Below are 72,089 nucleotides of genomic sequence, written 5' to 3'. Positions count from 1 at the left end.
CATGGTGGTGGCAGCATCATGGTTTGGGCCTGCTTTTCTTCAGCAGGGACAGGGAAGATGGTTAAAATTGAGGGGAAGATGGATGCAGCCAAATACAGGACCATTCTGGATGAAAATCTGTTGGAGTCTGCAAAAGACCTGAAACTGGGACGGAGATTTATCTTCCAACAAGACAATGATCCCAAACATAAAGCAAATCTACAAAGGAATGGTTCACAAATAAATGTATCCAGATGTTAGAATGGCCAAGTCAAAGTCCAGACCTGAATCCAATCGAGAATATGTGGAAAGAGCTGAAAACTGCTGTTCACAAATGCTCTCCATCCAACCTCACTGAGCTCGAGCTATTTTGCAAGGAAGAATGGGCAAGAATTTCAGTCTCTTAATGTGCAAAACTGATAGAGACATACCCCAAGCGACTTACAGCTGTAATCACAGCAAAAGGTGGCTCTACAAAGTATTAACACAAGGGGGCCGAATAATTTTGCACGCCCCACTTTTCATTTTTTTATTAGTTAAAAAAGTTTCAAAAATCCAATAGACTGCACAATTGTGTCCCACTTGTTGGTGATTCTTCACAAAAAATAAAAATGTTATATCTTTATGTTTGAAGCCTGAAATGTGGCAAAAGGTTTAAAAGTTCAAGGGGGCCGAATACTTTCGCAAGGCACTGTATATATGTGTGTGTTGCTTATGTTTTTTTTTCATGCTTAATAGTTGCCTTAAGCTCCTGAAGAAGCGCTAGACATGCAACATGTAGAGTGAGCCAAGATACTTTATGCCACAACTTTACAATTCCTCAAGCACTCTGGAAATAATCATATTGTATAGATTGTTTGCATTGCACATGCGCCGGTGAAATCATTTTTAGGAGGTATTTACTGTGCCTACAGGTAAGCCTTATAGGTTTACCTGTGGCTACAGTATAGATCAAAAATTGGACTTACTACCGCTTTTAAAAAATTCCCTGTATAATGTATTTATTATATGGAGCCCCATTATTTGCAAGAAAATGCACCAAATACTGCTTGTTGGTATCATGAGGGCCTACTAGATCTTTCCCACGCCATGCTAGATGATAGATAGATAGATAGATAGATAGATAGATAGATAGATAGATAGATAGATAGATTCCACTCACATAAACTCATATTTATCTATTTTCTAGGAAATTCCTAAAAAATGGTTTATACAGGTTACTATGAAAAGCATTAGCATGTTGATAGTTTTTGCTTATTGATGTTGTACAATATCCTGAGCTTTTTTCTCAGGAGCCATAAACTAAAATTTAAAATAAACCTTAGCGTACATTACATACAATTATTAATAGGAAAAACACTTAAATGATAAAATTCTACATATAGTGGATATAAAAAAATCTTCACACCTCTGTTAAAATGACAGGTTTCTGTGATGTAAAAAAATAAATAAAAGAACTTGGAACTGTTCATAATTCCCTCTACCTTGAGTAAGGCCCCTGTTCCTGAGCTGAAGAAAAACAGCCCCAAAGCATGATGCTGCCACCACCATGCGTCACTGTGGGTATGGTGTTATTTTGGTGATGTGTAATGTTGTTTTTTCCCCAAAAGTATCTTTTGGAATTATGGCCAAAAAGTTCAACCTTGATTTTATCAGACCATAACATATTTTCTCAGATGCTTTTGGTAGACTCCAGATGTGTTTTTGCAAAATTTAGCTGGGCTTGGATGATTTTCTTGGTAAGAAAAGCCTTCTGTCTTGCCACTCTACCCCATAACCCAGACATATGAAAAATACGGGAGATTGTTGTCACATGTACCACACAGGCACTACTTGCCAGATATTCCTGCAGCTCTTTTAATGTTGCTGTAGGCCTCTTGGCAGCCTCCCTGACCAGTTTTCTTCTTGTCTTTTTATTAATTTTGGAGGGACGTCCAATTCTTGGTAATGTCACTGTTGTGCCATATTTTCTCCACTTGATAATGACTGTCTTCACTGTATTCCATGGTATATCTAATGCCTTGGAAATTCTTGTGTACCCTTCTCCTGACTGATAACTTTAACAATGAGATCACTCTGATGCTTTGGAAGCTCTCTGCAGACCTTTATTTGGGACACTTTATATGATGGCAGGTGTGTACTGACTCCTATTTAACATGAGTTTGAATGTGATTGCTTAATTCTGAATACAGCTACATCCCTAGTTATAAGAGGGTGTGCACACTTATGCTACCACATTATTATTTCATTTTTTTTTTTTTTACTTCACCCCCCCCCCCCCCCCCCAAAAGATTTCAGTTTGTTTTTCAATTAAGTTGTACTGTTTATAGGTCACAATAAAGGTGTAAAAAGTTATCAAATTATTTATCTTTGTCTCATTTTTTTTACATCACAGAAACCTGACATTTTAACAGGTGTGTGTAGACTTTTTATATCCATTGTATGTGCATTTTTATAATGATAATAACTTTACCAATAATGGGCAACTACATAAAATATTAGTATAATTCTTGGGGGGGTTTTGGGACAGGATTGGTTACACAGCAAAAAAAAATAAAAAATTCAAAGCTCTCTAGCAACCAACATTTTAAACACTATTTCTTATATAAATACAATTAAATAAAAAATGTGCAAGAATACAATAATCATATTTATATTTATTTGATAAAAATGGTCCTTTTTTTTAAACCTGGTAAAGGAAAACACTTGCCCTGATGTTAAATTTAGCATTCTGTCAGATCTTTATTTGCCATAAGGAATTTCTAAGCCAATGTTTAAGATAAAAGAGGGCAGAGCAAAGTACATAAACAAATAAACAATTTGGTTACTGTTTTCTGTTTTTGTTTGTTTTTTGTTTTTGTCAATTCATTTGTGGCTAAATTTTGTTGTAGCAAACCTGAGCAAAACAGGAGCATGGTCTACCTCAAAATATTCCAAAAATTATTAGGAGCTCAAGTAGCCTACAACTATAGAGTGACTCTCTATCCCTAATAATACTTGGTCTACCTCCAAAACTCAGTCACTCTATCATCCAATGTTGATCACCCTGCCTTCAAACATCAGTCACTCATTCATTACCCTCATCACATGATCTCCACACTTCCCCCACCCACCCTCCTCTCACCACCACTCACTCACTCCTCCTTTTACAAACCAGATCCTTATTTGGTCATCATCCTTTTATGTGCTCCTCCTTCTTCCTCCAAAGATAACTCAATTATCATCCATTTTCCAAACCTTGTTCATGAGATTCAAACCTTCATCATTTGTTAACTGTTCATACCTCCTTCTAATATCATAAATTTCTCACTCATACTCAGCTATCATCCTCACTGGAAAAAACAACTGAAGCTCAATTGTGCAAATTCTGCGCCATGTAACAAAATTCAAATAATAAAACAAAAGGTTGCACCCTATATACGTGAGGTGAAAAAAACACACCCTCCTAAATAGTGAAAATAATGGTTTAGGGCGCTCTTAATTAATTACTCTAATAATGTAAATTACCTAAAAAAACTCAATAATCAAAATTAATAAACAATAAATGTGACATCGATAATAATAAGTATTTTACTCGTGGTCAAGTGACCAAAAAATACTCTTCACAACATAATTATAGTTCAATTACACAAAGTCCCATAAACATCCACTCACAGCTCCACAAACATTTCTTCCTTGTGGATAAGGGATGAAGAAGAAATGTTTGGGGAGCTGTGAGTGAATTATTTAGCCCTTGCCCTTCTTTTTTTGAGAGTCATTTTTTATTTATTATTTTTGTATTTTTATTATTTTTTGATTCATGCCCATTGTTGGCCGCATTCTCCGGTATGGAGAATGTTTCTCTGCATAGTGATATGTGCTTTTTATCCCGAATAACCCCCCCCCCTTTTGTGCAGCTTTTTTTATTAATAAGATATGGGGTGCATTTTAATACAAGATTTAAGGGTTTAGAAAAAAGTAAGAAGGTAGGAGGTGTAATATTAATATTCGGAGCATCGGAGCTAATTAATATATATGATACCTATATTTATAACTAATGTTGCCCATTGTGAATTTTTGGTATCAACACTGTTCTGCTTGGCTGCCTTCTCTATTGGCCCTAGCTTTGTAATGACACGTTAAATAGCGGTGATCCTAGTGACCAGGTACGCTTCCTGAAGACGTTAATGACGAAACGTACGTCGAAGCGGTACCTGGTCACGCTCTTGAGGCCATATCCGGCTATCTGGTTGTCAGCCTGATGGCCTGGAACGCACGCCATATCAACAATTACGGAAGGGATACACTGTATCGATCGGATTGTGTGGTTTTTCGAAGGCGAGCAGCCCCAGTGCCGGGTCGGGCACATGACAATGTAAGAAGCCATTTGGCTGTTTGTTTTATTTTTTATTTTAATAAAAATCAGTATTACGCTATGGATCTGTTGTGCTCTCTCTCTATATACCACCTGAGATTGTGAAGGGGGACATACTATCCTGTGTATCCATGTCAACATTAATGTGAACAGGCACTTACCTGTACAGGCGCTGTTTGACTTACTTTTTAATTAAAGTGGTCAAACAAATCTGGTAAGCAGATTGTATTTGCATCTCACAAGTGTGTGGTGTTGTTCCTCGGTGGAGGTATATGCAAGCTCTCTGGATCTGCTTTTTTATCACAGTTTACAAGATTTCCTGCACTTGGTGGATTTGGGATCATTCATCAAAGAAGCTGGAGTGACACACTTATGGGACTTTGTGTGATTGAACTATAATTAAGTTGTGAAGAGTATTTTTTGGAATACTTATTATTATCGATGTCACATTTATTGTTTATTAATTTAGATTATTGAGTTTTTTAGGTAATTTAAATTTTTAGAGTAATTAATTAACCACTTTCAGACCGGACCATTTTGCTGGTCAAAGACCAGACCACTTTTTGCGATTCGGCACTGCGTCGCTTTAACTGACAATTGCGCGGTCGTGCGACATGGCTCCCAAACAAAATTGACGTCCTTTTTTTCCCACAAATAGAGCTTTCTTTTGGTGGTATTTGATCACCCCTGTGGTTTTTATTTCTTGCGCTATAAACAAAAATAGAGCGACAATTTTGAAAAAAACGCATTATTTTTTACTTTTTGTTATAATAAATATCCCTAAAAATATATAAAAAAACATTTTTTTCCCTCAGTTTAGGCCGATACGTATTCTTCTACATATTTTTGGTAAAAAAAATCGCAATAAGCAATTATTGATTGGTTTGCTCAAAAGTTATAGCTATAGTTATTAATAATTTTTTATTATTTTTTTTTTTACTAGTAATGGTGGCGATCACCGATTTTTATTGTGACTGCGACATTGTGGGGGACCCATCGGACATTTTTGACACATTTTTGGGACCATTGTCATTTATACAGTAATCACTGCTATATAAATGCAGTGATTCCTGTGTAAATGACACTGGCAGTGAAAGAGTTAACCAGTGGGTGGCAGTGTAGGGGTTAAGTGTTCCTAGGGGAGTGTTACTAACTGTGGGGGGGTTGGGCTTTCATTTAGTGAACACTGATCTCTGCTCCAATCACATGGAGCAGAGATCAGCGTCACTAGTTGCTAGGCAGAATGGAGAAATGCTGTTTACACGGCATTTCCTCCATTCAGCCGTCCCGTGAGACGATCGCGGGTATGCCCGCGGCGATCGAGTCCGCGGGTCCCACGACCGCTCCCGATGGCAGGGCAGCATTGAAGATTGGACGTACATGTACGCCAATATGCCTGCCCGTGCCATTCTGTCGACGTACATCGTCGTGCGCTGGTCGGGAAGTGGTTAAGAGCGCCCCTAAACCATTATTTATCCTCCTCACTTGTCTTACTTGGGTATTCTTACTCTTTTGTTTATTTCTCCTTTTTAGTTATCTTTTCATATGTACTCCTTCCAGGGAGGTACCAGCCATCATGTTTTGTGTGCATGCAGATCTAAATGGTATTCTGATTATTATATTTACATTTGGAAAGAGGGAGGACTGCCTACACAATTTGCCCATACTAATGAATGGAAAGATACACATGACTTAAAGAATGGACATATACAGTCTAAAGAATGGGAAAAGAATTAAAGAGTATATCATGAAGAGCATAACTGAGAAGGGCAAGTAAAGAAGAGATTTTAGAACAGTAATCAGCATATATAAAAAGGAGAATAGAGACAAGGCAAGTAAGGAATAACAGGATGGGATTACAAAGATGGAGGATGAGTGACCAAGATTTGGGAATAACAGAAAATAACAATTGATGCACAAAATAGATATGAACGCAGGAGCATTACAAGTGTGTAAACTGATTTGGAGACCATGTGAGGTGGACATCGGAGGTGTGAAGTTGATAGAGACCAATAATGTACATCCTAGAACAGATACTGTACAAATAGATGTATTTTGTTCTAAAAACCTTTGGCTTCTTAGCTAACTTTTGGTTCAAAAGCAGACAGGATACATTCTCCAGTAAACATTGTGGGTTTCATGTTGCAACGACAATGTGAAAATTTCTTCAGGGAAAAAGGCATAACTAGTAAAAAAATGTTAGGGACAGCATGATCAGTTCTCCACATTTTAAATGTTATATACATTATAACCATATTTGTATTTTTGACCATCCTTTCTAGACTCCTCTAAATAGGAAAAATACTTTCTAGATCAAATTGCCAAGGTATAGCAACAAAGTCAATTATTGGCTTGTCAGGGTTGACCGTAAATAATTTCTCTTTCTTAGAGAAGGCTTTTGGCAAACACAAATTGTTAACCCTAATTCTTGAGACTCTTGAGATGTAAATGCTCAGATGGTGTACTCTAGAATCGTGGGTGAGCACTCGACTTTATTAGATCAACCGTGTATTTATATGAATAAAGGCAGTAACGCGTTCCACAATTACCACCATCATTTTAACATGTTGATTCTCTAACCATGTAATGCAATGTATACCTAACAGATTATTTATTCCCTTCGAGAGCCTCTTTATAGAATATAAGGCAGAACTGCCAACAACTGATCCTTAAAGTGTGTTTCTGCTTTTACAGCCAAATTAAGTGGAAATATGCTTTAAGACTGTGACTCTTGCTACTCTATGATGCATAACCAGGCAGCAGATGGACACAACTGTTTGCAACATATTGTAATCATACAAAATGAATTGGGCATATGCTCTGCCACGTAACATGGTTTACAGGCAGCCCTTGTCACAACAATGGAGATCAATCAAGAGTAATCTGGTGTATTCAGTAGCGCTAAAACGAATTGTGAAGTCACCCTAGATCTTAGTTATTGTGTGAGATTCTTAATCATACATATATTTTAAATCATATAATACCATTAATATATTATTTACAAATACCAAATTTACTAAATAAAAATGGGAAATCCAGATGTTGAGTGAGCAGGGTCCATTTGATTGGCAAACACAATTGTAGGTGAGTGGAGATTTTTTGCTACGAATGTCCAACACTGGCAAATATAGACATCATTCCTTACCTAACTTTGCATCACAAACCAAAGCTTTAAAATGTTTTCATAGTTATATAACTGTATTAATAAGCATATCGAAAATAAAGCATTATATACAACAGAAACACTCTAAATAAATATATTTTTACATCAGAATATTTGAAAAGACAGTTTTAACTAAAACAGACAATGTTATTGTAGCCTAAATAATAGATTTTTAATTTAATATGAAAATTTTGGGGTATTTTTTATAAAAAAATCTGCATACCAATTCGCCCAGTGAAAGTGCATGTACATTCTTTCTGTGGAAATGGGGCAAAATATAAAATAATGTTGTAATAATGTGGTTAGGCTATTTCCTGTGCTAGTCATATGTTTTCCATGATTTAAAATACAAATATAGCATTTGGCCACTAGAAGGCTTTATCACAGAAAATTCTCTTTTTTTAACCAATGAAAAACATTTGACCAGCACAGGAAATAGCCTAACAACATTTTTATGTTGCCCAATTTACACAAAGCATATATGCACTGGGTAAATTGCTTTGCAAATGTTTTAATAAATAGTATAATTTTCAGAGATCTCACACATTTAATGCAGTAAAAGCTGTTTGATTTCAGTTTAGGAGTTTACCTATACTGGGTCAAGTTGTTATGGCTGTTTAATACGAATAAAAAGACTTACTGCATGTATGAGGTTTGATATACACTACCTGGACCAAAAAAGCAGCTTATAGCAGCCAGCTCAATTCCATGTAATTTATCTACACCATTTTTGAGAATGAAGGGTGATTGCCACAATGAACAAACATGGTTACTCTGTCTCATTTTTATAAGCTCATAAGACACTCTTTGTTTTTTAATGTAATTATCTGAAATGGTATACATCACATATACAGGATATAGTTTCTGATGTTTATTGCTTTATTTATGACCAAGCAAGGCAAACACGAGAGGCTTATTTCACAAGGAAACAAGAGTCACATTTGGTAAACTCCAGCATATTATTGAAATGTTGAGTGCCATTTAATTAGTTCTTAGGATTGTGGCTTCTCCATCACAGACAGCCATTACTGGTACTTCTAATAACTCCAATGGCCCAGTTATTAGCTATCATACTGACATTTTTTTTTTTTTATTAAGATATCAACATTATGCTACCTGACAGGCCATCCAGAATATCAGACTTCATGAACTTCCACAGGGATACCACACTGTGGTGAATGGGCTAGTCCCTCACCACACCACATTATTCCTTTATCTCCTGTTTCCCTTATCCCAGTGTTTCTTATGCCGCGTACACACGAGCGGACTGTATGGCGTACTTAGTTCGTCATACAATCCGACGGACAGTCCGTCGTACTTTCCACTGAACGGACTTGACCACACACGGATACCCAAACAGTCCGTCGAAAGCTTGCGCGATGACGTGTACAGCACGTACGACGGGACTAGAAATAGGAAGTCCAATACACAGCAAAGCAATCCTTTCTGGGCATGCGCCATTCTTAGTCCGTCGAACTAGCATACTGACGAGCGGATTGTCCGCTGAAACCAAAGTACGACGGACAGAATTTCGAAAAATCCGAAATTCTTAGTACGCCGGACTGCACGCTGAAAAAGTCCGCTGAAGCCCACACACGAGCAGACTGTCCGCTGAAATGTGTTTCGACGGACTAAGTACGCCATACAGTCCGCCCGTGTGTACGCGGCATTAGCTCCTCATCCTTCCTCACCCTCCACTCTTTCCCCCTCCTTTCTTTTCACCACTTACCTCTCTTTACCTCCCACTTAATACTCTTTTTTACAGGGCTTCTTGCCCTGAAATATACCCCCTATAGTTTTTTTAGAAAAAAAAAACACTTGATACAGGTGTCAAATTCTGTCCATCTGGACATGTATTACGCTAATCCTCAGATGCCCAGCAAAGTGTGGGTCACTAGATTGGGAAACTGACATGTTGTCTTCAATCGTTGCTTTTGCCATTCTCTGTTATAATATCGCAGCTCATAATTATACATGAATATGTTTAATATGCCCAAGCTGCATCTGTGGAATGATATTGCATGTCTCTTCTTCGTCCTGTTTTTATGTACTCACCTGTGCCTTCATCCTAAAAAAAGACATTTAAAGAAAAAATATGCAAACAGGAAATGTCCTGGTTCCCCATAACAACCAGTCATTATTCTTGTTTTATTTTAGGAACTGCAGAAATGAAATTAAGAATGAGGAAACGTGTTGGTTGCTAGGTAGAAACAAAGCTTTACATTACACATTTCATGTATAGGTTTCTGTCTGAATAGCTCGAAAAATATATGTAAACTGCGAGTAACACCAAGTGCAGAGATTTGTCTGAATCTAGATTTGAATCTAATCAGATCAATCACCATGGGATGTGATCTAATTGGGTCTCTTTCGAGTTCCCCTTCTAGTCATAAAAAAATTCAAGTTTTCCATCCCAAAAAAGATTAGACAATAGGAGATCACATTGCATATTGAACATTTGATGCACAGTGATTGATTTACTAAAACAGGAGAGTGAAAAATTGTGTGCAGGTGAGCATTGAAACCAATCAGCTTCCAGTTTTTTTGTCAAAGCTTAATTGAACAAATTGAAGTTAGAAGCTGATTACCATGCACAACTGCATCAGATTTTGCACTCTCTGGGTTTAGTAAATCAAGCCCACAGTTTTATTTGTAGGATGTGCCATCACAATATGTATACCTATCAGGATGTGGTTTACCTCCTGGTGGCATTGTGCTTCCCATGGTGGAAATATGCATTTCTGGTGTCCACCAGCAGATGTCTCCCAGCAGCCAGCAGGTTCCTTCAATCAGCTCCATTTGGCCCCAGGTGCTGGGAGGGAGCTTAAGGCTCAGTTCACACTGCCACAAACTGAAAGTCACATGACTTACATTACATTACAAGTTACATTGCAACTTTGCCAGGCAACTTCCTGGTGATTTGCTGACAACTTGAGACATACTTGATTTGACTTGATTTGACTTTGAAGCAACTTTGAAGCAACTTTCAGGGAATGCCTGGATAATCGTCCTGTAATGTGGGATCCAAATCACATCAATATAGATGAGGATCTGACCTGAAGGCGACTTCCATTAAAGTCAATGGACAGAAGTCGGATAGAAGTCACCTTGAAGTAGTAAAGGAACCTTTTCAGTCAGAGCAACTTTAGTAGTGCTAAATAAGACAGTTCTCATTGACTAATATGGGATTTCACATGTCATGTCACATGGGGTCTCACAAGTCGAATCTCAAGTCATGGCAGTGTGAACCAAGCCCAAGCCTGTCTCTACTAACAAACCTTGCATCAGTGTTTTGACTTCAGTGCTTGCTACCAGATCCTTATGCTTGTTTATCCTGCTCCTGAGCTAGCCTTGCTTTACTCTTGTTTTTGAAGTCTTGATTCCCCCCTTCCTTGCATTCCTGGTATTCCCTGCGTCCCCCATTTTGTATTCATTAGTATATATTTGTATATATTGTTAGCTTGTTAGATTGCTGCAGTTTGTCAATCAGTTTTGATTTCCATGCATTCTTATGTTTATTGCTATGTGCTTATCTTTCATTCACTGTAAATAAATATCACTTGAAAAATATATACATATGGTCTGGTCCCAATTTCTTGGTGTAGCTACATATATCTGGTCATCCCAGCTGCTGACTCCTGACAATACCCTTGCGTAAATTTATATGTTAGGTCTCAATGATGTAGCACACCCTAACTATGGGTGCCTTAGCATCTATATATGACAAGAGGGGGTTAAAAACCCACACTCATACTGAGTATATATGAGATGAGGACCTGTGCTTCAAAAAGGGAGTATGGAATTATGGAGCAAACTGGAAAATGGTTCCAAGTGATCTGCGGTCGATGATAAGTCATGCAAACAGAGTACATATTTGAATTCACCAGATTGCAACAAATCAGAGCAAATACTCCAATAACTAGTTGTTAGCTCCAGCTCCACTTGCTCCACATGCTCCATACTTACATGGGTCTGTAAATGATTAATTACTTCAATAAAGGGAACTTTCACCCCCTTCCTGCCCAGTTCAATTTTCAGCTTTCTGCCCTGTTGCATTTTGAATGACAAATACGCGGTCATGCAACACTGTACCCAAACCAAATTTTTATCATTTGATCATATGACCTAGTCAAGATAACAGAACCACCCTGCGGCCGTAATTTTGCATCCGGCCAGGTGATTAAAAAATGGCACAGATATTTCTCTCATGAAACATTTTTTTAAAACGAATGTATTGATTGTGTGTATAGAAAATGATATATCATTATAATCTTTTGATCTGCATAGTGTCAACCAATACACAATAATATACCGTTTCAAAAAAGACATCACACCGATCATTTACAAAATTCAACACGTGTGAGCTTTTGACATTTTAATGCACTTTACAAATTATTCCTTATTAAAAACTAAACAGTTCCACTTACAATACAATACTGTACTGTAACACACATACATCTAACAGACATGTACAGTATATCTGTAACTGACTACGACTTTGAACAACATCAATATACACTGCAAACCAGTAGAATAGCCAAACATTCCATGGATTTAGTGTACTAATTCCAATCCACAAATTTTAGGGAGAACTTTACATTGAATATCAGTGGTCCATATTAGACATAAGCATAATAGAGTTGATTTTTGCATAGTGGACTATGCTTTTTCATTACATGGGCAAATTTCTTAATTTGTAGTTTTAATATAAGCTTTCTAAACTACAATATGTATAGAGAGAACAATAGCTAGTTAAGTTATATAGAACACTACACAAATGAAGGAGGTGTACACATATTTCATATGTACTTTTGGAACGAAATCATCCTTTATATAGGGAAATATATAGGGGGACAAATTATGAATGTGGTTTTATCTGAAGTTTTACATACTAATATAAAATAAAAATTATGGCATGTTAATGTTATGCAAAATATGCATTGCCTGTTTATCAGAACATTCAAAATTTAGACAAGCAGACATAAAGAGGTTTATTTTTTCAATGATCTATTCAGAAGGACTGGCATAGTGCTGTCCTGTCTGAAACACTCTCTTCATTAGTACTGAGGTGTGTCATTAGCTTGCTATTGCAAAATCCACAGAAAACAATCTGACATAACCAAATTATTCTAGCATGTTTACTCCAAAGCATGTAATTCTGGTCTCCTAAGGTAATCATTGGTACCCTCTATGTACAGCAATTTATGATACCTTTTTTTCTAGTGGATATTAAAGGCTGTTTGCAGTCAGAATCCATCTGTAATGTGCATGAGTTGTTCCATTAATATAACCTATTGAAGTACAAAATACTAAATGGAAATGTGGGGTTTTGGGTGGATACCACTGACTTGAACCATCCATTGGCTTCTTACATCTCCTACTGTTTTCACACTCCCATCCAGAATCTTTGCTCTATCTACTACAGTAATTAAAAAGCTGAATGAGGGACTGTGATCCTGCTGCTCAAAACCCAATTATATAAACTAACTGATAAATGAATAATTCAGTGGTAAAAGTGTGACCAGTGTGTAAGGAACTTGGCAGGGGTATAAATATGAATGCTACAACAGAAAGATCTCAAGAGGAAAGACTTCACCCATCAGAACATTTTTTATCATTTTTGGTTTAGAGGACCTATCCTTAACTGAATAAAAGTCATTTCGTCAACTTAAAATGTCTTCAACCATTGTGCTATGTATGCTAATTCTGTCTCTTCTGAATTTTAAAATACGTATATAGATTTAGTTATTTCAAAAAAATTGCAGGATTTCTCACTTTCGGCCCACTTAGGGAATAGCTTTATAAAAGTCATACACTCAACAATTCTATGCTAATGCCAAAAGACCAATCAATTTTAGGAAAAATTCAGAAAAGCAGATTTAGAAAACATTCATGGAATTGGAGTATATTTTACACACGTTAGTAAATTATTCCAAAAGGCAAAGTAGATAGAATCAAACTTTGACTCTGACTACATCTGTTTATTCAAGACCAACTTTTTCAATGTTTTAGTGGTTGAAAGCTAAACATTATTAAAATGTCTCTTCTTTTTTTGTGCAAGAGCCTCACACTTGATTCACTAATGCATGCATTTTTTCTCTGTGTTTATAATTAATATGAAATGTCTTAATATTGTACATCAATAAAAGTCCATGTTTCATGCAGTATCAATTGCCTTCATACAATGGGTATGCATCATGAACTGCATCACTAGCAAACCCCCTTTTTGATCCAAGACGTCAATGTTTCATGAAACATGAAATTATTATTTGGGGCCATTTCCAGTATTTGACTTTTTATTTGTTGCTAAGGTTTTTTTGAAACAAATATGCAGACAAACAAAGGAATATTTAATTGAAATAAAATACATTGGCCAGCAAATCATTTTTACTTGTAGTTTCCAATTTGAATAGCAGAACGTTCATATACACATCGGAATGTGGCTGGCTGAATTTCCCAGTACTGGACAGGATTGCTGAAAAGGCTGATGCCTGTATAAGAAGCCTTCTTTGTGTTGTATCCAGTGGGGCAGAAATCAGTTGTTGAGACAGCAGCAATTTTGTTGTTGTGGAGGTACACAACCTAAAAAAAATTATCATTTCTGTTAGTATACATGTTATGTAAGACAAGTTTTTTTGTAACTCACGTAAACTTGTTTTTCTTAATCATTCATTATGTGTGCACAGGATTAATTCTGATACAAGAAGGTTATACTGGTGCCTAGAAAAGATTGTACACTAGCAAACAAAGCCATTATTCAGCCAGATATAACCCCTCCGGCACCTGTTATGTTTCAGTTTTTTTTTGCTAGTGTCTTTGGGAGAATGACTGTGTTCTCTGTCTGAGAGAAGAAAAACCTATTATACTTCTATCAAAATTCTCTTCCTCTGGAATAAAGATTTTCTATTTACTGCTGAGCCACAGAGCTAGTTTATACAGTTTTCTGGATCAGCTGATATGGCCATATTAAGACACCACTATGCCAAAGATGCAGGAACAGCCTTTATGATGACCATAGGACACTTGGCACTGCTGTGGGGTCTTGCCACAGCACCAATTATACTGTGTAAGTCAGCCACAGAGCACTTTACAGGTCCAGAGATTCAGTATACATGGTGTCCCTGAAGACTCCTTAGGGAGTATGCCAAGTGGAGGGGGCAAAGTCTTTCTGGTCAGATCCAGCTGGTCTGTAAGTACCCGATTTGATGTCTGCATACCTGCTGCATGATCATAAGCACAGAGAGATCAATCCTGTCAGCTTTTGAGTGGCTTACAGTATTTCTGCCCAAGAGCCAGATATTGACAGCAGTCCCTTGCTAGAGTCCTCCTGCTCCTTGGAGTCTTCCCTGATTCTCTCAAGCATGACCCCTCCTTTACATTATTCAGGGAGAAATTTGCTTCTTTGGATAAAGTTTGGAATGGTTATAACCTATGCCAGGTTTATATTGCTATTTATGACCCCACTGGGAAATTTCACCCTCTCTGTTTTACCGGTTGACCTTGTCATTGAGACAGAAATCCACAACTTTACAGCCGTTACCAGAAAATAATAGAGGACAACTTTTCCAATAGGGACAACTTTTCTGGTGACAACTCTTCAAATGGCTTTTCTATTAATTAGAGTGCCTTTAACTTTCTGCAAAGATTGTGGGAGCCTGCAATGGTCACAGATAAATTCACAATCCTAATTCTTTCACAAATAGTATGGCTCATGACAATATTGTATCCATGACTAATACAGTGAACAGTATTCATTCGTATTTGCTAGGAAGCCTAAAACCAGTCATAGATGTTATTTTCTTGATTTGGGGGCTGTTGCACACTCTGTAATGGTTGGCCTGAACTGGTAAGTGATAACTGGTAAAGATGATTTAATTTTCTTTCCTTCCACCAAGGGTGAAAGGAAAGAAAATCACTTGATACCCTCATCAACAGTCAGTGTTGATGAAGACATCCCTCCTTCAGGGCTGTTCTGCCAGCAGGTGAGGGGGGGGAAACTGAGCCTTCCTGGCTGGAAGAACTCTATGAATACAACTCAGCAGTAATCGAATGTAAAAAATGTGATTTGTAGTTAAGTCGATCGATTGATCGACATCTGTACAATCAGTCCGCCCATAGATGGATCGAATCTCTGTCTGTCCCTGCTGAACCAGTAAACATTTAAATCCATGTATGGCCGGCCTTAATGTATATTGGCTGAACTTACTTTAACTATCATTCAATATGCAATACATACAACTACTATAAACTACTAAATCAAATATATTTGATGTTCAGTGAAAATATAATTAAAATAACTGCAGTCCCATCTACACTAAGATATTGTATGATCATTTTGCATTTAAATAATTCTAAGCAATCATGTCTAACCTAAAATCGTATAAACAGATATATTTAAAGCCAAAATCCAACTTCATCAGTTTAATTTAGAAGACATGGTGGATACCCTCTTATTGACAGTGCTGCAACTCTTTTTTGCTTACCTAGCTAGTGTGACACACAGTTATTACCCAATTTTCCTCTGGACTGGGATGTTCACATCATTACTGATGTCCAGTGGCGGAATTACCAGGGTTGCAACAGTTGTACTTGCGACGGGGCCCTGGCATTCCGTCACTGTAGGGGGGCCCCAGCGGAGTTGCTATTCGCATGGCTCTGAGCAGAGAGCATGCCTCTCATGGAACAGCACATAGTCAGGATTGACAGTTCTATCTCCCCCTCCATCCGTCCTCTCTCGCACAGGAAGACAGATGACAGAGCTGATCTGCTCCCCCTTCTCCCCCTTCCCCTCTCCTGTGTGTGCTCTGCGGGCAGTCAAGTGTGAAGCTAACAAGCTCACATTTCCCATGGAGCACACACAGTAGAGGGGAGGGGGGAGAAGTGGGAACAGATCAGCTGGTTCCTCTGTCATCCTGTGCGAGAGAGGATGAATGGAGGGAGAGATAGAACTGTCAATGCTGGCTCTGTGCTGTTCCATGAGAGACATGCTCTCCACTCAGAGCTGTGCTGTCCTTAGAATGCAGATGGCACTGATGGACACTGATAGAAGGTACCGATGAGCACTGATAGAAGGTACCGATGGACACTGATAGAAGGTCCTGCTGCTAGAATAATTTTATGAATACTGCAAGAAAAGTATGGATCCTTTGGACCTTTTTTTGTCCACCTCAATAAGCTGTTAGCTTACTGTTATGCCTTATACAATCAAACTGTAATTTATGTTTCATCATTTTGGTAAATTCACAAGAGCTAGCCCACAAAATGATTTGGATCTTGGGAGCTGTAGTCTGGTAGAGGGAGCCTATTTCAGCAGGAAAAGATATAAGGTACCCTTGTATACACAGAAGAAACTTTGGGTAAAGTTGCAAATCAAAATAAAAAAAATTACAGAAGAAAACTTATACTCTACCTGGATGTATTTGTGTTCATTGAGTCCACCAGGCACCTGTGTCAGACTGTTGTGATCTAAATGTAGTTCCCGTAAATGAGGTACATCAGAAATGGACCCATTTTCAACAGTAATGATATTGTTGTAGCTCAACCCCAATCTGCAACCATAATGACAGACAATGTATCATTTGTATATATGTATAAACAAAAAAAAATTCTCAAACAGAGATGTTGATACAAGATTAATAATTTAGATTTGTTTTCTTTTGTTGTGCAATATATGTGTAGGCATGTCTTAATACAGGGTTAGGGAAAAAAGACCTACCCCCTTTACTTTCACCATGATTTCATTGATGTTTTAAAAGGAATCCCAATTCTGTCAGTCCAGAAGGTGGATGTATAGTATATTACACAAAGCTCAGGAGCATTACGGAAATGTAAATATACAGAAGACCTCAGGTAACAAATGCTGTAAATAATATGCTGTGTTGGGGGCATATACTGTTCAAAGCAACCATTTTTTCCATCCCATGCAGAGGTAGCGCTGCCTGTGTGTCCGTGTGCGCACACAAACACACACTGGCAGCCAGCTCAGTGACCCTGAGCCTGTTAAAAGTAAAAGGTGAATCCCAGACAGCAAAAGCTTCTCTCAAAGGGCACACAACATTAGCTCAAACTATGGAAATACAGAAAGGATCGCCAGACAAAAAGCAGATGAAACAGTCCAAGATATCTTTATCTCTTGGGAAATAAACCATATTAAAAACAGGCAAGACATGTTGGGCACAACACCACTTCCCATTTATCAGAGCTAAAAAAAAAAAAATATAAAACACAGTCATATAATAATAATATGTATATTATTAGATACAATCTTTCATCATTCTAGCAGCTGCTTCCAATGGCCTCATGGGTGAATTGGCACTGTCTAAATACCATAAAACCACAACGTCAAGCATGAGTTGTTGTAACTTAGCCATATAAAATTTAAATTGGCACCATTTGTTACAACTGGATAGGCACACACACACACACTACATTGTTGTTGTTAAATCCAAAGGAGAATTTACAATAAAATGGTTCGGAAATGTAATAGATTACTTACATAGGCTTTCACACTGCATAATTGTTCTACAAGAGCACAGATATCGTACAATCCAAAAATTATGTGACCAAGCATCGTTCAGGGAGGACATAAATATTTGAATATTTGTAAAGCACTTAGTAAAATGTCGGTGCTATATAAACAATTGTAACTGATAAATGTGTAAGAACAATTGTATGCACTGAAAAAGCAAAACAGGGAGCTAAATACTATAAAATGTTGCCACAAGGAGGCAGAGACAGGGTATTTGCTTAGCCTAACAGAACGTTTTTTTGAGAGTAACAATAAAGCTGTCATTGCTGACCTTTTTAAAAATTGCTTGTTGCTTACCATCTTGCATCAATACATTGAATCACTGACCAGAAAAAAGAAATCCACTTTTTTAATTACTTTCCTTATCTACCGGTAACTTGAGGTGATTGTTGCTATATTAGTGCAATTGCAACAGAAATAATTGAGCAGTAGGGTATATCCCCTTCTACAAGATTCAAGCAGTACTAATACACAAAGTTTAAGAAGAATTTTAAGTAAGGCAATCGCTGAGGGGAAAAACACAATCAGTTGATCCAAAAGAAGGTAAAAAAACAACAACAACAATACAGCTTGATCCAATTTGCTCCAACAAGGAAAAAAATCCTTCCTTTTTTTTTTTTTTGCACTGGCATCCAGGTTTTCGGGACAGGACTATTATTATTATTTTAGAGAATACAGAACCAAGTATCATGTTGTGCTACTCAGTAATTTGTATGGAATTTGATAGGCCCCACCCCTGCAACAATGGATTCCCTCATGCTCTGAGGAAACTCGTGTCACGAGTGAAACACGCCAGTATGACGCCATCACACTCCATGCTCTGAGGGCACGGATTGCCTGCTACAGATACGCCCCACTCGACCCCCCTGGAAGTATGTTTGGAATGCCGAAGTGATCCCTGGACGTCTGTAGTTATGGCGCTAGACACCAGTTACACACGTGGAGCAGTGAGCGGAACTTCTCTCTCCATTCTGTGAGAATCAATCCATCTCCATAGCAACTGGATGATTGGAAGACCGGTTTGCAGGACAACCCATAACGAAATACCAGGAGATTAGTGAGCTGTATCAACGTCTATTACACCCAGTCAGGGACTGAACTTTATACACCCATATACACTCACATCCGCTACAGGTAACTGATAGCTGTTTCCTTAGCCCCAGCGGGATATTTAACGTGGGCTTAGACTGTCCTCTGCCAACAACCAGCTGCTTTACCTGCTCCCTAACTGCTGTGTACCATCTCCAGATTTGCCCTATTCACCCCACCTCCCCTTTCCTTTTCCCTTTACCCACTGGAATTATCTGGATTTCTTCCCTCCACTTCGGGGAATGTCTTTCATAAGGACCGCTATCTAATTCATCACTGAAGTTATCTGTGAAGTTGCTATTCTCACCTGTGGAGTATCACATGGAATTACGGGCTAAATATTTTAGTTATTTATTTATTTAATGCTACGCAGCACTAATTGCCAGGTGTCTGGTGCCTACAATCTCTTAGGCCGCGTACACACGGGAGGACTGTTCGCCCAACCTTGTCCGCTGAACAGTGTTTGGGCGGACAGTCCGCTCGTGTGTGGGCTTTCAGCGGACAGTTTCAGCGGACAGTTGGACGGACAAAGTCTTTCGGAAATTCCGAAAAACTGTCCGCTGAAACCGTGTTTGAGCGAACAGTCCGCCCGTGTGTGGGCCTGTCCGCTGTACTTTCGAAATGAGCGGACTGTTCCCGCTCGGAAAGTCCGCCCATTTCGAGCGCGTGTACAGGTAGGCGGGGCCCGCGAAGGAGACGTCGCGGGCTCCGCCGCCTGGAATGGGCTTAAAGGGGAACCCCAACGCCGAAAAAAATCGGCGTGGGGGTTCCCCCAAAGTCCACACCAGACCCTTGTCCGAGCACGCTACCCGGCCGGCCAGGAAAGGGGGGCGAGCGAGCGCGCCCCCCTCCTGAGCCGTACCAGGCCGCGTGCCCTCAACATGGGGGGGTGCCTTGGGGAAGGGGGGGCCGCGCGCCCCCCCCACCCCAAAGCACCTTGTCCCCATGTTGATGAGGACAAGGGCCTCTTCCCGACAACCCTGGCCGTTGGTTGTCGGGGTCTGCGGGCGGGGGGCTTATCGGAATCCGGGAGCCCCCTTTAAGAAGGGGGCCCCCGGATACCAGCCCCCCACCCTATGTGAATGAGTATGGGGTACAATGTACCCCTACCCATTCACCTGTGAAATAAAGTACAAAAAAAAACACAACACAGGGAAAAAATATTTTATTGCACAGCTCCGGGGGTCTTCCGTCTTCGGGGGTCTTCTCGCCGGACTCCTCCGCTATCTGTGTGTAGCTCTTTTACTAGCGGAGGAGTCCGGCTTTCTTCCTCCCCGCCGCCGGCCTCTTCTCCCGATTTCGGGGGTCTTGTCCCCCTCTTCGGTTCTTCTGCCGGGCCACCGCGCCTTCTTGTAGCTCTTTTGCAGGCGGTGGCCCGGTCTTCTGTCGCCGCTGCCTTCCGTTCTTCTGTCGCCGCCTTCGGTTCTTCTGCCGGGCCACCGCGCCTTCTTGTAGCTCTTTTACAGGCGGTGGCCCGGTCTTCTGTCGCCGCTGTCGTCGCCGCCGCCGCCGCCTTCCGTTCTTCTTCTTCTTCTTCTTGTTCTTCTTCTTCTTCCCCAGGAGATGTTGACTCGACGAGCTCTCCGGCCGGAATGCCAGAGCCGCGCTGTGCGGTCACTTATATAGTGACAATGGGGCGGTGTCACATGGTATATGTCACATGGGTTGGTCACATGGGTTGATGTCACATGGGGACTATGACATCGTAAGGGGGCGGGGTCACCATGTGACCAACCCATGTGACATATACCATGTGACACCGCCCCATTGTCACTATATAAGTGACCGCACAGCGCGGCTCTGGCATTCCGGCCGGAGAGCTCGTCGAGTCAACATCTCCTGGGGAAGAAGAAGAAGAACAAGAAGAAGAAGAAGAACGGAAGGCGGCGGCGGCGGCGACGACAGCGGCGACAGAAGACCGGGCCACCGCCTGTAAAAGAGCTACAAGAAGGCGCGGTGGCCCGGCAGAAGAACCGAAGGCGGCGACAGAAGAACGGAAGGCAGCGGCGACAGAAGACCGGGCCACCGCCTGCAAAAGAGCTACAAGAAGGCGCGGTGGCCCGGCAGAAGAACCGAAGAGGGGGACAAGACCCCCGAAGTCGGGAGAAGAGGCCGGCGGCGGGGAGGAAGAAAGCCGGACTCCTCCGCTAGTAAAAGAGCTACACACAGATAGCGGAGGAGTCCGGCGAGAAGACCCCCGAAGACGGAAGACCCCCGGAGCTGTGCAATAAAATATTTTTTCCCTGTGTTGTGTTTTTTTTTGTACTTTATTTCACAGGTGAATGGGTAGGGGTACATTGTACCCCATACTCATTCACATAGGGTGGGGGGCCGGTATCCGGGGGCCCCCTTCTTAAAGGGGGCTCCCGGATTCCGATAAGCCCCCCGCCCGCAGACCCCGACAACCAACGGCCAGGGTTGTCGGGAAGAGGCCCTTGTCCTCATCAACATGGGGACAAGGTGCTTTGGGGTGGGGGGGCCACGCGGCCCCCCCTTCCCCAAGGCACCCCCCCATGTTGAGGGCACGCGGCCTGGTACGGCTCAGGAGGGGGGGCGCGCTCGCTCGCCCCCCTTTCCTGGCCGGCCGGGTAGCGTGCTCGGACAAGGGTCTGGTGTGGACTTTGGGGGAACCCCCACGCCGATTTTTTTCGGCGTTGGGGTTCCCCTTTAAGCCCATTCCAGGCAGCGGAGCCTGCGACGTCTCCTTCGCGGGCCCCGCCTACCTGTACACGCGCTCGAAATGGGCGGATTTGCCTCCGCCTTACGTGGGCGAGTCCGTTCATTTCAAAAGTTGAGCGGACTGTTTGGCAAACAGTTCGTTGAAACAGTCCGCTCGTGTGTGGGCAAGTCCGCTCATGCAAATTTTGAGCGGACTGTTTGCCGAAACTGTTTGACGAACAAGGTTGGGCAAACAGTCCGCGCGTGTGTACGCGGCCTTACACTCTATACATCCAGCGGTAATATCAATAATGCATTATTAATGGTGTTAATAAATCATGTCATTTGCACAAGGCTTTAAGGAATAGGAGAAATGCCTAGGAGTAAAGTACAACCTTAGAATTTACCTTAGATTTTTCTACTGATTCATTGGCTTAAAGTCATCATAATTTTTAACTGTCAGTTAAGAAAAAAAAAACACTCACTACTGGTAATGTCAGCAGCTGTACAGTATATTGAAGCCTAATAACTCTCTAGTAAAGCAGTGTACCATATTTTGGAATTTGTACATGTCCAAGGTATGCTATATATTTCAGGTGCTTCCTTTAAAAATTCCCAAAAGCACATTTTTGTGCAGTCTGGAATGTGTTATCTGAGAAAGGGTGCAGTATTTAGAAAGTGCGTTGTATGTCGGTGCTTGCCTTCCAATTATTGTGCCTCTAGGGCAGCCTTTCTCAACCTTTTTAACAGTAAGGAACCCTTGAAATAACTTTCAGATCTTAGGGAACCACAGTTAATAATTATTATATCTATAGCCCATAGGACGCTAGTGTAAACATAAAGTTCTGAATAGGGATGAGCCAAAAGTACCTGGGTTTGGTTTGCAGGAGGTTTATTGAACTGTGCTGAAGGTTTGAATTTTAAACCCCCATGGATCTGAAATTTTTTAATTAGTTCTGGATGATTTCAAGGCTAGTGAGCTATTTTTATTTTGATTTTAATGGGCAAGGAGGACTGGGCACTGAGGAATTTGTACAAATGCAGGGAGCAGTTATTAACCTCCCTGGTGGTATGATTATTTCAGATTTTTTATGCTGAAATCGGTACAATTATTTTGCATGGAAATTTGGCATTTTTTTATTGCAGGCCTGTAATTCTTAGGAATAACTCACTTAAATCTGTCCAAACAAGAGTCTAGTAGACATCCTGGGTATGATAAAGTTGAAAAACAAAATCATAAATTATAATATAATAAATAACTATAAATAATTATAACAAATAGTAGTATAATAATAATAAAAATTATTCAATAATATAATGAAATCAAAAACACTGAAATGTGCTCAGTTGCAGAATTGTCACTGCCATTACTTTCAGTGTTTGATGACGGATTTCCCCACAAAACACTATCACTCAATTTTTCAAGTGATTATAATGTATTATTGCTGTTTTCTAGCTGGTCTAGAACCACTTGTGATGTAAAGGGACGGTCTTGGTTGCTATGGACAATCTCCAGTTTCCAGGCAGAAAGAACAGTATTTATAATATAAAACTGCATGCAGTTATTATATTATATTATTTTTTATACGGACCACTAGGAGCAAAAGTGATGTGAAATAAATTGATACAGTAATGTAATCTGTAAGATTACAGTGTATTGTATGTGTATTGTGTGATTTACTTTTTGAATTTGGTGCCGTTCTCCGTCCCCGTGCGTCGCAACGCTCGCAGGGAACGGAGTTCGGCTCAGTGATAGATCAAGCGGAGGACAGAGCGTGCACACAGTGTGGGGAGGATATTGCAGTATCCTGGAGACAAGGAGAGTAACGTCTTCCTGGATCCTGCAATGCAATCCCAAATGTGGCTTAGGGTTACCTCTTTTGGTACTGGAAATCCACCCGAGCCACACTCTGGAATACGGCTAGGGGGGTTAAAGGAGTTGAAAAGGCAGATTTTTTTTATCTTAATGCATTCTATGCATTAAGATAAAAAACCTTCTGTGTGTAGCAGCTGCCCTCAGCCAACCTAATACTTACCTGAGACCCCTCTCTGTCCAGTGATGTCCAAGAGTCCCTCAGCCACCTGGGACCCTCCCTCCTGATTGTCTGAGACACAGCAATGGTGCCATTGGCTCCAGTTGCTGTTAATCAAAGTCAGTTAGCCAATCAGGGGAGAGGGGGGGACAAACAGAAGCTCACTGTCTGAATGGACCCACGGAGCTTCAGCTCAAATCAGGTGCCTCCATAGCAAGCTGTTTTCTGTGTGGGCATTCGACAGGAGGTAGGGGCCAGGAGCAGCAAAGAGGGACCCGAGAAGAGGATGCCAGGCTGTCCTGTGCAAAACCAACTGCACAGAGGAGGTAAGTATAACCTGTTTGTTATTTAAAAAAAAACAAGACTTCATTTTGATCCTTAATTAGTGAACCATTTTATGTCCTAACCCTTCATGTGAAGTGGCACATCTGTATGACATATACAATATACTACAGCAAAATGGCATTTAAATTGATGGTAAACTATATTTACCTTCCAGCTTTGTTTTTTTTTCTTAAAAGAAAAAACAAGACAGCGTAGAGACCCCTGCCTCCAAAATGCATACCAGACTCTTAGCGGTCTGGCGTGTATTGTGAAAGACCCTTGGGGTGGGGGAGTTCCAAGAACATATTTTACTGAAAAGAAGGTGACAGGGAAATGTAAATGCCTGGCAATTTTTTATTACTATTTCTAAAATGTCATACTAGACCCATACCTTTGATGAGGCTCTGCTACAGATTTTAAGGGGGTACGCCAAGCAACATAGGCTTCCTCCAAAATACATACTACGCCCTCATTTGATTATGTAGCCTGTCAAGGAAAAGGGGGAATGAGCATACATCATGCAGGCCCTATACCTCAACATGCCAGGGAAACCCCCGTAGCAAATCTCTTTGTCCCCATGTTGATGAAGACAGGGTCTTCTTCCCCACAGCCCCGGTCTGTTCAATGTGGGGGTCTGCAGGCTGGGGGACTTTAAAATATGGAATCTGGAACCCCCTTTAAATATAGCCCCCCTAGATATAGCTCTCTCCCCTCTGGTGAATGAGTAAGGGGTACATAGCAAACTGTCCCACCAAGTAAATTCATTATCAGTCATGTCATCCAAAAATGCAGATTCTTGTCAATCATGATACCATCCAGCGCTGTGCTCGATAGGCTCTCTCAGGGCAGATTAACTATTAGATTGTAAGCTCTTCTGAGCAGGGCCCTCTTAATCCTCTTGTATTGTATTGTAACAGTATTGTCTCCTTTTTATATTGTAAAATGCTGCGTAAATTGCTGGCGCTATATAAATCCTGAATAATAATAATAGCAGTGGGAGCCATCATCAATCAAAGCCTGTGATGAGGGATTGGGGGTCAGGATCCAGCCACACTGTCTGTATCGATCGAGTTCGCAGGTGTGCCACTATAGGAAGCAGCTTTCCATGGTGGCATGTGAAGAAGAGGAGGAGCACCGGCAGGAGACCCAAGAAGGGGAGGATTGGGGTTGCTCTGTGCAAAACCATTGCACAGAGCACGTGAGTATAACATGTTTGTTATTTACATTTTTTTTTATTTATAATCACTTTAAGGCTGTTTTATCACCGGTTCACCGAACTGTGAATAGGCTGGGTTCTGGTCGAATCTGAACCGAAGCCCAAAGCTCATCATCATAAAAGTATATAGTTATTAAATCAATAGAATTTGTGTATAGGCAAGGAATAAACTAGTATTAGTACCACACTTACTTTGCGAGGTTGTTCAGTCCATTGAAACTGTCAGCATCAACTTTTGTAATTTTGTTACCATCAAGATGCAGCTCAGTTAGAGAAGTTGGTAAACCTAATCACAAAGAAAAATACAGCATATTAGCTAGAATCAATGTTCATACCATATACAAATCCCATTGAAATAACATCAAATTCACTAGGACTTATGAAAAGTCACAAAGTTGGAGCTAAAGAACATTTTCAACATTATTAACAGAGAAATGTTCATATTTGTATCACAAATTGTCTGTGAGGGAAATTCTAGTGTGTACTGAAATCTCCCATCTAATCCTGACTGACTTTTGTTTATCCGTGTAATACAATCAGGGGGTCTAACCCTTCACAAAACCCCCATAAGTTACAGAAGAAGAGTGATTGATTTTACTGTTGATGTTATTTGGTAGTCTAAATTCAGGTTTATGTGTTGCACAAGTGTTAACAGACAATCATAACACACTTCAATACCACATTTCATGAACAGGTGCTGACATGATTGAAATCTAAAACTTACGTTTTTAGATCTGGAAAAAAAAAAACAGAAAAAAACAGAAAGCCGATTTGAGTGAGATTGAGGACTTATAACTGGGACTTGCTGATTGGCAGAGCGAATGACAGAAGAGAGCCCTGTGCTGGTAAACACAGGGTTCTCAACAGGCATCAGCAATGTGTCAGGTTTTTTTTTTTTTCTCCCTGCAAAGCAGGTATTGAAAACAGACACATCGCTCAATAAAAGCAGCACATACGACACACAGTAAACATTGTTAGGCACACAGTTAACCCTTTGGTTGCCCCTAAATGTTAACTCCTTCCCAGCAAGTGTCATTAGTACAGTTCCTCATGACTAAGCTCCCGGGGGCAGAGTCAAATGCGTTGGGGACCTGGCCTGGTTGGTGTCCATTCTGAGGTTGCCACTCTACTTACCAATTCAGTACACCTAGATGTGTGACTTTTAGGGGCCACCCCATTGTTCTCTGAAGTCATTAGTACAGTGACAGTGTATATATTAGCACTGATCACTGTATTAGTGTCACTGATGATGTCAGTTAGTCAGTTCCCACAAAGTGTCAATTAGTGTCAGATTTTCCGCTGCACTATCACAGTCCCACTATAAGTCACTGATCACTGTCGCTACTAGTATAAAAAATAAAAAAAATAAAAAAATTCCAGTATATATACCATTGTTTGTAAATGCCATAACTTTCACGCAAATCAATTAATATACACTTATTTGGTATTTATTTTACCAAAGACATGTAGCAGAATACATTTTGGCCTACATTTATGAAGAAATCTTATTTTTATAAAAAAATTTTGCTTTGAAAACATTTTATAACAGAAAGTAAAAGAAAATGTTTTCTTTATTTATACATATAATGTAAAAAAAAATCCAGTGGCAATCAAATACCACAAAAAAAAGCTCTATTTGCGTGAACATTTTTTATAAAATTAATTTGGGTACAGCTCTGCATGACCTCGTAATAGCCAGTTAAAATAGAGCAGTGCTACGAGACAAAACATGGGCTGGCCATGAAGTGGGTAAAATCTTCCAGAGTATAAGTGGTCAATGTAACTGATACTCCATCTTTTTCAGCTTTAGTGTACCTTAAAGCGAATCTGTCAGGACAGGAGCTGTTTGTGACGGCCTTGTAATACTTATCTAAACAGCTGATGTGCACATACTTGTTCCAGGTCAGTGACCTAGCTAATAATAAAGAAAGAAGACAGCACCTAGCCTACAGGTATAGGAAAGCCCATATATTTTTGTTCTGACAGGTTCAGTATAAGAACATGTTGTATTTTCAAAGCTGAGCCGGGAATTGGACAAAGCAGACAATTCAATTAAAGCATAACAACTGATGTAAGCATTTTAATGAGAGATTTATTGATGCTCTAACTACAAAACGAAATACCTGAACCCCTATTATTAGTAATTATTAAATAATATTTGGTGGTCTGGTCTATTTATCAAGAAAGTCTTGATATAAAAACATTTTAGACCAATTACCACATTGAATAATTAGACCCTCCATTTTTTTTTTCTAGGATGAAATATAGAAGGTTTAGGACATACAAAAATGTAAATCAATGCAATTTATATAAAATCACTAGCATACTGTATATTCTTCTAGACAATGAAAGATAAAGGATTTTCCCTCAAAAGTGAAAAGTGAAACTTGTACAGTAATAATTAATTGAAATATAGTATGATTTCCACAGAAGAGATCAAAGTTGAAATTTAAACAAATAACTAAACAGAACAAAAAAAAAAAAAAAAACATATCTATGGGAATAGTTTTATCTGAAAAATTATGTGACTTTTTTTGTGATCTAGGTATTCCTGCCAGAGAGTCAGACATTCAACCCTTACTGCAGCAGCTTTAGAGCCTTGCTGGTTAAGAACATTCTCCAACCTGGAGTCCGGACGATAAAATAGCAATAGCATAGTGATAAGTTCATCTATCTGTTTTTACACGCACTTTACTTAGTTTGGTGATTGGCTGCAGAGAATACCTTTATTGTCTATACTCCTTTTTCTTTATTTTGTTTTATTTTAAAGCAACAGTTGAAACTGAAGTCCAGGCAGATAAAAGATAGACACAGATGAATCTAGCTCTGTACTGTATTCATTTGTACACGTGTAGGCATCTGCTGCCCTCTACTTTCTGTATTTATAATTGCCTGGGCTGCTGATATATCATGTATGCACTTCCTGTCTCTAGGTTGTTGGCTTGAAAACCCCAGAAGGAGGAATTGGAGAGAGAAAGTCTGAGACTACGTGTCCTGTCCATTGGAAAGCTGTTACTAGGGATTATAAGGCAAGAGTTGATATGTTAAATAGGTTACTATTGTAGCATAGTATAGCATCTGGGTATATATAGTACCGGGTTGGACCTCTTTTGTATTCAGAACTGCCTTAATTCTTTGTGGCATAGATTCAAAAAGGTGTTGGAAACATTTCTCAGATATTTTGGGCCACATTGACATGGTAGCATCATGCAGTTGCTGCAGATTTGTCAGCTGCACATCCATGATGCAAATCTCCTGCAATTCATCCCAAAGGTACTCTATTGGATTGAGATCTGGTGACTGTGGAGGCCATTTGAGTACAGTGACCTCATTGTCATCTTAAAGAAACCAGTTTGAGATGATCTGAGCTTTGTGACATGGTGCATTATCCTGCTGAAAGTAGCCATCGGAAGATGGGTACACTGTAGTCATAAAGGGATGGACAAGGCAGGGTAGATCCATGATTTCATGTTATTTATTCCAAATTCCGAACCTACCATCTGAATGTTGCAGCTGAAATCAAGACTCATCAGACCAGGCAACTGTTTTCCAATCTTCTATTGTCCAATTTTGGTGAGCCTGTGCAAATTGTAGCCTCCGTTTCCTGTTCTTAGCTGACAGGAGTGGCACCCATGTGGTCTTCTGTTCCTGTAGCCCATCTGCCTCCTGCCTCAGGGTTTGATGTGTTGTGCATTTAGAGATGGTATTCTGTATACCTTGTAACAAGTGGTTATTAGTGTTGCCTTTCTATCATCTCGATTTAGTCTGCCCATTCTCCTCTGACCTCTGACATCAACAAGGCATTTTCATCCACACAACTGCCGCTCATTGGATATTTTCTCTATGCAATTCTCTGTAAACCCTAGAGATGGTTGTGCATGAAAATCCCAATATATCAGCAGTTTTTGAAATACTCAGACTAGCCAGTCTGGCACCAACAACCATGTCATGTTCAAAGTCACTTAAATCCACTTTCTTCTCTATTCTGATGCTCATTTAAAACTTCAGAAAGTTGCCTTTGTCACGTCTAGATGTCTAAATGTATTGAATTGCTGCCATGATATTGACTGACTGATTAGTAATTTGTATTACCAAGCAATTGAACAGGAATACCTCATAAGGTGGCTGGTGAGTGTATATGTATATCTCAATCATTGATCTCATACATGCGCTATACCAGTTAACTAAATCTGTGATATGATGAATGTGTGTAGTTGTCACCTTGCTGTAAGTTAGTAGGTGAACCTGTTTATTGCAATAGAGTTTATATGCAGCTTCTGTTATTTTCATTAACCCTTTTCCTACTGGTCTTGGATTCTATAACTAGTTTAAGCTTAAGGCTGAATAACCAATGAGGTTATCAGTCTACTACAATTAATTTCACTTTCAAGTCCTAGACTGGGGGAGGGGCAAGGGACCTATATGTGTTATTTCACTCCAGCAGAGAAAAAAAAACTGTCTCTTGCCCTGCCAGACAGGGTTGTGCTGTGTAGCAGAGCTGTATAAATCACAGAACTGGAAACAGTAAAATACAAAACCTTTGACAGGTACAACAGCCCCCATTGCATCTGTGTTTTGAGCTATTTGCCTGGAGTTCAGTTTTAATTCTGCTAAAAAAATAAACTGCTTTTAGCCTCTTGCAAACCCTGTGCAGCAGAGCTCAGAGTGAAGAAGAGAGAAGCAGCACAAGGATCCAATTTTTTGTGTCAAAGTGCAGGATAATACTAAAAGGAAAAGAGTGAAGAGTTACAGAGAAGTGGACTTCTTATTTGCTGCTTCTCTATTTACAGGGAAGGGAGGGACAAGACCTGTAAGTGTTACTGAACTGCTGCAGAGGAAAATCAGGTTTTCTGCCTTGTCAGACAGGCCTGTGGTATGTAATAGACAGCCTTTAAAATTTCCACTCACCTGGTTGCCTTAGCAGAGGCCGAGTGTGGAGCAGGGAAGGACTGGGCTGACAGTTTCTTGGCTGATCTCTTCTGGCAGAAGCAATGCGGCCATCAGAGCGGCCCAGATGGAGACTCCCTGCCCCCCAGATGCCCTGTAAAAGAGGCTGCACTGCTCCAGAAGTGATCAGCCAGGAAACTGTCAGGAGGATCTGGTGGCTGGATCACACAGAGTGGGGATCTCCCACTGAGACACAGCTTGTATATGAATAGCCGACCCTGTCAAATAAAGTCCCGTGTCCAGGACCAGTTTCTATGATAGCCCACTGGCCCAATGCTAGTCCAGGAGGTGGGACTTTGTTTTACAGTGGCTGGGTATTCATAATCAAGCTGGGTCACAGCGGGAGATCCCCACTCTGTGTGATCCCACTGCTAGATCCTCCCAATTCCTCCCTGCTGCATTGATGGGCACTGATGAGGCTGCACTAATGGGCACTGATAGGCTGCACTGATGGGCAATGATAGGCTGCACTGATGGGCACAGATAAGCACTGATAGCCTGCACTGATGGGCACTGATAAGGCTGCACTAATGGACACTGATAAGGCTGCACTGATGGGCAATGATAGGCTGCACTGATAGCCACTGATGAGGCGGCACTGATGGCCACTGATGAGGCTGAACTGATAAGCTGTACTGATGGGGCTGCACTGATAAGGTAGAACTGATATGCTGCCCTGATGGGCACTAATAGGCTTCATTGATGGCCACTGATGAGGCAGCAATGATGGGTACTGATAAACTGCACTGATGGGTACAAATGAGGCTGCACTGATATGCTGCGCTTTTGAGGCTGCAATGATGAGCACTGATAAGGCTGCACTGATGGGCACTGATAGGCTGCACTAATGGGTACTGATATGCATTATGTTAATTTTTATTAAAGTTGTTGTTAATATTTATTTTTGCAACTTACTTCTGCATAAAATATTTACCAGTGTCATTTCATGAGATATTATACGAGAGCATGTTTAGGGGCAGACTTATGGGCAGGGCAGGGTAGGGGTTGGGTGGGGCAACTGGTGGCGAGTATCTTATCTTAAGGCCTGGCTAGTGGCTCAGGACTTAAAATTTGGAGCCCTGTAATAGAGCTGTGTAAATTTTGAAAATCAATGAACAGAAATATAAATCCTTTGGCAGCTGAAACTTCTTAACCTCCCTGGCGGTATGATTCAGTCTGGAATTAGGTGCTGAAAGCGGTACAATTATTTTGCATGGAAATCTGGCTTTTATTTTGTAGTCCTGTAATTCTTAGGAATAACGCTCTGAAATCTCTTCAAACCAGAGTCTAGCGGACATCCCGGGTATGATAAAGTTTATAATATAATAAAGAATAATAAAAATTATTCAATAATGTAATCAAATCCAAAAAAAACTGAAAAAGGGACATGTTTTGGTTGCTATGGACAATCTCCAAATTCCAAGCAGTAAAAACAGTATTTATAATATAAAAGTGCATGCAGGGCATTGCACAAACCACTAGGGACAAAGGGGGTGTGTATTTTTTACTACAGCACTGTAATCTGTAAGATTACAGTGCTGTGTGTGTTTTGTGTGTTTTTACTTTTTTGAATTTGCCGCCGTTCTCCGCTCCCGTGCGTCGTAACGTCGCAGGGAACGGAGCTCGGCGGCATTCGGCACTGTGAATCGAGCGCAGGACGGCTCGATCACACAGCGCGGCGGACATCGCTGGATCCAGGGGACAAGGTAAGTAACGATCCCTGTGTCCTCCCCTGCATCGAGCGGTGCAAACCCGAGTCTGGCTCGGGGTTACCGCTATTGTAATGAAAATCCCAACCCGAGCCAGACTCGGGATTACCGCTAGGGAGGTTAAGTATGTATTTCATCTGTGCATTTAGCTGTTTGCCTAGAGTTCAAATGTAATACACAGAACCGTATGCATTGCATCGTGTTGCTAAAGTACAAAGAGAGATAAGCAAAGCTGGCCCTATGATGCTTGTAATGGACAAAAAAAGAAGCTGGCATTACAAAATTGAACTTCTAAGTTTCTAAATTCACTTAATGATTTTAAGAAGTTAATTTTTTTACCCAGTGAAAAGATTAAAGTAATGTAGATTTGTAGTGTTTGTCCTTGGTGAGTGCCATTTGTATAGAAATGAGTGACACCCTAGAATGAAAAACACAGGTGCAAACTGCCTGGTCACAAATGCAGACACATTTAGGGAAACTCCCTTACTGGTCAGCCAATAAATGGATCAGACATTTCAAGCAGCTGTAGAAATCGAGAAAGTTTAACATTAGAATGTCCTCAAAAGACTTTTACTGGCTGCCAATCAGCTAACTCATAGGAAATTCAATGGTCATCAAAATTAACTTCTGGTTTATACAAAGCCAAGGCCAGCAACTCAGCACCATTTATTATAGCTTTGCATTTGCAAACTGAACCTGTTCCCATGGATGCTTTTTCTACAAGAGATTATTAGCATTGGGATTGATTTACTAAGACTGGAGAGTGCAAAATCTGGAGCAGCTCTGCATAGAAATCAGTTTCCAAGTTTTCTTTTGTCAAAGCTTAATTGCACAAGCTGACGTTAGATCCTGATTGGTTACCATGCACAACTACAGTTTTAGTAAATTAATCCAATGTGTTCACAAGTAAGCTAACCTGCCTCAAAATTTTAGGGTATTTTTACAGAGAAAATTGAGTACTGTCCGTGATACTTTTTTTATTTGCGCTAACATACAATTTTTCAGGACAAGCTTCCGGGGTATGTCCCCTTCTTCAAGCTCCAAGCGGTACTGATTTACACATTTTTAAGCAGAATGTACTTAATGTGATTGTAGCGTATTAGAGTACTGCTTGGACCTTGAAGAAGGGGACATACCCCGAAAGCTTGTCCTGAAAAATTGTATGTTAGTGCAAATAAAAAAAGTATCACGGACAGTACTCAATTTTCCCTAAGCAGAATGTAAAAACAAAACCAAAAAAATAAAAAATAAATAAAAAAAACCTCTGAGGGAAAGGAGAGAAAGAAAACGCATACAAACCAATGACAATAAAGATAACAGCACAGTTAGTGAGATAAGACAGAGGGAGTAGTAGTACAGGATATAGTTTTGAGTGCTATTCAAGTTATTGTTGCAGCAGCCTGTGTTTTGTCAGTTTAAATAGGGACAGACAGGAAGCTGTGTGTAGCAGTGAGCGACAGTCAGTTTAATTATTAGCTGTTACTATTAGGTCCACAAAGGTCCTTTTCAGGACTGGTATGGTAATAGGGTTGTACACGTATAATATTCTTTCTTCCAAATATAGAAAGAATATTATACTTGACTGCTGCCCTTCTGCTGCAGTAGTCCTTTATAAGTATAGGGACTGAGGTACAGTCTGCTAATCACAACCTACTAGTTCCACAAAGGTCCTTCTAAGGACTGGTAAGGTATAGCGTACTAGAGTATATAGGGTTGAGTTAGGTACAGTCTGCTAATCCTTAAGGACTGGTATAGGTCCACAATATATAGGGTTGAGGTGAACTACTGCTGACTGCTGCCCTATTCTGCAGCAGGCCTTTATCAGTATAGGGACTGAGGTACAGTCTGCTAATCACAACCTACTAGTTCCACAAAGGTCCTAATAAGGACTGGTAAGGTATAGCGTACTACAGTATATAGGGTTGAGTGAGGTACAGTCTGCTAATCACAACCTACTAGTTCCACAAAGGTCCTTCTAAGGACTGGTAAGGTATAGCGTACTAGAGTATATAGGGTTGAGTAAGGTACAGTCTGCTAATCCTTAAGGACTGGTATAGGTCCACAATATATAGGGTTGAGGTGCACTACTGCTGACTGCTGCCCTATTCTGCAGCAGCCCTTTATCAGTATAGGGACTGAGGTACAGTCTGCTAATCACAACCTACTAGTTCCACAAAGGTCCTTCTAAGGACTGGTAAGATATAGCGTACTGGAGTATATAGGGTTGAGTGAGGTACAGTCTGCTAATCCTTAAGGACTGGTATAGGTCCACAATATATAGGGTTGAGGTGCACTACTGCTGACTGCTGCCCTATTCTGCAGCAGTCCTTTATCAGTATAGGGACTGAGGTACAGTCTGCTAATCACAACCTACTAGTTCCACAAAGGTCCTTCTAAGGACTGGTAAGGTATAGCATACTAGAGTATATAGGGTTGAGTGAGGTACAGACTGCTAATCCTTAAGGACTGGTATAGGTCCACAATATATAGGGTTGAGGTGCCCTACTGCTGACTGCTGCCCTATTCTGCAGCAGTCCTTTATCAGTATAGGGACTGGGGTACAGTCTGCTAATCACAACCTACTAGTTCCACAAAGGTCCTTATAAGGACTGGTAAGGTATAGCGTACTACAGTATATAGGGTTGAGTGAGGTACAGTCTGCTAATCACAACCTACTAGTTCCACAAAGGTCCTTCTAAGGACTGGTAAGGTATAGCGTACTAGAGTATATAGGGTTGAGTGAGGTACAGTCTGCTAATCCTTAAGGACTGCTATAGGTTCACAATATATAGGGTTGAGGTGCACTACTGCTGACTGCTGCCCTATTCTGCAGCAGTCCTTTATCAGTATAGGGACTGAGGTACAGTCTGCTAATCACAACCTACTAGTTCCACAAAGGTCCTTATAAGGACTGGTAAGGTATAGCGTACTACAGTATATAGGGTTGAGTGAGGTACAGTCTGCTAATCACAACCTACTAGTTCCACAAAGGTCCTTCTAAGGACTGGTAAGGTATAGCGTACTACAGTATATAGGGTTGAGTGAGGTACAGTCTGCTAATCCTTAAGGACTGGTATAGGTCCACAATATATAGGGTTGAGGTGCACTACTGCTGACTGCTGCCCTATTCTGCAACAGTCCTTTATCAGTATAGGGACTGAGGTACAGTCTGCTAATCACAACCTACTAGTTCCACAAAGGTCCTAATAAGGACTGGTAAGGTATAGCGTACTACAGTATATAGGGTTGAGTGAGGTACAGTCTGCTAATCACAACCTACTAGTTCCACAAATGTCCTTCTAAGGACTGGTAAGGTATAGCATACTAGAGTATATAGGGTTGAGTAAGGTACAGTCTGCTAATCCTTAAGGACTGGTATAGGTCCACAATATATAGGGTTGAGGTGCACTACTGCTGACTGCTGCCCTATTCTGCAGCAGCCCTTTATCAGTATAGGGACTGAGGTACAGTCTGCTAATCACAACCTACTAGTTCCACAAAGGTCCTTCTAAGGACTGGTAAGATATAGCGTACTGGAGTATATAGGGTTGAGTGAGGTACAGTCTGCTAATCCTTAAGGACTGGTATAGGTCCACAATATATAGGGTTGAGGTGCACTACTGCTGACTGCTGCCCTATTCTGCAGCAGTCCTTTATCAGTATAGGGACTGAGGTACAGTCTGCTAATCACAACCTACTAGTTCCACAAAGGTCCTTCTAAGGACTGGTAAGGTATAGCATACTAGAGTATATAGGGTTGAGTGAGGTACAGACTGCTAATCCTTAAGGACTGGTATAGGTCCACAATATATAGGGTTGAGGTGCCCTACTGCTGACTGCTGCCCTATTCTGCAGCAGTCCTTTATCAGTATAGGGACTGGGGTACAGTCTGCTAATCACAACCTACTAGTTCCACAAAGGTCCTAATAAGGACTGGTAAGGTATAGCGTACTACAGTATATAGGGTTGAGTGAGGTACAGTCTGCTAATCACAACCTACTAGTTCCACAAAGGTCCTTCTAAGGACTGGTAAGGTATAGCGTACTAGAGTATATAGGGTTGAGTGAGGTACAGTCTGCTAATCCTTAAGGACTGGTATAGGTCCACAATATATAGGGTTGAGGTGCACTACTGCTGACTGCTGCCCTATTCTGCAGCAGTCCTTTATCAGTATAGGGACTGAGGTACAGTCTGCTAATCACAACCTACTAGTTCCACAAAGGTCCTTATAAGGACTGGTAAGGTATAGCGTACTACAGTATATAGGGTTGAGTGAGGTACAGTCTGCTAATCACAACCTACTAGTTCCACAAAGGTCCTTCTAAGGACTGGTAAGGTATAGCGTACTACAGTATATAGGGTTGAGTGAGGTACAGTCTGCTAATCCTTAAGGACTGGTATAGGTCCACAATATATAGGGTTGAGGTGCACTACTGCTGACTGCTGCCCTATTCTGCAACAGTCCTTTATCAGTATAGGGACTGAGGTACAGTCTGCTAATCACAACCTACTAGTTCCACAAAGGTCCTAATAAGGACTGGTAATGTATAGCGTACTACAGTATATAGGGTTGAGTGAGGTACAGTCTGCTAATCACAACCTACTAGTTCCACAAAGGTCCTTCTAAGGACTGGTAAGGTATAGCATACTAGAGTATATAGGGTTGAGTAAGGTACAGTCTGCTAATCCTTAAGGACTGGTATAGGTCCTCAATATATAGGGTTGAGGTGCACTACTGCTGACTGCTGCCCTATTCTGCAGCAGCCCTTTATCAGTATAGGGACTGAGGTACAGTCTGCTAATCACAACCTACTAGTTCCACAAAGGTCCTTCTAAGGACTGGTAAGATATAGCGTACTGGAGTATATAGGGTTGAGTGAGGTACAGTCTGCTAATCCTTAAGGACTGGTATAGGTCCACAATATATAGGGTTGAGGTGCACTACTGCTGACTGCTGCCCTATTCTGCAGCAGTCCTTTATCAGTATAGGGACTGAGGTACAGTCTGCTAATCACAACCTACTAGTTCCACAAAGGTCCTTCTAAGGACTGGTAAGGTATAGCATACTAGAGTATATAGGGTTGAGTGAGGTACAGACTGCTAATCCTTAAGGACTGGTATAGGTCCACAATATATAGGGTTGAGGTGCCCTACTGCTGACTGCTGCCCTATTCTGCAGCAGTCCTTTATCAGTATAGGGACTGGGGTACAGTCTGCTAATCACAACCTACTAGTTCCACAAAGGTCCTTATAAGGACTGGTAAGGTATAGCGTACTACAGTATATAGGGTTGAGTGAGGTACAGTCTGCTAATCACAACCTACTAGTTCCACAAAGGTCCTTCTAAGGACTGGTAAGGTATAGCGTACTACAGTATATAGGGTTGAGTGAGGTACAGTCTGCTAATCCTTAAGGACTGGTATAGGTCCACAATATATAGGGTTGAGGTGCACTACTGCTGACTGCTGCCCTATTCTGCAGCAGTTCTTTATCAGTATAGGGACTGAGGTACAGTCTGCTAATCACAACCTACTAGTTCCACAAAGGTCCTTATAAGGACTGGTAAGGTATAGCGTACTACAGTATATAGGGTTGAGTGAGGTACAGTCTGCTAATCACAACCTACTAGTTCCACAAAGGTCCTTCTAAGGACTGGTAAGGTATAGCGTACTACAGTATATAGGGTTGAGTGAGGTACAGTCTGCTAATCCTTAAGGACTGGTATAGGTCCACAATATATAGGGTTGAGGTGCACTACTGCTGACTGCTGCCCTATTCTGCAACAGTCCTTTATCAGTATAGGGACTGAGGTACAGTCTGCTAATCACAACCTACTAGTTCCACAAAGGTCCTTCTAAGGACTGGTAAGGTATAGTGTACTACAGTATATAGGGTTGAGTGAGGTACAGTCTGCTAATCACAACCTACTAGTTCCACAAAGGTCCTTCTAAGGACTGGTAAGGTATAGCGTACTAGAGTATATAGGGTTGAGTAAGGTACAGTCTGCTAATCCTTAAGGACTGGTATAGGTCCACAATATATAGGGTTGAGGTGCACTACTGCTGACTGCTGCCCTATTCTGTAGCAGCCCTTTATCAGTATAGGGACTGAGGTACAGTCTGCTAATCACAACCTACTAGTTCCACAAAGGTCCTTCTAAGGACTGGTAAGATATAGCGTACTGGAGTATATAGGGTTGAGTGAGGTACAGTCTGCTAATCCTTAAGGACTGGTATAGGTCCACAATATATAGGGTTGAGGTGCACTACTGCTGACTGCTGCCCTATTCTGCAGCAGTCCTTTATCAGTATAGGGACTGAGAGTTTTGTCAAAGGGTCATTTAAAAAATGACAGGCAGAGGAAGAGACAGGCCCTTCCGCAGGGGTGGTAGGGGTAGGGCAGGAGCAACAGGCTTGAGCCAAAGTGGGAAATTGCAGAAGGTGCGTGCAATTACGTCAAAGGAAGCACCAGAATTGGTTGACTGGCTCACTCAGCCTTACTCTTTTGCACCCTCCTCATCCTCTCGATCTGCACCCTCTTCTTCACTCTCTGCTATGTGCACCCCCACTACCACCAACAACACCACCACCAGCACCACCACATACCTTCCGCTTGAGTCACAGGAATTATTTTCCAATCCATATCAAGACATTTCTGATGCGCAGCCACTCTTGGCATTGGATCAGGAAGAGGAGGTAGCAACAACCGCCACTCAGCAGTCTGACGACAGTACCCAGATCAGCCCAAGGAGGAGGTTGGTCACCGGTGTTGCTGCCTACTACGAGATCTCTAATTATAGCGGTGGGAAAGGTGGCGTCGATGATAACGTGGCTAGTGATGTCCCGTGTGTGCCCACAAGAGAGGAAGCGGAGGGGAGTTCAGAGGGAGATATGGACCAGCAGATAGGGAGGAGAAGCAGGAATAACTTACATTGCACGGGAGGGACAAAGCAGACTGCTAATGTATCAGGAGCGAGTCATCGACCATGTAGGGTCACATCTGGCGCTCCCAGGACGCAGGCACATGGCTCCGCAGTGTGGACTTTTTTTAACGTGTCCGCTGCTGACAATAGTGTTGCCATCTTCAATCTTTGCAGTCAACGCATTAGTCGCGGTAAGCCCAACACTCACCTAGGGACGACCGCCTTAAGGCACAAGAGCTGCCATCACTGAGCCCAGTGGGAGCAACAGAACACACAAAGCCACACTCCAGGCTCTCACCGTCCAGCCTCATCTTCTACTTCTCCTTCTCCTCTCTCCTCACAATTGTGCTCCACTCCACCTTCCATCACGCCAAGCTCATGTTTTTCTGCAAAAAGGCAGTCTTCTGTGGGCCTAATGTTCGAGCGTAAAAAAATGATGACGCCGGATAACCCTCTTGCCCAATGGTTGACGGCTGGCTTGTCAGAACTGATAGCCCGCCAACTACTGCCATATAAACTGATGGACTCCGAGGCCTTTCGAAAATGTGTGGCCATTGGAACATCACAATGGAAGGTCCCAGGAAGGAAGTATTTCTCACAGAAGGGCATCCCAGAGCTATATGGCCATGTTCAGCGGCAAGTGAATGTATCTCTGGCACACAGTGTCGGTGCCAAGATACATCTGACCACAGACAAGTGGTCTAGCAAACACGGGCAGGGAAGGTATATCACTTTTACTGCCCACTGGGTGAACCTTCTGACAGCCGTCAAGCATGTAACCCGTGGCACCCATGTAGATTTGGTTTTACCACCACGGATTGCATGCAGGCCTAGCTCTTCTTCTCCTCCTCCTCCTACTCCATCCTCCTCCCTCTCCTCCTCGGCTGACTCCTCCTTTTCCGCTGCTAGGGTCTCTTCCGCTGCGCCGCCCAAGTTTCCCAGAACCTATTCGACATGCCAGGTGAGACGTTGCCATGCCGTGCTGCGTCTGTTGTGCCTGGAAGCCAAGAGCCACACTGGCCCGGCACTCCTTTCAGCTTTGTGTTCACAGGCAGATCAGTGGCTAACACCGCTCAATTTGACAGTTGGTAAAGTGGTGTGTGACAACGGTTCCAATCTGCTTAGCGCATTGAAACAGGGCAAAGTGACGCATGTGCCATGCATGGCACACGTCTTAAATTTGGTTGTGCAGTGATTCGTTGTCAAATACCCTGGGGTCCAGGACATCTTGCGGCAGGCAAGGAAAATCTCAGCCCATTTCAGAAGATCTTACACAGCCATGGCTCGCCTTGCTGACATTCAGCGGCGACACAATCTGCCGGTCAGACGTCTTATTTGCGATTGCCCGACGCGATGTAACTCAACCTTCTATATGCTTGATAGGCTGCTCCAGCAGAAACGTGCAGTTAACGTCTACCTGTATGAACTCTGCGGCAGAACAGGTTCTGAGGAGCTGGGTTTTTTTCACCGTGCCAGTGGCTGCTCATGCGCGACGCATGCAGACTTCTGCGGCCATTTGAGGAGATCACCAAACTGGTCAGTCGCAGCCATGGCGCCATCAGTTACATGGTACCTTATGCCTTCTTTATGGAGCGTGCATTGCGTCGTGTCATTGATCAAGCTGTGAAGGAGCAGGAGCGGGAAGATGAGGAAGTCGCAATGCTGGATGAATTCCCAGGGGGGCCTACTCTATCTGAGACAAGTCAACAACAGGAGTCTGAAGAGGAGTCAGAGGAGGATGGTGCCGGGGCGGATGAGGAGGAGCAAGAAGAGCATGCTTTAAACCTTTCTCGGATCCCTGTTGTTGTGCGTGGATGGGGAGAGGAGAATGAAGAGGACGACATTATCCTGGATGATGAGCAGGAGCCAGGCCACCACACCGCTTCCAGTTTAGTGCAAATGGGGGCCTTCATGCTCCAATGTTTTAATAGGGACCCCCGTATAAAAAGCATAAGGGTCAAGGACCAGTACTGGGTGGCAACGTACTTAGACCCCCGGTACAAACACAAAATGGTGGAAATGTTACCGCCGTCACAGAGGGCTGTCAGAATGGAGCACTTCCAGGCCTTGCTTCGAGAAATGCTGAATTCTGCTTTTGCGTGCGCTGGCAGAGGAGCAATTCCCACTCCCAGAGAAGGAGTTGCGGGTACCAATCCAACAGCGCCTGCAAGAAGAGGCCAGTTTGAAGATGTGTTGGTGACTTCTGATATGAGGTCATTCTTTCAGCCGACCCATTGACAGGTGTCATCCGGATCCAGCATCAGGGAACGCCTAGACCGTCAGGTGTCCGACTACATCGGGTTAACGGCCGATGTGGACGCTCTGAGGAGTGATGAACCCCTGGACTACTGGGTGGGCAGGCTTGACCTCTGGCCAGAGCTTGCCCAATTTGCAATCGAACTGTTGGCTTGCCCCTCGTCCAGTGTCCTGTCCGAAAGGACGTTCAGCACAGCGGGGGGGATCGTGACCGATAAGCGTACTCGCCTAGCTCACTACAGTGTTAACTACCTCACATTTCTAAAAATGAATGAGGCATGGATCTCGGAGGAATTCAACACATGTGACCAGTAGACCATGTATAATCGAGCACACAGACCTTCTTTCTTCATTTGGCTCATTATGAGGGGCTCCCACCATCCCTGTGCTATGCTTATTATGAGGGTCTCCCACCATCCCTGTGGTGTGCTGACTTCCTCCTGGGGCTGCTTATTATGAGGGGCTCTCACCATCCCTGTGCTATGCTGACATCCTCCTGGGGTTGCTTAATATGAGGGTCTCCCACCATCCCTGTGTTGTGCTGACTTCCTCCTGGGGCTGTACCTCTGCTGTGCATATTATGAGGGGCTCCCACCATCCCTGTGCTATGCTCATTATGAAGGGCTCCCACCATCCCTGTGCTATGCTCATTATGAAGGGCTCCCACCATCCCTGTGATATGCTCATTATGAGGGGCTCCCACCATCCCTGTGGTGTGCTGACTTCCTCCTGGGGCTGCTTATTATGAGGGGCTCCCACCATCCCTGTGCTATGCTGACATCCTCCTGGGGCTGCTTATTATGAAGGGCTCCCACCATCCATGTGCTGTGCTGACTTCCTCCTGGGGCTGTACCTCTGCTGTGCATATTATGAGGGGCTCCCACCATCCCCTGTGATATGCTCATTATGAGGGGCTCCCACCATCCCTGTGCTATGCTGACTTCCTCCTGGGGCTGCTTACGGTGCAGGTGTCAGTGCTGTATATCACGGTGCTCTTGTCAGTGCTTTATGTCACGCTGCTGATGTCAGTGCTCTCTATCACGGAGCTGGTGTCAGATCACTCTATCACGGTGCAGGTGTCAGTGCTGTATATCACGGTGCTGGTGTCAGTGCTTTATGTCACGCTGCTGATGTCAGTGCTCTCTATCACGGTGCTGGTGTCAGTGCTCTATATCAAGGTGCTGGTGTCAGTGCTTTATGTCACGCTGCTGATGTCAGTGCTCTCTATCACGGTGCTGATGTCAGTGCTCTCTATCACGGTGCTGGTGTCAGATCACTCTATCATGGTGCAGGTGTCAGTGCTGTATATCACGGTGCTGGTGTCAGTGCTCTCTATCACGGTGCTGGTGTCAGATCACTCTATCACGGTGCAGGTGTCAGTGCTCTATATCACAGTGCTGATGTCAGTGCTCTCTATCACGGTGCTGGTGTCAGATCACTCTATCACGGTGCAGGTGTCAGTGCTCTATATCACGGTGCTGGTGATCATCTCCTGCACCCTCTTCTTTGCCTACCCTGACCTTTCCTCTCCCCCATTGCCTTCATGTGCTCCACAGTCCTGAATTGTCACAATTTCACATATAAAAAAAGAATGCTTGTAGTTGTCGATCCCAGATTCACCTCATACATGTGTTATGTCATTGGCCACGTGGTGGGACTATGTGTGCACAGCTAGTAATTATTTTGTGGCTGCAAATATGACCTGTAGGTTTGTAAAGTTCGCCTCCCATTGAAGTCAATGGGGCCCGCCGCGAACGTAACGGTTCGTGAACTATCGGGCGCGTTCACGGTTCGCGTTCGCGAAACATCCCGTCGGAAGTTCATCCATCACTATTCAAGGCACATCCTGTCATTTCTAAATTCATGGCCCTGGTAAATGTATGTGTAGATTCACAATAGGATGTATTATTTTTAAACCACCACTACTGTATATCCTTTGAATTATGGCCAACAGATTTATAAGGGTCAAAAGTCAAAAAAGGGGTGGGGGGATAAACCAGTCACCTCATTGCAGTGTATTGGAAACTGCTGTAGGGAGAAGAGGGAAAGGTGACAAATTGGTGATTTCATGTCTTTCATTTTATTTTCTGCTTGACTTAAAGTGGAAGTAAACCCATCTATTTACCAGTTTCAAAAAACGTGCCAGAAATGTAATACTCCCATTGGTTGTGCTCTCAACCAAACTGTCAAACCATCCAATGGCTGGTGTCATAACTGATTACATGTGAAGCATTATGGCAGTTGTAGAAGACGGCAGCTTCCTTGCCTGAAAACGATAGGAGGTTTACTTACATTTTATGGTCAGAGGTCCCTTTTAGCTGCTATCCCTTCCAGAGCATTTTTTTTTTATGTTTCAAAAGGGTGGTGTTTTTTTTTCTAATTTGGGGCTTTTTTTTATATATATATATATTTATAGGGTTAGTTCACCATGATAATAAAAAATAAAAAAATACTAATCAGTCACACTACACCATAGCAGCATCTTAATCATGCAGTCAAATCTTGTAATCATGCCTCTTCCCTGGTAATATACCTGTGGACCATAACAAAAGGATAGCTGATGCATGCCAGAAAAACTGCCCCCTGCTTTATATCTTTCCACTCTTCCATCTTACAGCTGTTAAAACGAGAAAGCCATTCATGACAGCAAACTATTGCTTATAACAGTGATCATCACTGGTATAAGCAATAATAGTGTCCACCAAAGAAAGTGTGAAAAAAATTATTTAATTTGCACACAATGTTGCATGACCGAGCAACTGCCAGTTAAAGTAGCACAGAGCTGAATAGAAGAAATGAGCACTGCACAATTATGTAGCGCTTGCACCATGATGACCTGCCACAATGGCAATGCCTTGCCCATACTATTCCCATCACAAATGGCCTGTCCATTTGGGGCTCAGGGGTGCCGCCTCCCTAATCCATGCACCTGGCCTCTTTGTAGGGCGCCGAGCCCATGGATTCCAATGGGTTTTTTTTTGTTTTTGAAGCACACGATTAGAGCCTAAGGCTCTAATTAGTTATTAAAAAAAGGGTGGGCACTGCGCCCTGAGCCCACCCATTTGTTTATGACAATAGCAAATTAATATTTGCTATTGTCTACCTGGTTCTCCTCCCGGCCAATCAGGAAGCAGACCCGTCTCAGGGCACACACCGGCCAATCATGTCTCAAGACACACTTCCTGTTCAGCCTGGAGGAGAACAGAGAGAAGAATGGCCTGGGTCTTCATTCCCCCTGTCTCCTATGTTAAGGTTAGTCTTCACCCCGCCTATCATATTGTTGCTATTATATTGTTTACACACACACATAATTCATGTTTGAACACTTAGTTAGATATCTTGTTTATTCACTTTATTTTGTTCATTATCACATCAGTTCACTATTTAGAGGAGCAGTGCATCATTAGCCATTTCTCTCAACTTACTGGGGGACAGTTCTAACATGGGGAAGCTCAGTCCTGTTCCTTTATTTGGATGGCTGCATTCACACACAGATACGGTGTGGAACAAGGCATAATAAATCATTAAAGCATTATTAAACTCAAAAGCAAACATTTATTACATTGTTGCTTACCAATATTTAGATGTGATGACTGCATTTGTTTTCTTTTTTAAGCTTGCTTTCTTCGATTTTCATCTAGCGATCCAGTCAACAAGTCTGTTGCTTTTCAAAAGCACAGGCTCCCCAGCAAAATGTATCAGTTTACATGGATGAGACAAACCCTTTAACAATGGCAGAGGTGCTTAAAATGATAAGCTTGTATTTATTTATGTAAAATATTTATCCCAAAACAGAAAAAAAAACGGTTTGCTGTAAATGGGTATAAAAAGGGAGCTGGAGTTTGAGTTCAGTTTGTTAGTGTATTTAAATATGCTCATACATTTAACTCTACCCCCCCCCCCCCAAGACTGGCAATGTTGTTGTCTGCTGTGCATCCTGTTCTCATTCATCCAGAGTTGAATCTTTAATACAGGAGGTGTTACCGGCCAGATCACGAGATTAAAACAGAGGGGAAAGAAGCCAAAGAAACAAAAATGGATGCAGCCACCACATCTAATGATTGGTAGATTGCAATATATTACATGTATTGTTTTGGGGGTTAAAACCACTTTAATGTAGTAAGTCTATATGCTATACTGATGTCTAGTCCTTTGCCCTTTGCTTGCATGTTTGGGCATTTCCAGTGTACAGGTCTTCTTTAACCTCTTGCCGACCACCCACCATTGATTGACGTTGGCAGAATGGCACTCCTGCATGAATCGCTTTAGCTGTATGGTGGGCACTTTAAGGAGGATAGGGCGAGCACCTGCCACGTGACGTAGGAGCCCGTGCGTGTGGCCGGTAAACAGAAAGATCTCTGTTCTGTCAGTGGTGAGGAGAGCGATCTGTTGTTCCTACTGCTCAGGAACAAAAATCGGTCCCCTCCCCCAGGCAGTCCCATCCCCTCACAGTTAGAATCACTCTCTAGGACCCACATTTAACCCCTTGATTGCCCCCTAGTGTTAACCCCTTCCCTGCCAGTGACATTTCTACAGTAATCAATGACTATTTAAAGCTCTGATCACTGTATAAATATCACTTGTCCCAAAATAGTGTGAAAAGTGTCTGACCTGTCCGCCGCAATGTCGCAGTCCCAATAAAAATCACGAATTGCCGACATTACTAGTAAAAAAAAAATAATAATAAAAATGCCATAAATCTATCATAAACCTATCACCTATTTTGTAGACACTATATATAACCAATCAATTTAGCTTTTTGCGATTTTTCTTACCAAAAATATGTAGAAGAATACATATTGGCCTAAAGTGATGAAGAATTTAGTTTTTTTATATTTTTTAAGGGAAATTTATCATAGCAAAAAGTAAAAAAAATAATAATTTTTTTTTCAAAATAGTCTGTCTTTGTTTGTTTATAGCGCAAAAAATAAAAACCGCAAAGGTGATCAAATACATCCAAAATAAGGCTCTATATGTGGGAAAAAAGGACGTCAATTTTGTTTGGGTACAGCATTGCATGACCATGAAATTGTCAGTTAAAGCGACGCAGTGCCATATAGTAAAAAATGGCCCTGTCAGGAAGGGGGTAAATTCTTCCAGGGCTGAAGTGGTTAAGAAGGTCCTGAAAAAATCCTTTAATTAGGTTGTGCATGCTATACTATAATGTCAGCCATAATTTCTATAATATCAGCGAATACTGTAGTGCTTGCAACAAAGTGGAATGGTCACCTGTTGGCTCTAAATGCTGAATTTGAATCAGTTCTAAAAAAAAAAATTATCATTTTGTTGCGCCTCTCCATGTACATATTCAAGAACTACTTGCTTGTTTAGTCTAGTAAGGGCACAATGCAGATACTTAGTTATCTTTTTTTCTTGTTCCTGTAGGCTTCTTCCACACCAGGATAGGTGACCAGTCCCATGAAGTGACTCCTGTTCTCTTGGTCATGCTCAAACCCCATCACCATCATCAATTAAAGTACAGGACCAGTGGCCACAGCTGGTCCTGCATTGTATGTGATGATGTTACACCCACATTACAGGACGGGTGCAAGGAAGATTGGCGGCTGCCACAAGATCAAGGAAAAAGATAAGTAATTCCCTGCATTAAACATTACAATAATATAAGACAGGGGTTTGGTTTTAAGTTTGTTTAATTTCAGTAAATAACTCACAGGCAATGTATAAAGGATAGCTGTACAGGCTGCACAATAAAGATCTTGGAGTGAGGACAGATATAAGACTTGGGGGCTGTTGAGATAGGAGAGAGATAATATAAAATATTGCAGTACTAAATGTATGGTTAATCTTTAACTAAAACTTCCTGGTTGAAGACAGCAATGGCTGTCTTGAATGAAGATGCGTTGTCAACTGTAGATAGATGGATCTGATTAATTGTCAAGGTTTATATATACTTTAAGATGTTGTTTGGGTTGCCAGAAACATAATACTGTACATACAAACCAAATGTAATATTTTGTTCTTCTTACCTTTAGGAACGCTGGTTATATTAGTGTCTGCAATTCGGAGGTAGGATAGTTTCTTCATGCCTTGAAAAGCTCCTTTTTCAATCCCAGAACTCTCTATTGGGTTTGTGCCAAGTTCTGGAAAAAAAAATAATGCAGCTTTCTTTAATTTATCTCAGTAGCTGTAGGAATTTGCAAACACATACGGTCTATCTTCAATGTACCTTAAAAACATAACACAAAACGGCCAATAAAGTTTATGTTCGTGTTATTATTCTTCCCACAAACAGTGTAGACATTTTATAGTGTTCTCTTTAGAATGAGTAGAAGATGAGATTTTTTTTTTTTAACCGTTTCGCAAAATAAAATAGAACAATACCCAATGAACAGAAATGTAAAAAAGTTCATGTTAACAGTCAACTTCAGAATTACAGAATGATTAAATAATATATGGTATATCTGCTACTATTGACTAAATATTAGATTTATCAGACCCTCTATGGAACCATTATGCCGCATACTCATGACCGGACTTTTCGATGGACTAGGTCCGACAGTCTTCCCGACCCAAGCACACCAAAGTCAGACGGATTTGAATGTGATGACGTACGACCGAACTAGAATAAAGAAGTTCATAGCCAGTAGCCAATAGCTGCCCTAGCGTCAGTTTTCATCCGTTGGACTAGTATACAGACGAACTGGACAAACTTATTTTTCGACCGGATTCAAGTCCATCCGAAAGATTTGAATGTTTTAATTCTAGGTCTGTCAGACTTTTGAAAAAGTCAGCTGGAGCCCATACACGATCGTAATATCCAACCGATTCATTCCGTCAGACCTAGTCCGTCAAAAAGTCTGTTTGTGTGTAGGCGGCATTAGAGGCATCACTCTGCAGATACATTTAATTCATGAATCATGACTGTATGAATTCCTTAAAGGTATGATTCTTTGCAGATCAGATACTGTGTAGAACTGGCTGTACAGTTCAGGCCATCATGCACAGCTTTGTTCTTTTGCAAGCTGAACAAGAAAACAGTCTATTCCCCCATTTACACTAACAGAGTGGATAGTGGAATCTCCACTAAAGGCTATTGCATTCAGGCCCGAATACCTGAATAGTAACTGCATTTGATAAGCAGTCACTATTAGGCCTGCTATACACGAAGTTCATTTCTTTCCTGCATCCACGGGTTGCAGAAAAGAAATTTGATGGTTTCCCCCATCAACACAGACAGTGTTGATGCGGGAATCCTTCTGCGGGCCATTGTCTTCTCCCCGAAGGGGGGGGGGGGGGTTGGTGGGCAAGCCTCTCCCCCAGGAGAAGACAGTAATTATTGCTAGCAGCTATAGCGGCCTCTAGCGTAGACCTCAAGGTGCACCAACAGGTCATGTTTTCAGGATTTCCCTTCAGATGAAATGGCTGTGGTAATTACTAAGGTAGTGAAAACTGATCAAATCACCTGTGCAAAATAGTGGAAATCCTGAAAACATGACCTATTGGTGCGCCTTGAGGACTGGAGTTGAGAAACACTGTTCTAGCGATAGTCACAGGTAAAACCCGGCAAGTTGATCGATCGATACCTTTCTGTTAAAATAGTTCATTCAACTCAGGGGCTTTTTGGCATACTGGCACACATTTAATAATGACTTACCAATGACAATCATGTTATTTAACCCATCAAACGCGGATTTCTTTACTTTTGTTAACAAGTTCTCATGCACACGTAATTCCTGAAGTGACTTTGGCATATTGGTTGGAAGCTCTTTTAGGCTATTTTTTGATAAGTACAGTCGTTCCAGTTTTGTCAGAGGAGCAAAAGCACCAGGACTGATTGACTTGATTTTATTGTTAACAATGATTAATGCCTGAAAAAAAGATACAAATCACTTTTAGAAACTTGCTGAAGAATATGTCATTCATTGATAGTCATTTTATCATTGTTCACACTTTTTTCATTCCTAGCATTCCATTTCTGTGTGTTCAAACTGTTATTTTTGCTGTTGGGAAATCTACAGTGTAGCAAATACTTTTGCAGAGAAGGGGAAGATTGCAGATTATGTAAATGAGACAAATGGCAGTGGTAATTTACTCTAGGTCATAACTAAGGGCCAGTTCATACTGATCCGACATGTGCTATGACTTCCAGAGCACAAGTTGCATGACATGTCAAAATCAAAATCACAAGACGTCACAAGGGGCAAAGTCTCATGGTGACGTGACCGGATGGTAGACATCTCAGATGACACAATGGTGGGAGCCAGAATTGGGCGAGGACCGAGTCGGCGGCAGAGAAGACAGTAGCAGAGGGAGAAGACTGGAGGATAATACATCACCGGAGGGAGAAGGAGAAGCCTGGAGGAAGAACACATCACCGGAAGGAGAAAGCTTCCAGATTCTGATAAGCCCTCTGCTCTCAGACCCCCCCAATAACCGCCCAGGGTTGATGGGAAAAGGCCCTTGGGGACAAGGTGCTTTGGCGTGAGGGGCTAGGAGCCTGTTATGGTCCAGGGGTGGCTCGCTAACCCCCCCTTTCCAGACCTGCCGGGCTGCACGCTTGGATAAGGGTCTGCTATGGATTTTGGCTTGGGGTTTTCCCTCAAAACCCATACTAGACTCAAAGAACCTGGCATGGTTGGATCAAAGTCACATCCTGTTCGTACGACTTTGGTGTCGGATCAGTGTGAACATAGCCTAAATCATATTAAATGCAGACTGTTCATTCTAAGCATATCTCTTATTCAGAGCATTAACTGCTTTAACTTTTAGGCTGTAATAAATAATATTAAAATAATCTCACATGAAGCTGTTTGAGGTTTTTAAAATCATCATCTTTAATTTCTGTGATTTTGTTGTTCTGCAAATCAAGTAAAGTGGTATCAGGAGGAATGTTTTTCGGCACTTGATCCAGTCCTGAAAGAAAATGAAATGTTTAACCATTATTGTGCTTGTCATAGTATGTTTCCTGGTCTTTCAACCAATTGTTTTTTTTATTATTCTTGTGTAATCGGGTGAACATGAAATGCTACATATTAATATTTTTATATTCAGCCAAAAGGCAAAGCTCTTGATATGAATTTACAAGCTTTCCCAGGTATTTTGTATCCATTTTGTTGAGAAAAAAAAAGATGTTGTTTACAGAGTTCAACAGCTTGAGTATGTACACAATTAATGGGTAAAAGCAGCAGCCTCCACTGTGCAGACATTAATAAAAATCTAATACAAATTCAAACTTGTCAAAAAAGATTTTTCCCCCTATGTTTACATTAGAGAGATATCTCATACTTATTGGTCTTTCAGTGACCATTGTAACTTGAACATGAAGTGAGGAGAAATATTCCACAGTAGGGACTCAGAGCACATTTAAAACCTGACAGAAGTTTTGAACAATTTAGTTAAAAAAAAAAAGTTTTGCTGCAGTTAATCTTTAGACTTTTAAAAAAAAAAGTGGTTACTAATGATGCCTGCTAATTATCCCTGTCAGACCTGATTCACATGAAATTGAACACAATATGAAAAAAAAAATCACTGACAGGTAGGGTTTTATTGACAGAATAGATCCTAGTGGTTTTAGAGTACATTTAAAGCAACCACTGTGTGCTGTGATGAAGTGGCTCCCATGCACATGTGTGGGAGTGATGTCATTGTGGTCCGGCTATTCAAGAGGTTAAACAGCATGAATCCAGGAGGAAGACCAGGAGAAGATGGAAGCACTGGAGTGCTGATTATACAGAGCTGGAGGGCTTTCCTTGACAGGTCGGTCTATCATAATGCATACTAGCACATCAAGGTATTTTCCTCATGGGGGCACATTTAGGAATTTTTCTTTCGTTTATTTCCATTGTAAGGCTGGTAACATCCCTCGGGCATTGCGTTGACGAACAGTAATTGGAATTTATTAAAACAGGAGTAGGAGAACCTGCAGCAGTTGTATGTGGGAGCCAATCAGCTTATGTCTTTAATTTTTAAAGCCTAGCTGAACAAGCTCAAGTTAGAGGCTATTGGTTGCATGCAGAGCTGCTCCAGATTCTGTCTGCTTCAGCTCTGATAAATGCCCCCCTCTATGCTAGCATACATTTCATTAAGGTTACCTTCCAGCATAGGTGAAAGTGACTAAGTGGATTAACAACAGCTGCGTAAATCACTTCCACTAGAGAGACAACAGTTGGTTATAGAGCAGGGTTATGCAAAGCTAACAGTTCAATATAAAACATTAAAAAAAAATTATTGCCTGAAGTTTGGAGACTTTCTTAAAATATAGTATTCTCTATTTTAATTCTCTTTCTCTGAGTGCTTTTATAAACTAGAGAATGCAATTCTCTTTCTAAACTCTCTTTTCTTTCTCCTTTCCAGTAAATTGTTCACCTCAGCACATTGGACATGAAATGAATAGAGTGGGAGTTGACCGTTTTATGACTCTTATAGCAAAAGTGTTTCCAAATTAAGCTTAAAGATGGAATGTGAATCCAAGAGCTCTGGAGAACAGATTTCTCATTTTCACCCTAAATGCCAAAAGAACATCAGACAGTTTAAATTAAAAAGTCTCAGTGGGACAATTCTATGAAAAACTGATATGTAGCATAGATGAAGTCATGGAAATGGAAACATGTAACAACAAAAGTAAAGTGTCCTAACCCATGATATACTATTTTGATTCAAGTGTAAAAATATTTTATTTCCATTTCTGTGTAATCTGATAAGGCATTTAAATGTAAGTTTAGACTTGTTACTAAAACTATGTGGAAATATGCAATTGTCAGGTAAAGTGTTTAAAAATTAATTCTGGCTAACTGGGTTTAGCATAGACAGTCACTTACAGGTGAATATAAATTAGTTAAATGTTATACCTATTTAAAACTTTACCATCACCATCACAATAGTTTATGACCCTTCCTTTTTGATTTTGGTATTTGACACTACTAAAATCCTGGATTTTTCACATTAAGCTCTTAATTCAGAACAGCCTTGGATTGTGAACCAAATTAATAAAAAGTTACAGGACTTGATAACATGTGGAAAAGACAGTACCACATGACAACCCGCTGCAGATAATCAGACTATATATTTAAAAAGGTAAAGTGGGCATGCACCTGGTTGCAGAACTGCTACCAAGAACATTGTGGACGTGGTTATAATTATCAGAGGTGTCATGGAACCGTGTCATGAGACACTGTCCTCTTCTACATACAGTATTTCTACATTAGCTACTAGGGCTGTGACTGTGAGGGTGGCAAAATTGGTAGAGGTGGCACATTTTCATGTAGAATTTCTTTCAACTTGTTCTATTCAACCCCCCCCCCCCCCCCCAATAACAGCAGTTAAAAGTTAAAGTTAAAGTTTTAGCTATACATACACTTTAACTATTTATATGTTACATAGGAACTGCCATCGTTTTTATATGCCAATAGAGACTTCTGAGACTGGCATACATTGCAAATTACTGCTGAGAATGATTACAGCACACATAGAGAGAGCATAATGAAATATGCTATGTCAGATTGATTTAAGAAGGCAAATACACTGTTCACTATGGAAGTGAAGTTGTGCTCTGCAATGGAATTCTGCAAGGGAATTTTCCCAGAGCTTATTGAATGTGACAAAGGTTCACTTTGCAAAGAATACCCAATCATGTGCAAAGAAAATAAAAAAAATGAATTTTTGCTTGCACGTGATCGCAAGATGAAAGAACTTCATTCATTGACCCCTTGACGCCCACCCCACGCAAATATGCAGCCTCTCTAAACCTGGTCCTTGGCGCTGAGAGCCTGCATATTTGCGTGAATTGCTGTCACTAGAGCTGTGCCAAGAGCACGCACACTGCGGCGTGCTACCGGCACAGTTACCATTGCCTAATTGAAAGCTCCTGATCGTTCCTTGTGATCAGGAGTTTTCAGACCATGTGACCGCCGTGACAGCCAATCACGTGATCTTAAGTCCTGCATCTCCTGACATCATAAACCTCTTAAAGGGTCGGGAGGCGCCGAAGAAGTTAATCTCTAGGGACAGTGCACCTTTACTTGGAAAGTGAACATTCTATTGGCCTTTATTAAATCAACCCTATGTGTTCCTATGCACTGCCTGCTCAATGAATTGACATGTAATGCCACTTCCCCCAGAGAGCACATAGGAACATACAACTAAATGTCCACAGAACTACAGCTTCAAAGCCTGCTTTGCAGATTATGTACTGATAAGCTATAAATTGGAACCAAGACAGTGTGTTATTGATCCACAACCCAAAATCTAGTCCAAAACATTTTTAACCCAGCTGATACCCACCCTGTGAGGTAGAGTTACTAAAGGCAAATAGGCTTTTGACTTTGCAATGAAATATTCCCTTAGCTTAGTAATCGTGGTGAGAATTAATTTTGCAAAGAATACCCAATCATATGCAAGTAAACTACAGTGGTTTCTCTTGCACAAGATTGGATGATAGAAGTCATCAGTGCTTCACCCCATTCCCTTGCAAAAAAACAACCCATTTGCCTTTAGTAAATCAGCCCATGTGTCAGCTAACCCATAGATACTTCTCTGCTTTAGTATACTTGATATATCCTGGTGATCTATAAATTAATAAACTAAATAAATACATGCCCTCTAATACCTGAGCACTATCAAACAATCATAATAGTGATTGTTGTGCATTAATGCTGTTGTGCATACAGTTATAAGAAACAATTTGTAAATCCTTTGGAATTATCAGGATATCTGCATAAGCCACTGCTGAAATATGGCCTGCATTAAGGTAAAAAACCTTCTGCATGCAGTCTCCCCCCCCCCCCCCAGCCCCCCTTATACTTACCTGAGTCCAATCTCAATCCAGCGATGTGCACGAGAGCAGAGGCTCTCTCTGCTCTCTCCCTCCTCATTGTCTCGGAGTCAGCAGTAGTAGCCATTGGTAGTCTCACAGTCATGAGGGAGTGGAGAGCCAGAGCGAGTTCTGTTGTTTGTGTAAATAGATGCAGACAATGAGGCTCGGGGAGCAAGCCCTCACAAGTGCCCCAATAGCAATCGACTTTCTATGGAGGCAATAAACAAGGGAGAGGAGCCAGGAGCACCGGCGGGGGACCCAAGAGGAGAAGGATCAGGATTGCTCTATGCAAAACTATTGCACAGAGCAGGAAAGTATGGAATGTTTATTATATTAAAGAAAAAATAAAGTTTAGAACCACATTAAACTAATAGAACAGAAACAGTTATAATTTTTATGTCTTTATCAATCATATTGTTATTTATTAGTTGAGAGAACTACCTTCCTATTGTCTATCAGGTTTCCATTATGGTAAGTGGGAATTTTACACCATTTCTCCATACAAAACTATTTCAATGTGTTGATATATTTTTCTTGTGGGAACTGCTCTTTTTAATTCACGCAACAGTATCTCAATTATGTTTTAGGTCTCCAGAGCTGATTTAATTTAAAGGCCTCATGCACACGGACGTTTTTACAGCCACTTTTTTGAGCTTTTTTTGCAGCTTAAAAACGGCTGTCCATGTTAGTCTATGGCTTCATGCCCACCTAGGCGTTTTTGAGCTGCAAATGGCATAGGCGTTTTTAAGCTGTAAAAAAAACCCAGGACCAGTGCGTTCCGTGGCGTGGAGCTAGAGCTGTAAAAACGCGAATCGCGGTAAAACGCGCAAAAACGCGCATAAACGCGCAAAAACGCGAATCGCGGTAAAACGCTAAAAACGGCATCGGAGCTAGCTTTGCAGCCAGTTTTTTAAAACGTCCGTGTGCATGAGCACAAAGAGTTGAGAATATTTACTCAAAGATTGTGTGAATATTCACTTAAATTATCCAATCATGTGAAAAGCATCTACACATGATTAGGTGTTCAAAGTGAAGAGGAATTTGCTTTTTGTATGACTGATTGAAGTGACTAATCACACAGTGTTCTGAGAGAAGATTCTCAACTTCTTTAGTAAAACAACCTCAATATCTTGTTGCATCATTCAATTTCTCTATTGCTTCTTATGTTGGACATGTGCCCTGAAATTCTATAAACAGTCTTGATTCACTGTCCACTCTATGATAGCAAGATGCTGTATTTCCTTCATCTGTAAACAAGTTGTCTCTCTGTGGATTAATGAGCAATGGAATCCAAGCCTTTAAAATGTATTTGTAGACATTTCCAGCTTTATTAGTTCCTTCTATGCTTCTGATAAGATCCTCTGTAATTTAATTTAATCAGGACAGTTAAGTACTGTCTGTGATACTTTTTCTATTTGCACTAATAGTTACAGTTGCAGGACAGGCTTTTGGGGCCTAACTTCTAGGGTTCACGTACTACTGATATCCAAAGGTATAAGGGTATTAAAAAAATATTATTAAGACAAATCAGGAGACAACCATCTCTAAAGCCGCGTACACACGGGCGGACTGTCTGGCCAACTTAGTCCGTCAGACAATCCGACGGACAGTCCGTCATACTTTCGAATGAACGGACTTGACCACACACACCACTTTTTGAGCGGACTTATAAGGCGTACTAAGTCCGCCATACTATCCGCCCTACTTTTGAAATGAACGGACTCGCCCACACACGCGGAGGAAAGTCCGCTCATTTCGAGCGCGTCTCCAGGTAGGCGGGGCCCGCGAAGGAGACGTCGCTGACCCCGCCGCCTGGTATGGACTTAAAGGGGAACCCCAACGCCGAAAAAAATCGGCGTGGGGGTCCCCCCCAAGTCCACAACAGACCCTTGTCCGAGCACGCTACCCGGCCGGCCAGGAAAGGGGGGCGAGCGAGCGCCCCCCCCCTCCTGAGCCGTACCAGGCCGCGTGCCCTCAACATGGGGGGTGCCTTGGGGAAGGGGGGGCCGCGCGGCCCCCCCACCCCAAAGCACCTTGTCCCCATGTTAATGAGGACAAGGGCCTCTTCCCGACAACCCTGGCCGTTGGTTGTCGGGGTCTGCGGGCGGGGGGCTTATCGGAATCCAGGAGCCCCCTTTAATAAAGGGGCCCCCGGATACCGGCCCCCCACCCTATGTGAATGAGTATGGGGTACAATGTACCCCTACCCATTCACCTGTAAAATAAAAGTACCAAAAAAACACAACACACGAGATAAAATACTTTATTGCACAGCTCCGGGGGTCTTCCGTCTTCAGGGGTCTTCTCGCCAGACTCCTCTGCTATCTTCTTGTAGCTCTTTTGCTAGCGGAGGAGTCCGGCTTTCTTCCTTGCCGCCGGCCTCTTCTCCCGACTTCGGGGGTCTTGTCCCCCTCTTCGGTTCTTCTGCCGGGCCACCGCGCCTTCTTATAGCTCTTTTACAGGCGGTGGCCCGGTCTTCTGTCGCCGCCGCCGCCTTCCGTTCTTCTTCTTCTTCTTCTCCAGGAGATGTTGCCTCGACGATCTCTCCGGCCGGAATGCCAGGGACGCACTGCGCGGCCACTTATATAGGGACAATGGGGCGGTGTCACATGGCTTTATGTCACATGGGTTGGTGTCACATGGTGACCCCGCCCCCTTACGATGTCATAGTCCCCATGTGACATCAACCCATGTGACCAACCCATGTGACATAAAGCCATGTGACACCGCCCCATTGGCCGCGCAGTGCGTCCCTGGCATTCCGGCCGGAGAGATCGTCGAGGCAACATCTCCTGGAGAAGAAGAAGAAGACCCCCGAAGACGGAAGACCCCCGGAGCTGTGCAATAAAGTATTTTATCTCGTGTTTTGTGTTTTTTTGGTACTTTTATTTTACAGGTGAATGGGTAGGGGTACATTGTACCCCATACTCATTCACATAGGGTGGGGGGCCGGTATCCGGGGGCCCCCTTATTAAAGGGGGCTCCCGGATTCCGATAAGCCCCCCGCCCGCAGACCCCGACAACCAACGGCCAGGGTTGTCGGGAAGAGGCCCTTGTCCTCATCAACATGGGGACAAGGTGCTTTGGGGTGGGGGGGCCGCGTGGCCCCCTCTTCCCCAAGGCACCCCCCCATGTTGAGGGCACGCGACCTGGTACGGCTCAGGAGGGGGGGCGCTCGCTCGCCCCCCTTTCCTGGCCGGCCGGGTAGCGTGCTCGGACAAGGGTCTGTTGTGGACTTGGGGGGGACCCCCACGCCGATTTTTTTTCGGCGTTGGGGTTCCCCTTTAAGTCCATACCAGGCGGCGGGGGCCAGCGACGTCTCCTTCGCGGGCCCCGCCTACCTGGATACCCGCTCGAAATGAGTGGACTTTTCTCCGGGCGGGAAAAGTCCGCTCATTTCAAAAGTACGGCGGACTGGCATACACACGGGCGGATTGTCCGCCGAAATGCGAGTACGACGGACAGTATTTCGAACATTCCGAAATACTTAGTCCGCCGTACTGCACGCTGAAAAAGTCTGCTGAAGCCCACACACGAGCGGACTGTCCGCTAAAATGTGTTTCGGCGGACTAAGTAGGCCATACAGTCCGCCCGTGTGTACGCGGCATAAGGATGAAATAAGTCCATAAGTTACACATTTCTGTTAAGATTTGAGTCCATCAGCCAAAAAATGTTGTTAGCATTTATATAGGTCATATCATTTACAAACTACAACTCTATCCCACTCCATTGATCACCTTTAATGCTTATTTCATCTCATGGAATATCTGAGTTCAGTTACCCCAAAGGTACACATACTTTTTTCCATTATAGACATTGGCATATTACACCATTTGTTCAAAAAAGGAATGACAATGTGAAATGTTGTTTGAATTTGTTATACAAGACCATCTTTATTTATTACAACTTGTGTAAGAATCAGGCTACATTTATTCAAAGCAAGAAACAAGATGGAACAGTTAACATTTGTATTGTATTTCATAGTTTTCATTTTCTGCTGGTTATTTTTTGAAAAATCTTTTTTAACTAAAAAAAGTTATGGAAAAATTGAACAATATTACCAAAATAAAACTTTCAAAAGCTCCAATTTCAACATCAGCTCATTTCCAAACTAAAACATTTCATGGGAAATCAAAGCATGTCTGTTGCAGAAGCATAACAATAAACTGAACCTTTTTCTGAAGATACCATGGGTAACAAATCATGCATTCAGACATGGCGTTATACCTGATTCTTCCAACATTTGTTTTTTCATGCATTACAATCATCTGGTCAATTTTAATTCTTTCTGAATATTTGTTCAAATGGGAATAGACTTTTTATAGACATAGAGGATGCTCACTGACTGTGTTTCTAAGCAACTTTCTTGAGCGCTGCAGAATTTCTCCAGTTAATACCACATGCTCCTTGTAGTTGTATACATTATAGGGCAATTGTAATGCTCACCTCAGTACCAGAGGTCAGATCCTACTGCAAATTTGGCTCCAGCTTTCATTTTCACCTTCGCTTAAAGTAGATATAAACCCTCACATATACCCAGTGAAGTGAACAGCCTCACATGATACACAGAGATAAAACAAATCTCCCTACATAAGTTTTACTTGTATATCTCCTGTCTTCAGCTTGCTATATTCTTTATAAAGTGCAAATCATGTTAGAATTTGTTTCTTCCTGTTTAGCGCTGGGTGTGGATTCTTGGCATACACTGTGTGACAGCTGATTGGAGGAAAGGCACACCCACCCCCCCCCCCCCCCCATCCACATGCCTCTGCATGTGGATGGAGGGGTGTGCCTTTCCTCCAATCAGGAGGAGGAAGGAGGAAGGAATGTGCAGAGCTGTGCTGTGAATAGACCAGCTCTGTGCTAATCTATTTATAGCACCTATCCCAACACAAATTTCAGGCTGGTTTTATCTTGGTTGTCGGAGAACTTTTCAGAAGTTATCATGCTAATAACTGAATAATGGAGCAGCAGAAAGACATGAGACTTAAGGCTTTGGAGAGAGATAATAAAACACTGTAGATATATGAGCTTAGTTAAAATGTAATGAATCAGGTTTACATCCACTTTAAGACAAGCAGGCCTATGGAGATTTGGATGTCTCCAGGACTTACTACATAATGCCATAAACGCTGGCCAAGTGCTACAAAAGACAGAGCAAGGATATTGCAAAGAGCATCTGTAGTCCTCAGGAGACTCAGGCAGGAGAGTACCAATAGTAAAATTCAGAGGCAGATGTAGATTAAAGCAGTTGTATAACCACAGAAAGAAAAAAGAAAAACCTATAAGGCAAAGGCATAATGAGCTAGTATGCTTTGCATGCTAGCTCATTATAAAATACTTACCTTAGAATGAAGCGTCAGCATCTTATCCCGATCACCGCCGAGGGAGCTGACATTTTCCCCTCGGCGTTTCTTTCAGGTTCGTAGCTCAGGCACTGTGAGTGGTATACAACTACCTTAAGTCTGGCAGAAGATAGTAGCATAATTCAGGGACAGAGAGAAGTCAGAGCAGGTTTCCTGACAATAGGTGTAATATAGAAACAGGCAGAGGTCAGGGCAGGTTGCAGATAATAAACATAACTAATGCAAAGATAGAGGTCAGGGCAGACAATAGGCATAATCAAGAAAAAGTCAGAGGTCAGAGCAGGCAGCAGACAGTAAGCATAATTTACAAACAGCCAAAGATCAAGTCTGGTGACAGACAGTAAACATAATCCAAAAACAAGCAGATGTCAGGGTAGGTCTCAGATAATAAGTGCAACCCAGGAACAGGCAAAGGCCTGGATAGGCATTAGACACAAAGGAACAACGTTTACTGTAGATAAACATTTCACAACCTAAGAGTCCTTGGCTTGCAATGTTTAAATAGAGTGCCACAGCTCTGCTAGACAATCAGATTAGAGGAGATTTAGCAAATTAAGCTCACCCTCTGCCTAATAATAACAAACTCAGCCCAATGCATGTGCTGTGCCTGATCATTAGAAACTGTTGCCCAGCAAACATTGGGCCTTGGCTTGGACCTTGAGTGAGAGCTGAAAGGAGACCTAGGCCTATGGTGAGGGAGCATGAGAGAAGCTCCTAACAGTAGTAATGAAACTTTGAAACACAGTAATGATATGAGTTTGTACAGGTAGACATCTAAATAGACTCTGGGGGTTATTTACTAAAGGAAAATCCACTTTGCACTGCAAGTGCACATGAAAGTGCACTTAGAAGTAAAGTCACTGTAGATCCGAGGGGGACATGCAAGGAAAATAAAAAAACAGCATTTTAGCTTGCATATGATTGGATGATAAAATCAGCAGAAGCTTCCACTCATTTCAGATCTACCCCTTAGATTTAGAGTGACTGCACTTCTAAGTGCACTTGCAGCGCAAAGTAGATTTGCCTTTCGTAAATAACCCCCTCTGTGACTCTGATAACAGGTACAAAATGCAGGAACCCAGAGTTTCCCACACACACCTAAGGCAGTCATTAGTATTTCATTTTATCAAGGATTCACCTTTGATTCCTATACAGATTCCTTAATCTCAACCCTGCCTCATGCATTTTAAATGCATTGTGTTGCTAAAAATCTTAATTTCTTCATTGAACCATTTCCCTATGCACCTACTTCAACAAATAATTATATCCTATGGATAGTGGGGGGGGGGGGGGGATACCGGAGGGTGGTCCAATAATGCAGTACTGGAACCATTTCTTAATAATAATCCTTAAAGTATAGTGAAAGAACTTACCAATATCAGAGCATTGGACAACACGGAGGTGGCATTGACAGCGGAATGGGCACACGGGTCCAACTGGTTCTAAATCTTCTTTGATATCTATACCAGATCCATCATCTTCAAGCATAAAATCAAATATGCCTCTTTGGTGGAAGGGCTTGGAGTAGCAGAATGTGACAAACAAAGTGAGAATGATAGCTGCCCTCATACTGTCAGATCATTTAGCACTGTCACTGTAATGTAACCTGTAAGAAACATGTATTAGTGCTTGAAAGGACAAGGCAATACATATATTTTGAAGGAACATTTTAATCTTACATAGTGCTGGCAGGATACAATTGTAAAACAGACTGTCATTCAGTTTACTAGATTGACCAGTCAAGGACCTTTGTACTGAGACCACCGTGGGCACCACTGCTGACCTCCTTCTCAAAATGCTACTTTCCTGGCAGTCTCAGGTTTCGCTACTTTGAGACACTAACCTGGAAAAAGTACACCATTGACCTAATATTTCTACTCTTTATTCTTGCTCCACATTAGAGACTTGGAAAAAAATAAGCAATCAGACCATCATGACAGCCTGGAAAGCAATTGAAGCAACAAGAAACTTCCTCACCATAGCTCTCCTTTAATTAGGATGGCAATTATATTTTCATTCAGAAGTAACATACTATTGTTTATTGTTACCAACCATCCAAATTTCTGCTGTAATTTTATACTTGGAAAATAAAAGCACTTATGAATGGCTGTTATGGGTAACACATGCCTTTCAGACATTTTTTTATTAAAGAAGCTTAAAGATGAAGGTTGAGAAAAAATATTTTTGGACATTTTCTATGTAAAAATAAATTGCCTTCATGGATAGGTGTCCCATGTGTGGCTGTTGCTACCTTAGGTAAAACAATTTGCTTTATTCATCATAGACACTACTGTAAGTACCAAACTTCTGGCACTGAGACGTTCAGCTCTGGCTCTCATACAGAGAAGAACAAAGGGTTATTAGTTCTTGCACCTTCCCCTTTCACAAAAATCGTGTACTCATTTCACAGAATACAAGGCATTCTGTGATTGGACAAGGGAGGATTGTGACGTTCATTCACCCCTCCTGCCCATTGACAGAACACCTTGTATTCTGTGAAAAAGAATACACAAAATGGAAAAGGGGAGAAAAAGTTAGAGAGTGAACAACCCACTGTACTAGAGTCAGAACTGTCAGTTTTGGCTCCAGAAATTTAGTGCATACAGTAATGTCTGCGGTGAATGAAACTTTAGTTTTAACTAATGCAAGACCATCCACACATGGGAAACCTATCATTAGAGGTAATTTATTTGACATGGCATATGTCAAAAATACTTTTCTTCTTGGAGATTAACTTTAATGTCCAATTGAACTATCAGTTTAAATTAGCTAAATGAATTTCAGGGGCATCAAAATGAAACTATTCAATAATTTACAGTTAATTTACTGCCTAAATAAGCCATAGTACGCATAAAAAAAGTATGTTTTCTACTAGCAGCTGCAGAGTGAGACCCTTGCTCCCTGTAGGAAAGAAGTGGCCTCTCTGCAATGGTCTAGCAAGCCCTTTACTGAGTCAGATTTATAGCTCTGGAAACAGCACGTTTATCCTCTGCTGTGCTCTGCTGAGTCAGGGCTTTGGCTCTGACTCAGTAGGTGGTGTGTTGGACCTCTTTTCTCTTGAGGCACCTAGAATTTATTTAGTGCATTTAAACTAAGAGTTCAATTGGGCTTTAATAGGAATATTTTTTTATTAAACATAAGAGTAGTTGTAGGTGTACCAATTCACTGCGTAGAAAAAGTACTATGATGCCACCAAATCTGGGTGTATCGAAATTGGTTTTATAGCATGATTGTAAATCCACTACGAGTATCACAATTTGCCAACTCTGTACAGCTATTTAAAAAAATAGAAACTGATTTGACAACAGAAAGTAGAAAAACAGATTGTGTTGCTTCAAAATGTGTTTAGCTCAATCACAGCAGATATTATTTGTCTTCAAAAAATCTATACAAGGAAGAACTAGCCTCCCTAGTTACATATATGTGCATCTTTACAAGGGTATTAAAGATGGGATTATTATCTAACTCTTGAAGAAGCGTCTTTACGCATCTGTATTTTTGAAGCGTTTGCATAGGATATCTAGGGTAATCAGATATTTTTATTTTATCTCATTTGTACCAAATGCACATAACCCAGCGTATTAAAGTAAACCTGTCAGCTTTATTAAACATTTAAAGCTCAAAGACCTTCATTAGTTAGGAAATATTTCCAATCCACAATTACCTTGTTACCAAGGAAGTGACTTCTCTGATTTCAAGACTAAGCCCCATCCAATGGTAAGCCCTGATCACACATGATCCTGCTATTCAGATGGTTAGGCTTTTAGTTTTATATGTTTTAAAATTATAATAGGACTGTGGGTCATTTTGGCACTTCTTGGGAGATCCCGAACTTGGTCAGTTATAAACTTTAATGAAAATAAACTCACATCTGTATCCATCCCCTAAAACTATGATCAATAACAGAAAAGCAAAGTAAACTGAGTAGTGTTACACATGTTCCATGTTTTTTTAGGCTTTTTATGTAGAAAGATAACATTATCAATTAACAGAACCCTGTTGCTAAAAGGAATGAGAACAGTTACAGTGATCTATGATTTGACACTGTTATGCATTGCACACCCAGAGGCTTGTAGAGTGAGGTCAGGAAGTTGGCAGGACAACACATGCCAGAGTTTAGGAGACCTCTACCTCTGACTCAAGCTAAGTCAGACCCAGAGAAAGTAAATAAAGCAAACAATAAGGCAAATAAAATGCACTCGTCAGCCTGAACAGTTACAATAATTACACAAATAATTACTACATATTCATATTTTCATGCGCAGTCATTATTGTTTTTCATTAACTGTTCATATAAATTACTGCCTAAAGAAATCATGCAGTGCATCAATATCAGGTATTAGGAAAGGCTGAGCCCCAGGTCAGATACATGATCTGGAGTGACTACAATCCCAGCTTTGCTTTTAACCACTTCCATACCGCTCCATAGACAAATGATGCCAGCAGAAACACTCTACCATCCTGGGTGAACGTCATATGACGTCCTCTGGTTCTCGCCATTCCTGCGGGCCCTCGGGGGCCCACTGTGCGGCGATCGGGGATGAGGCATGTCCCTCGGACACAGCCCATCCCCGATCAGGGTAAAGAGCCAATGAAATTGGCTCTTTACAAAATGACCGTCTGTGTCCAATCACAACCGGTCACATGTATTCTGTTTGTGATCGCCACTCGTGCTCGCCCCTGGAGGCACATAGCACGGCGATCGGGGGTGAGGCTTGTCCCTCAGAAACAGCCCATCCCCGATCAGGGTAAAGAGCCAATGAATTGTCTCTTTACCACATGACTGGTTGTGTCCAATCACAGCTGGTCACATGTATTGTGCTCAAGATCGCCACCCGTGTGCATCCCCAGAGGCACGCAGCCCAGCGATTGGGGATGAGGCATGTCCCTCGGACACCACTCATCCCCGATCAGGGTAAAGAGCCAATGATATTGGCTCTTTATCATGTGACCAACTATGTCCAATCACAGCTTGCCACAAATGTCAACAAATGGCTGTAGTGCTGTTTCCACTGAGGAGGAGACCTGGCTATAGCAAAGTACGGTGCCCAATCGCCCCCCAAATAAAGAGTAGCTGTCACCAGCCCCAGAGTACCTTTTACCAGCCATAAAAGTACCCAAGTACCTGTCACCAGCTCATCAAAGTACCCGAGTACCTGTCACTAGCCCATCAGAGTACCAGAGTACCTAAGTACCTGTTACCAGCACATCAAAGTACTTGAGTACCTGTTCCAGCTCATCAGAGTACCTGAGCACCTGTCACCAGCCCATCAGAGTACCCGAGTACCTGTCAGCAGCCCATCAGAGTACCCGAGTACCTGTCACCAGCTCATCAGAGTAGCCGAGTACCTGTCCCCAGCCCATCAAAGTACCCGAGTACCTGTCACCAGCCCATCAGAGTACCCGAGTACCTGTCACCAGCCCATCAGAGTACCCAAGTACCTGTCACCAGCCCATCAGAGTACCCCAAGTACATATCTCCAGCTCATCAGAGTACCCAAGTACCTGTCACCAGCCCATCAAAGTATCCGAGTACCTGTCACCAGCCCATCAGAGTACCAGAATACCTGTCACCAGCCCATCAAAGTACCCAAGTACTTGTCATCACCCCATCAGAGTACTCAAGTACCTGTCACCAGCCCATCAAAGTACCTGTCACCAGCCCATCAAAGTACCCGAGTACCTGTCACCAGCCCATCACAGTACCTGAGTACCCATCACCAGCACATCAGAGTATATGAGTACCTGTCACCAGCCCATGCCTCATAGAGTATACGTTGAGGTGTTTTCATTGTCCTGGTGCTCCAGGACCTTGAAAAGTGTGATAGGTAGTCAGGAAACAAAATGTGTAATTTATGCTCCTAGAACGCCTAGGTGCTTCCTGCTTGTTGGGCCTCTTTATGTGGCCAGGCTGTGCAAAAGTCTCACACATGTGGTATCGCCATATTCAGAAGGAGCAGCAGTATGTATTTTGGGGTGTCATTGATGCTATGTGTTGGAAATATCTTATAAATTGACAACTTTGTGTGAGACAAAATGTGTTTTCATTTTCTTTCCACATTTTCCAAAAACGTGTGGAAAAAAATGACAAGTTCAAAATACTCATAATGCCTCATAGATTATACATTGGAGTGTTTTATTTCCAAAATTGGATAATTTTGTGGGCAATTCCATTGTCCTGGTGCTCCAGGACCTTCAAAAGTGTAATATGTAGGAATGAAATTAGATGTGTAATTTATGCTCCTAGAACAACACATGGCGCTCCCTGCATGAGAGTCTGTATGTGGCCAGGCTGTGAAAAGGTCTCACACATGTGGTATCACCATACTCAGAAAAATGTTTTTTGGGGTGTAATTGGAAGTATGCATATGCCATGTGTGAGAAATAACTTGCTATTATGACAATTTTGTGAAAAAAATAATTACATTTCTTAATATTCCCAAGAACTGTGGGAAAAAATTACAACTTCACAAAACTCACCATGCCTCTTACTAAATATATTGGACTGTCTACTTTCCAAAAAGGGGTCATTTGGGGGGTATGTGTACTGTCCTAACATTTCAGGGCCTCAAGTGATGGGCCGTCAGTACATCAGGTGTGATAATTTTTTAATGATTTGCTTGTAGACTAATAACTTTCACACCAACCAAATAATATACACTAACTTGGGTTATTTTTACCAAAGATATTTAGCAGTATAAATGCTGGCCCAAATTTATGAACAAAATTGACTTATTTGCAAAATTTTATCATAGAAACAAAAAAAAGCGTTTTTTTTTTTCAAAATGTTCACTCTTTTTTTACTTATATTGCAAAAAAAAAACAGTGGTGAGTAAATACCACCAAAAGAAATCTCTATTTGTATGAAAAAAGTGATAAAAATTTTGTTTGGGTACAGTGTTGCATGAGTAATTGTCATTTATATTGTTAGAATGCTGAAAGCTGAAAATTAGTCTGGGCAGGAAGGGTGAATAACTGCCCTGTATTAAAGTGTTTAAGTTTCACCTATGTACTGGTAATATTGTTAGACTATGACTAATGCCACGTACACATGATCGGAAATTCCGCCAGCAAAAGTCCAATGTGAGCTTTTGGTCATAAATTCCAACCATGTGTATGCTCCATCGAACTTTTGCTGGTGGAATTCCCGTCAGAAAAAGGTCCGATCGGAAATTCCAATCGTCTGTACCAATTCCGATGTGCAAAATTCCTACGCATGCTCGTAAAAAATTTGATGCAAGCTCTGAAGCATCAAACTTAATTTTCTCGGCTCATCGTAGTGTTCTACGTCACCGCATTCTTGACAATAGAAAGTTCAGAGAACTTTTGTGTGACCGTGTGTATGCAAGCCAAGCTTGAGCGAATTTCCGTCAAAAAAAACATCCAAGATTTTTCCAATGGAAATTCTGCTTGTGTTTACAGGGCATTAACCGAATGTCTGTGGTCTGCTGTAATGATTAGACCTTTCTCATTTCCTATTTGGTTCTATGGGTTTTTATATGGTACTCCTCTTTGAACTGTTTTATTAAATAAAGTAGCACATTATATTTGCAGTTAATGAAAGATTGCATGGCCTTTATTCATCCTTTGTTTTTGTGCAGCCTCCAAGTGCCAGAGACAGGCATAAAGGAATGGATTCTAATCTCAGTGTAGCTTAAATCTAATGGTTTAGTACAGCCTTTTTCAACCAGAGTGCCCAGGCACCCTGGGGTGCCTTAAGGTTTCTTCAGGAGTGCCCTGGCAAAATACCTAAAAATGGATCAAAAATTGTATACAGGCGAGCAGGTGGATAAAGCCTACCTTTTAGTTACACAAAGCCAATGGTTTTCCTTATACACCATTACGACCTACACTGGCATCCTAACAACCAATGATGTAATTAGTTGATAAGGAAGATGTCTGTTGCCTCCGCAACATCTTTGTTTGACCCACCATTGCCCCTCTCCCTCAGCACTGGGGTGACATTAGCTGACTGATAGACAGAAATTGAGGGAGAAGAAAATCATTGAAATTCTAGTCAGTACCAGTGTGCAAATGTATATTTGTTTTGAAAGAATAAATCGCCTCTAATATTGGGGGTCCCAGGTGTGTGGATGTTGCTGCATTATGTAACGCTATTAGAATAGTTTTTTTCATTTTAAAATGGGGTGCCTCGAGACTGTCCATAATTTTAAAGGGTGCCTTGAGATTGTTTATAATTTAAAGGGTGCTTTGACTGAAAAAGGTTGAGAAACACTGGTTTAGTTTTTGTGATCCAAAAGTTATAATATATGGGCCTTTAAAAATGCCTTTAAAGATCAATTTTACTTCATTTACCCATCACAAAGATCAGAAGCTTTAGTATACATTGATTTCTATATGTTATCAGCATGCCATTCAGGTACCCATTGCTATGAAAAAATGTAATGGATGTTAACCATAGTAATATCTACTGAAACATTCCAATGATAACAATAAATCAATTAAAAAACCAAAACCATTATGAGGAAAAGTCTACTGAGTGGAATGAGCTGCCCTATTTCATAGCTTTGTTTCCCAAGATAACTTTGGTGCTTTAGGTGTACCTAAATTTATGCATTTGAGCACATGTCTGACAACCATCTTAAAATCTAAGCCCACCTATTTTCAAATGGAATTTAGCTCAGTTAATTGATAATGTTCACAACAATCCTATTGTTCTATAAAAAAAAATTTTTTACAATCTGCAATAAAAGGTTTGTAAAGTAAATAACATTTACTTCCCCAGTGATTTGAAAAATAAAATTTGCGCCTTTAAGATTAACTTGACTAGATCTTAACATGGGATCATGGATTGCAATTAACATAACCAAGATATAATTCTGATTCTGAGATATATCTAATATGAATATCATAAGATAAGACACAAGTTATCTTTTTAAGTTTTAAGCAGTATGGCAGGATGTCAAGTAAGACTGACAGCCTTCATCATTGAGTAACTTTTATAATCGGTATGTCACAACATTTTCTCTTTTCTTCTGCCCTAGCATTAGGTATGTGACTTATGTAGATAAGTGTTTCAAATTTCAAACATGTTTTATAAAGAGCTGTTAACCTTGGAAATAGGAGCGAGTTATGTCATGAATGGTAATGTATAAATGTCTGTCTAATTTTTGAATCAATTACCATGTTAGCAGCTGAAGAATTCATATTACTGTATATTATATTATAATTTGTTTTCATTTGAGAATAGCAGAAGTAAGCCTCATTGTGCAGAAAAATGTATTAGGCTTAAACAAAAAAAACTATGATAGATAAAATCTTTTCATGTGCTTAAATCTTAATTCTAGTATGCTAATCTAAATTAGATATATAAGATTCTAAGATAACATTGAATAATTTCTTCCTTTTTCTTTTATACAGAACAAAAACTTGAAGTTATGTATATAATATTATTATATTATGCTTTATTATACCGTAAAACCTTACTTTATACATTTTGTATAGAATTATTTATAGAGCTATAGCTAGAAAATGCAATTTCCATTTCATTCCAATGATCAGTGCAGTGACAATTCCAGGATGATCACATGGAATCTACTGAAGGCAGATTGCATGTATTAGCACTAGCTTCTAGTCTTAGATAAACAGGAAGTACTTTTACCACTTCCCTTCCTCTGAGCAATCAGTGATCAAAATATATGCATTTGCCTATGGCAAGCTGGAAGCAGATACAATATTTAGTTTCAAGAGGGTTTGTTACCTAGCAAAGCTAATAAACTATTATTCAGGCAAAATAACAAGAACAAAAAAGAAAAACCTATTGGTTCACTCAGCAAAATACAGTATTTCGTTTCAACATGACTCAAAACTGTCAATGTGGTGGTGTTCTACATTTTCCCCCAGAAACATTATCAGAAATTCATTTTTCTTTATTTTGATGTACCTTATAATAAACATATGTAATGTCTTTAAAAAAAAATTGTTACTTAGAAATATGGCATTCTGAGGCCTAAAGTCTGCTGTTCATTTAAAAGCTATGACACACGTTTTAAAATAGAACGGTTGAGTTACGGAAAGTTTTAGTATAAAAGCACTGGATAAACTGAAAAGGTCTAGCTTGCCAAATCTCTGGAAAATAACTTGGACTTTCCAACAATACAGTTTTTTAGATAAAAAATGTAAGCCTGATTATGTTCATGCTTGCTTAAAAATTATAAGGGCTGAATTGAATGCATCACCAATAAATTTTCTTGGATTGTTTAGTAAACATGTATGGGATATGGGAGGAATGTGTTCCTAAAACACAAATATGCATTTATTTTGTAAAACACATAGCAAGGTCCAGTGATGAATTGTACCCAATCAGCTTACTTCTTTTAGAAGTGTATTGCAGTCTGGTTTCTAAAAGCTGACCTGTGATTGGTTGTTCTTGGATGTGGAACAGCACATTAAATAAAGATAGCTGTCTTACTTTTCCAATGATAACTTAGAGATTGCTAATATCATGTAAATTGTTCCAGTATCTGTTATAAATATAGTTATTTATAAGCAAAATGAAAACTAACATATTGTAGTTTGTGATTTATGTGCATATATGCACATATTAATAGTAAAATGGCTGAATGGTTCTAAAACATGGCTCAAGGGGGCGGGATGATTCCTGCTATACACTTACTTGATATTTCAGTAGCACATCCTATGTGCACACATAGTTCCAATGCAAGGGAACTGAGTAGTCCACAATGTGGTAATGCTACATTTCATTTTACAGCATTTTGTAATAAAGGAATATATCATATGCTTAACTTTCTGAACATTCATGACTATTTTAAGGTACATATTTAAGTAATTAACATAGACTGTAACTCATGTTTCAATCTGGAAAAATATATATATATATTTTAAACTCTGTGTCAGTATTTCTGTTTAAATGCTCATGAAAGCATAAAATAGTAAGAATGCTGCAGAGTATATTTTTCATGTCATTCATTATGTTACAAGATTTCAACATGTCAAATAACAACATTCCAACAAACCACAGCCCAGCAAAATTACCCTTCTTATGAGTTAAATGCATTGTATTTACACAATTAAGTTATGTACAACTGATAATTACATTTGAGGAGACTATTGTAGTTTACAATACTGAAAGTACAGTATGTAATGCTGTATTAACTGGTCTGGAAGACATTACACAGGATATTAACAAAGAAATATAGCTCTTCTATGTCAATGTTTAACTACTCTAAATCATAGCAATGTCTGGCATATTCTTCCACGTGTCTCTAAGACTGCAAAATGCTTTACATTAATTGTGGCATGCCTGAAAACAAATCTATAGCACTTAATCTATACTTCAGATTTTACAACTTTGCAAATGAATCAAATGAACATCAATAATTAATGGAAATATTTGCATTCCCCCATATATTATAACTTTAAAAATGATTAGAACTGAGAAAACAACAGCTGAGAGTTTACAATGATTCCCATCTTTTTCTGTTAAATGCAATAAAGTTTTATCATTAATGTCCAACATTTAGATTTAATATAAATCATACCTTGTAATCCTGGGATTTGCAAGAAGAACTTTCAAAGTAGAGATGTAATTTAAATATTCAGTCCAGACAAAAGGATCTTACAGGTGTGCAGAGGAGGAGGGGGTAGACCCAGTGCTGAGCGACTGTCACTTGGTGAAAACCCTCCTGCTCCTATTCCCAAGCACTGTTAGAGAATACAGTTTCCTTCAATGAACACAATCCAGGCTGACACCCACATTAGATCATATGGTAATGTCTCCAACGTCTTTAGCCAGGATTTTATCAGCCTTTTCTTTCACTTTTCTTACTTATCTGTATTGTACTTTTAAGTGCTATTTGTTTGCCTCCTGTAACCCTGCAGTTTTCAGAAGAAGGATTTTTTTTCTTTAACAAACTTATAGTATACCAAACTTTCAGAAAAAGGGGTGGCTGGCACAGCACATTTCTGCCAAGCTTTCTATATGTAGCAAAATAACAGAGTTGTTGACCTAGATCACATTAGTCAGTAACCTAAAGAAAAAAATATTAGGAGGTACTTTAAATAAACTTCAGTGCTGCAAATTGTATTTTATTGTCTGTTTCTGTTTTATTCCAAATCCTGCAGGGAATTATCCAAGTATTGCAAGTGTACAGATATTTCATCAGTGTAAACACACATTTTATGAAAGGCTAACATTGCTAGCTCGAATAATTCAGCAAATAATACATGGTCCAAAATTGGAAGCATATAACATGCTTCACAGAGTTAAAAATAAAAGGAACAAATAAAAGGATGTCTCTTTAATATGATTTAGATGAGCTTTTGGGCCCAGAATGTGTTTTCCCAGGACAAACATGAGGCTTTTGGTCCACGTATTCAAAAAAAGTCAAATTGAATGACATCATGTTTGTATATGAACACAGAACATATTTCATACAGTAGAATAGTGAACTTGTAGAGTAATTAAAATGTGTCTGTGTCTGTGTATATGTGTCTAACCTCAAGAACAGCTATTGCTTTTTATTCACTTTAATTTGAATTCTGAAAGGAAGTTAAACATGAACTTATAGCGAAACAAATATGCATAAAGTTCAGAGACTTGACATGTACCACCATGCCTGCCCCAAGGCTAAGACCAGGTGCAACTGCAATCATGTCTGTATTTATAGAAAGATATAGGCTTACCATTCAAAGCTATGTCATTCAATTAATAATTTTCCATCTGATGCAATTGAATAATTGAAAAGCTATTCATATAGTATAAAACCCTACTCATATGCAATTGAATAATT

The 72,089-nt window shown here is 41.0% G+C and overlaps 1 protein-coding gene across 1 annotated transcript; it reads right to left on the bottom strand.

Annotated features, from left to right (window-relative positions):
- Nucleotides 1-11,836: 11,836 nt before the first annotated feature.
- On the bottom strand, nt 11,837-71,044 carry DCN (decorin). The gene is made up of 8 exons (XM_077470886.1): nt 70,839-71,044; nt 60,690-60,922; nt 49,940-50,052; nt 48,794-49,007; nt 47,166-47,279; nt 25,537-25,630; nt 16,906-17,044; nt 11,837-14,078 (listed from the first exon to the last, which is right to left on the bottom strand). Exons 2-8 carry the CDS (start codon nt 60,883-60,885, stop codon nt 13,884-13,886), a joined length of 1,065 nt encoding a protein of 354 aa, XP_077327012.1. The 5' UTR covers nt 60,886-60,922; nt 70,839-71,044; the 3' UTR covers nt 11,837-13,883.
- Between the last annotated feature and the right edge of the window lie 1,045 nt (nt 71,045-72,089).

The sequence above is a fragment of the Lithobates pipiens genome, unplaced genomic scaffold (genome assembly GCF_037356315.1).
Source record: "Lithobates pipiens isolate NorthernLeopardFrog02 unplaced genomic scaffold, aLitPip1_a1.2 Scaffold_8, whole genome shotgun sequence".
Classification (NCBI taxonomy): domain Eukaryota; kingdom Metazoa; phylum Chordata; class Amphibia; order Anura; family Ranidae; genus Lithobates; species Lithobates pipiens.
This window is presented reverse-complemented; position numbering and strand designations above follow the sequence as displayed.

Bases quoted from the DNA above. Each gene is read 5' to 3' on its own strand.
- DCN (XM_077470886.1), bottom strand. From the start codon at position 60,885: ATGAGGGCAGCTATCATTCTCACTTTGTTTGTCACATTCTGCTACTCC. The intron at 50,053-60,689 runs GTAAGTTCTTTC...ATTTTCTTTCAG, and splicing joins TGTCCAATGCTCTGATATTG to GACTGGATCAAGTGCCGAAA. The intron at 49,008-49,939 runs GTGAGATTATTT...TCTTTTTTTCAG, and splicing joins AAAACCTCAAACAGCTTCAT to GCATTAATCATTGTTAACAA.